The sequence below is a fragment of the Gigantopelta aegis genome, unplaced genomic scaffold (genome assembly GCF_016097555.1).
Source record: "Gigantopelta aegis isolate Gae_Host unplaced genomic scaffold, Gae_host_genome ctg4605_pilon_pilon, whole genome shotgun sequence".
Classification (NCBI taxonomy): domain Eukaryota; kingdom Metazoa; phylum Mollusca; class Gastropoda; order Neomphalida; family Peltospiridae; genus Gigantopelta; species Gigantopelta aegis.
Window position 1 is genome coordinate 1 of NW_024533948.1, and position 71,207 is coordinate 71,207.

At 32.5% G+C, this 71,207-nt stretch overlaps 1 protein-coding gene across 1 annotated transcript; it reads right to left on the reverse strand.

Annotated features, from left to right (window-relative positions):
- Positions 1 to 35,134: 35,134 nt before the first annotated feature.
- LOC121392816 (collagen alpha-1(I) chain-like) lies at positions 35,135 to 51,322 on the reverse strand. Its single transcript, XM_041523889.1, is given in 17 exon segments — positions 35,135 to 35,386; positions 35,851 to 36,017; positions 38,129 to 38,177; positions 38,180 to 38,598; positions 41,232 to 41,607; positions 43,613 to 43,791; positions 46,012 to 46,089; positions 48,302 to 48,620; positions 48,653 to 48,860; positions 48,862 to 49,059; positions 49,061 to 49,253; positions 49,256 to 49,405; positions 50,185 to 50,497; positions 50,499 to 50,879; positions 50,882 to 50,929; positions 50,932 to 51,093; positions 51,095 to 51,322. Coding segments are annotated over 17 exon segments (3,720 nt in total).
- Between the last annotated feature and the right edge of the window lie 19,885 nt (positions 51,323 to 71,207).

Consider the following 71,207-nt stretch of genomic DNA (forward strand, 5'->3'; position numbering starts at 1 on the left):
TAGGAAGCAGTTCAAATTGTAATGGACAGTTTGAACATTGTGGTGAGTAAGTTTTATACTAACCTCACACACACAAACACACATGTTAAATATCCATGATATCTAAGATATATTTTCTCTTCTAGTATTGTACATGTATTAACTGTACACATATACAATGTTGGAGAGTACAGTCAACATTAGAACAAGATCAGGTATATAATATAATGTTATATCATATTTATTTCTTATCATTTTGAGATCATTTGTGTAATCCCTATAGTTTAGTTTACTTATTCTCTGAACTCATCAACATAGCTTGTACATGTTCTACATTGTTTATTATTATACACAATAGTAATAATATACTAATGGTATTGACTTTACTATATATATTTCTTTCTAGTTATATTCCATTCACAACATTATGTGTACGATTTAGTTCTGTGTCTATTACCTTGTAAAGAGACTGAATGAGAGTGAATCTTATTCTGATTGGCCTTGATAAAGTAGATATCCATAAACCTAATGCTATGAGTCAGGTTATCTAATACAATATTGTATATAAGACTCGATGATTGTGAACTTGTAGCCTATTTTAAAAATAGGTTGAAAGTGAGAATACACTAGTGATTTTAAAATTAGTTCTTAACAAATGTATATATATATATATTATATATATATATATATATATACATTTCTAATGTTTTTATTCAATTAATATGATTACTTTATCTCTTTCATTACAGGAGTATATTGAATTACTATGTGTTTACTTTACAACTTGCATCATATCTTTCAATACTTCTCACCATCTGAGACAACGTTTCTCCTCCTAAAAGAGCTAGGTAGCAACACTAATATACTTCTCATCTATAAAGTAATTGAATGCATGTTGAATTTTGTACTCTCAAATGATGTCTGGATTTAACGCAGAAGTATTATCAGGTCTTATTATGTTTGGTATTTTCTTTATGGCTAGGAAATGACACTCAGACTGACCATCTCAGTAGTATTTTGCCACAAATGTAAGCCACACAAACATTAAGTTATTATATATATATATATATATATATATAATATATATCAGTGTAGATCTACCTGTGTTAAATGATATGAAGTGTACATTATGGATGCCCTGATACTTACTAATAACTTTGATATTACATTATATATATATTAGATATTTGGCTCTCCTCTATAATTACTCATCAATGTGGATATTATCTCATTATATACTATATTATGACATAGTTCATCACATGATGAAACACAACCACTCCCTTCCTCACAGGTGTGATTACACATTTTCATTGTATGTCAGATAAGTAATGGCTTTCCAACTCAGCCTCAAGGTTTAGTGGTAAAATGGACTACTGAATGATGGTAAGGCATTTACATGATAATGGACTGGACAATGACATTGCTATGGCTTTTCAAGGTAAGTAATTATTTGTGTTAGCTTCCTTATCAATTATATTATAGATAATAAAATTAATGGCAAACATATTGTTCATGGGTATGATTGGAGCCATGACAAACTCCAAAGAATGGGAATAAAGTAAGAACATTGTTATAATTTACTCAATTCATATTTATCAGCGCGAAGGTTACAGAGATGAGTATACGACAAATTATTGAAGAAACTGAAAAAAAGAATGATGTGCCACAAAGGGTCTAAAGTAAACAGATGACAATAACTTGGGAGACATAATATCATCATATTTTCAATGATGTAGGTTTTTCAAGATCCTTTATATGGTCCTATTGAACTTCATCCTTTACTTGTTAAAAATTATTGATACTCCTCAGTTCCAGCGTTTACGGGACATCAAACAAACTGGTAAGTACTAAATAGGGATATAGTAACATTGTTATGACTTTAATGTTTTTTATTAATATATGTCCTGTAATAACCTTTAAATAACTAACCATAAAACTATTGTAATAATTATATATTGAGAGTGCAAAACTTACTGTAAATTACTGTAATTAAATGTAGCTAATCCTAAAATTCTGCTAACTAAATAATGCATACATATAATATAATTAATGATAGAAAGGAACAATTATAATCTTTCAATAATAATCAACAGAACCTAATGACACATACATGAACTATATATACATTCACTTTTCGGGGCCACAAGATCTGTCAACTAATACCATAATTATGTATAACATATGTCACTGTGTAGCCAACTGTGGATGGTTTGGATTTTAATCTATAATCATATTTATTCCTTTGTATGTGAAACAAATTAGATTGTTGATCTGCTATAAAAACTGAAAAGTAACACTACTAACCATTTCCTTCATTCTTAATTATTGTTTATTATTACTAAAATAAATAATAGACCAACCAATTCACTGTAAAACTGATTGGTTGATTTAACCAATCTATGGTTGTACAGGTGCATATAGTAAGTTAGTAGATGCAAACTGAAAGTAGATATATCAAATGTTGTGCTATGGTTTGAATATTTATCAATTGTTTGAATTTATTTACGTCCTTAGAGACAACAAGATGCTATAAAAACCAGTCATTCCATAGTATGTTAATAATCAAAACAGGATCAACTAATTTGTTACTTACAACTAACTAACAATAACTAATAATATAAACAATTAATATATAGTTATAAATATATAGCCTATATTTGTTAAATCAACAATTAATTTTTATAGTGAGTTAAATAACTAAAATAAAATGAAAAAACTTAATAACTCTAGATTGTATGTATCCACAAAAATTTTAAAGTTTTAACTACATATATTGTTTTGATTAATAGAACATTTTGTGTGCTTAAATTAATTTTAAAATGGAAGTGTAATAAGTGTGGGGTTTGTACATAGTAACAACTCTCATATATACACAATGACACAGCAAAGTTACTACATATATAAATTTCATAGCAACAGCCCTCGTGCACAGGACTATATTAGTAATGTCAACATGTGATGTTTACTCATGTCATCCTTTATTTTTTGTAATGTAAATGATCAGTCATTAATTTTGACAATGATATGTGTATGTTTTTTCCCATTCAAATTTTGTTAGTAGTAACGAAAGTGATATAACTTTCAATATCCTATATTTAAATACATTGTAGGTGGTGTGTACTATGTTTATCCAGGTGCATCACACAATCGTTTTGAACACAGTATTGGGTAATATTAAAACACCTTAATATATGTATAATACATTGTTCCTTTTAGTGTTATGTCTTTTGGCTGGTATTTGTAGAAAGTCTTCAATCTAGACAACCTGAGCTCTGTATCAATGAAGTGATATACTTGTGTTAAAATTGCTGGTCTTTGTCATGACATAGGACATGGTACTCTCTCCTCATTTCTTTCAAGATCATTTCTTACCTAAAGTACTTCCCAAATGAAACATGTTGGAAGGTAAAATGATTTTGGTTTGAATGAAAAGCTGCTGTTTTATTTAGCATGAAAAAGCTTCAATTAAGCTTTTGATCATCTTGTGAAGATCAAAATTTTTCATCTCAGTTTCAAGAGTATGGATTAGACTGGGAGAAAGATAAAGTGTTTATTGGAGAAACTTATAACTGGAAAACATGATCAAGTATAATATAAATAAGTAATGATTATTAATATCAATGTAATTTTAACCATTAAGGATGGACCAGCAGAAAAGTCATTTTTATATGAGGTTTGTACAAAATTGATTTCCAATATGCTATAATATTTATTTTACAATTAGATTGTTGCAATGACCTTAATAGTATTGATGTTGACAAAATGGTTACATTGCACGAGATTGTATTGGCTTGGGAATTAAGATTGCCTTTGATTGGAGGTTTGTCTACACCTCTATAATGAAGATGTGTGTTTTAAATATTCTATATATATATCTACTTCGGACGTTACATTCAGTTCTCAAGGGTTATTAAGTGTGATGAATGATAAATATCTCATATTTGTCCTAGAGAGAAGGTACTACTATGTCAAATTAGCTACTATTGACCAGTATAATGCTAAAATCTTAGGAAATCAGAAACTATATATCAGTTGTTTGCGGAACGTAATTATTTGTTCAGACAAGCTTATCAGCACAAGACAAAAAATGCAGTGGAATTCATGTATGTCACAGTACAGTGTGTATTAATTATTAAATTTTCTTATATTAAGGATTAGAGATGCCTTGATAAAAGCTAATGAGTTCATTAATTTTCCAGGAGATAACAAGTTGGTAATAATGGCTGTACTAAGTATTTGTAACTTGTTTCTATAGTACTCTTAAGATTCAGAGATATTAATGATATGACTGCTTTTACATTATTGACAGACAGTGTGCTACAGTTAATAAAAGTGGATCCTAGTCATAAACTTAAGGAAGTAAGTGCTGCACTACAAGTATGATTGACTAGCCTGTCAATAATAGTCAAGAGATTTACTTGAACGAGTTGAAAAGGGGAATTGTATAGATTTATTAATTATGTCTTGTGGAAAGAGTGCCCCACAGCTGATTTAGTAAGTGTTATAGTCAGGAATTTTTATCTAAAATTGTATTTAGACTGATACTGAAAAGTTAATTGCTCATAAGCATGTAATGAAGGTAGTGATCTAAATCCAGATGATGTGGAAAAAGAAATATATGTGGATGTAAGTAATGTCATTACTGATATATGGTATATTTATTTTAATGATAGCTTGTTGAATTTAACTATGGAAAGTAAAGCAAAAAATCCATTGGATGAATCTCTGGTTTTACAAAAATTGTCTCCCCTAAAGCTACTAAAGCTACCCAAAGAAACAGTTCTTTCTGATTATCATAATGTATTGTGGTATTCAATGTATCTGTACTTTTTCAGAGATCTCATATGTTTCCTAAAGTTTTTCAAGAATTTTGAATACAGAGTATATTGTAACGTCTAAAGATGAAACCATTATTCAAGCTATTGAGAAGGTATATATATAATTAAGTTAATCTATTTGACATCTTTTTTGGTTTAGAGTTTTATTAAACTTTGTAAAGAAAAGCCACAGATTTATGGCAATCCATTGGTTAGTTAATAAATGAATAGTTATTAGTCTCTTGTTTTTTTATATTACCATGTTAATTGTAATAAGTTTTTTGTCGCACTCAACTCTGTCTCTAGCTATATATTTAGCATTTAAGTAGTCCCTTCAAATTTTGTAGAACAATCTTTTAAGTGTGAACAGGAAGTTAATCTATGGATAACTCAGCTGTACTTTAAAATAATATTATTAGTCAGTATGATAGAATGTGTTAATTCATTGAGATGTTGATTTAGAGGCTTATTAATTTTGTAAGGGAGAATTATAATTTTTGGGGAGTTCCACTGGTTAGTTACATATAATATTTTAAATAAACTATTTTACCAATACTTGATATAAAAAACCAGACACTATCTTACTTATATCACTATCTATATCTTCTATCTTACATATTAATTGTCCATGGAACATGTTTGGCCTAATGAGCACTGTCCCTGATCATGATTTTCAAAAATTAACTATATTTTATCAAACAAGCCTTGTAGCATTAATGACAGTATTAGTAATTAGTGCATTTGTTGTTTTGTTAAAGTTGGTATCATTTGGTACATAACCTGTTAGCATGATTTTCTAGAATGAACAGGAAACCATTATATGAATAGTACTACGCTAACTGTGTTTGATAACTAGTACATTTGGTTGTTTTGTTTAAGTTTAGTATCATTTGGTATTGTATAGGGAGAAGGTACTGAAGAAGTAAATGATGATGAGTTACCAGCAACATTGTCCCCACCTGGTTTGTCTGATACTGATAATAATGGACATCATCATATTGGTGATGACAATTAAGAACATTTTTAATGAACTGCAATGTAGAGTAGTATAATATACATAAGTCTAGACTGCTATTTAGTATGTCGCTATTTGCCGCTAATTAACCAGTTATTTTTAATTGTTATTAATAATTAAAATTATATAATTATTCAAAATTGGCGGTCTGGTCTGGGAACGAGGTCCAAACAAGACGTGTGTTTGAATGAAAGTATAGTAATGTTTCAAAAAACGCGGGCATTTCTCTGGTTTGTCGAGACCTCGAGTGAAGGAAGACTCAGTCTCCTCGGTATTCTTGAGGAAGAATTATAATTATAATAATTAATTGATACACATATAATGTTGTTAAAATATTCTTTCATGAAATAAGAGCTTAACTTAATTTGCTAATGAGTTATATTAACTAATTGAGTATGGAATTTAAATTATAATTATAAAGTTATTTATTTTCGTAGTAAGATAGCTGCTATATGATTGTGAGCGAGTAATTGTTTGTGCTCAGGAATGTTGTTAAAGGTTGAAATGTCTTTGGAAGTTACTAAATTAAGTTACTGAAGCCTAGTTGCAAGCACGTTTAAATCTCTGAAGCTGGTCCACATATAATCATTATCATAGTTTTTACTGTGGTTTATCTATATGACCCATTTAATTTGTTTAGATAAAACCCGCATACTTAATACAAAATACGGCTTTCAGTATAGATCGTTGCCACATCCGAGTGTAGGGAAGTGGCAATAATATACTACCATAATAAAATATCAATGGATTTTCTTTATGATTTATATTTGAGAACACATCTCTAACACCAGAGCTCATGATAACCTAATAACATAATTAATGAGAGACACATAATGAACCAATCAAATAGCAGCATTCCTTCAATAATATTTTACTAATTCCTATCTTATATAGAAACTCGTCATGTTGTTGTAGACTGGTACTATGCTGGGTTTTGTATGATTGGGGAGGGGGGGGGGAAGTTTCCCCCCAAACTTGGGGGGGGGGTACTTCCCCAAAAAAAACTTTACAGTGATTAGTAGCATAAAATTATGAAAACAAGACGCGAGCAGGATGGGAGAAGAAAACATTAGAGCATGCAATGAGATATGTATTGAAGGACCTGAATGTTTAAACAATGAAACATTGGGAAGAAAGTATCCAAAATTACAAAAAAGGTCAAAAAGAAAAAATAGCAAACTGTAATTAATAATTATTATTTTATTCTCTTTAGTTATTCCCAACATGTTATTCAATAAAGCTAAAAGTGCATTGCAAGTGTCAACTTCTCCTCCAAAAATAAATGTCTAGATAGGACACGGCTATGACTCCCTTCCAAAGAATTCTATCTAGTATCATTAGACCATGGTCCGCTCTCTCTTATTTAGAGGACAAACTGCTACGAAAAATGGTTATATTTACTTTGTGAACCTATAATTACTGGAGTACACATAAGTTTTTTATTGGAACTAACACATACACACATTAATTGATATAGACATAATGTTTGGATAATTTAGGAATTGGGGACAACACGATTTTAAAGATTTTAATAATCCACTCAATGTAAGCTACATAATAGTTGTAAAATAAGAATGATTTAGTTTTTAATTTTAATGTAATTTCACATTTCAAAAATTGTTTTAGTTGCAGTTAGGTCAAAATTATTTGAAACAATACTACAGGAAACAAAAATAATTATAGTATCAGTGAAATAAACAATATAATAGGGATCAAAATCATTAACATACTGATCAGTTTTAAAACTGTCTTGCTATTCGCGGACAGACTTCTGTTTTACATGGCATTCGTATAGAAGGGTTCTTCCTCTCGTCCTCTAGGTACATGACAGGCTAGAGCAAGTAATTTCCTTTTGCAAATCTCATAACAATCTAATAAAGAAATGAACAATCCAGTACTTTAATTTATTATAAACATGACCTATGTGCTCATGTACAGACCCTCCCATCAAAAGGTGCTGATAAATCCCAGTTGACATAAAAGCATCGAGGGAGCACAAGCCTTATATGCTGTATTATTGTACAATGACTACATTTTTATTATTTATTAAAGGATATAGAAAAACCACCCAATTCTATATTACAATGCTGAGGTGACATTGGTCTTATACGATATCTAAAAATTAGTATTTCCTTTATAGTTTTAGCTACATGTCAATTACACTTGTTTAGTATAAGTGTGGAAAGTGAATAGCAAGTGAAATAAGACCAGAAACAAATTATGAGAGCGAAGGCTTTTGAGTAAAAATAGTCGTTAAGCATGATTAATTTTACTTCATATACGCAAGGTTCAGCCTCCTGTCTGTGCACTCTTTAATGTCTAACACTGACACACATGTGGGCCGAGTTTGTAATCTTAATTATAAAAAAATCACAAACTTAACAAACTAGTTATTGTAGTATGTACCTTTTTGTTAGGTCTATATATATAGGTAATATGTACACAATGAAGTATGGACTTACTGCCAGATAAACAATACCTTACCTTTTTACATTGATTAAACCTTTAATATCTATGCTCATTAGAACAATAGTCTTACAATGGCTTGCAACCTTTAAATTACTTTTAATAAAAATGTCCTGAGTCGTGTTCGTGTTAACATTTCATTGCTGGGGTAGTGTGTACTCAATAAAAGAATTAAAGTATACTTTTTTCTTATCACTTATCCTCTAAAAAAAAAAAAAAATAACATCGGGGTCATTGGGGTCAATAAGTAACCCCTCTTGGAGGGACCCTATCCCATAATATTGGTCCCCCCTACTGCGAGGAATAATGTGGCCAAGATGCATGGTCAGGTGCTTCAAGGACAAATAAGTCTCTGTAGAGTGCAACAATGCTTTAGCATATAAAATTTTTGAGCTAATTTGTTAAAACAAAGTGCCTTAAAATTTTAATATTAAAAGACTAATAGAGGTATAAAATTTATAATCATACAAATGTTACTCCGAAATTACGGAATTATTCCTCTGCAGCGGACAAACTACCACATCTGGCAATATATGCATTACATACCCACTACTGGTATCTTCGCGGATTTTGATAACAACCACAAATGTATTCCGGACAAGAATTGACTTTAATTGTAGAAAGACAAACCACAAACAATACAGGATTGTCCATTTCCTTTTATATACAGTTTTACATGTACAAGTAAAAACGGCAAGGAGTATTGGTACAGACAGCATTAGTATCACCAGTTTATTAGTACAGTACGCATAGAAAACCATTCATCAATGTTTAAAGAATTATTATATTCACGTAATGTAAAGGTATAATTTTATTATTTTACCTTCTGTACAGTTCACTCCTTGATATCCCGTACTGTACAATTACATGTGTATTGATCAGAGAAGATCTATATATACAGACTCCTCCATTTTGGCCAAGGTTGATCTTGTAAACAAGTAGCGCTTTGACAACTATTATTATGAATAATCTCATAGGACCACATCCTTTAATATTAAAAATACCGGAGTGCAAGTATGTTACCTTCTATATATATATCTTATATATATATATATAATATATATATTATACATATATACCTGTTTATATACACATTGCTATAATTTATGTAGGTAGAGTTCAGGCAAGCAATTATCAAGCACTTGATTGTTGCTGATAATGCATGATTTTGTTTAAAAAAGAATTGCTTGCACTGAGATCCAATCACAGAATCTCTCTTCATCCAATCTAAGTTTCACCACATTGTATTGAATATTGCAAATGAGTTCATTATTTTGTCTAGCCTGAAAAACCACTTGAAAGGTATTGGGCTAAAAATTCATATATTTTTGACAGCAATAATTAAGGGAAAGTTAACTTACATTATGATCAAGTACACTCATCATCTTCAAAACTAATTGGCAAAACATTCATAAACATTCTCAGTACCATTGAGCTGCTTTATTCCAGTCAGCATTAAGATCATGCCAAGGTGTGTAGATAAAAAGTCGTTTACTTGTGTTCAGAACATTTTGCTGCGTTTCCACATTGCTCCACTGCTAATATAAAGGTAATTAACCTGACCAGTTTTATAAGTAAGTAAACATCATCCCAGAAAGGTGCGACAATTGGTAGTGTTTGTCGGAAATGGGGCTGTGAAGCAAATTATTAGAGCCTGGTCAGTTAATACAATAATCCCCATTACTTTGTACCTGAAAGTAGTGATAGCTTCAAAATTACATAGTATTATATTCTTGTAGTTCTTACATAAGTGTAGAAATATGTTTTTTCTCCAAATTTTATAGATGAAGGAAGTGTAACTGAAACTACCCCAACATCAATTCCAGTTACTCAATTAGTAGTACAAAAAACTGGAATATTAAAAAATGGGTAAAGTATTATTAACAATAGCTCCGTTAAATGAAAAATTTGGAAATTAAACATAACTTTGATAATAATATATTTTTAGCAAACCTGTTAATGGAAAGAGGACAATATAAGAAATAGAAGCAGTGTTTAAGATTAGTTTCATTTTGTAAAGGACTGTTTTCAACTAGCTACTTTAATTGATGAATATGTATGTGAGTGTCACGTTAAGTTTATGTTAAGGGGGGAATCTTGCCCTATCAGTTTTTGGTTGCCTAACAAGTCATAGCAAAGTATATAAGTTACATGATGCATGCCATTACTACAAGAGAAATATAAACAGTTATGTCAGTACTTAACGATTGACGTTTACTTCTTATAATAGTAATTTTATTCTAACACAAGAATGCATATAATTATTTGGGAATGTATTATATAACTCAACTAAGAACACTGTATTTGAGACTGTACATTGTAGTATGGAATTAGTTGCTGTATTGTTTTTTCTGAAAAAAGTACTTTACGTTATTTATCATGATCCCTCATTTAGTACTAGATTTGAGCAACAATAATTATAATTGAAACAAATATTATCAACCGAAGTGATCTTCTGTTTATAATTAACATTGTCCATAACTCAAATTTCTAATAATTGAGTTGGTATATGCACTACAGTTTAAAATAATCTCATACACTTCTAGAGCATTCTATAGTGTGTCCATATTGAATATGCTTTTCCAGTAAGCCAGGCTATAAAATACAGTACATTTGCAAATCAGCTTTTCTCTAATTTATATATATATATAAGTGATAGTCTTATGAAGCCATCCTTTATATACACACGCATGGTTTCAGATTACCCAATGTTGTTAAACAGCTATATGGAACAAATGGACCTATCACTTATACTACATATTTGAATGATATTACCTCTTTTTTCAAATTAGAGAACCACAGTAAGAAGACTAGGGGTGTGGTTTGTTTAGACCCTACAAAGATTATAATGTGATATAATATAATTATACTGATACAAAATGCATATTAAGAGCTACAGGTTATTATAGGTAACAACCTTTCAGTCGTTAAACTGCAGCACCTATTAATTTACTATTTTTGTTACGCCCCATATCTTACTAATACAAATTACGGCTTTCCGTATAGACCGTATATACGGTATCCGATTTCCTGCTAAATTGTCAGAGAGGAAATACTACTTGAAGGCAAAGAATCAATACTTCCATTTAAGATCAAGGAATATGCCAACTGTTATACTGTGAGTATTATCTATAGTTTGATACTTGTCTCTAATACATACTATAATTATAATTTATGCTGTAATTTAGTGGGTCTGGAGTTCCACCCCTTCTTGATGCCAGGATTGAAATTAGATTTAAGTTGGATGGTTTAAAGCTGTTTGTTAACATTTAATTTCATTGAAAACTGTATTGGTAAAGTTTTATTGGTGGTGTGTGAGTTATATGAGAACATATTGCTGTTTTAAGGATTGTTTATGAAACAAAACCGTTATCTGGAGGTAAAGTCTTTATCTACCTCAGAAAGACTAGGGTTAGAATTCATATTCAACACTCCTGGTTCACTTGATAGAGTTGAAAAGAGCAATTTCATAAGCTATTTGAAACAGCACTAAGTGTGACTGTGCCAATGTACTTTTTTATTGTGAGAGTAATTAATCTATACAATACTTCTCGTATAGAAAAACAATAACATACTATCATAGTAAAATATCCCTGGATTTTTCATTAGGATTTATATTGAGAACAAATCTCCAACACCAGGAGCTCAAATGATTGCCTAATAGCTATTAATAAGAGACATATATAACCAATCAAAATAGCCGCATTTTCTTTCAATATAAATTTACTAATCCTCTATTTATATAGAAACTCATCTTTTCCCCATTAGACTGGTCCCCTGTGGACTCCCATTAGCCCCAAAGAAGTTCTATCTGGTATCAGTAGACATGTCTGCTCTCTCTTATTTAGAGGACAAACTGCTAGAAAAAGTTATATTTACTTTGAAACTATAATTACTGGACTAATGCCTAACTTCATTGGATGTTATAATTGACTTCGAGTAACTAGGGACATCATACGCACATAATTGATACAGACGCTATACTTTTGGATAATTTAGTGAATTGGAGAACAACATGACTTTTAAAGATTCGTGTCTATTATTTTTTAACCCCATCCCAAATTGTTACATATCTCATACCTAATAACTAAATTGCATAATCAATTAAAAACTCTCTTATCCAATGTAGAAGAAATACATTAGAAGTCATTGAAGCTTGGTTACAAAATTATTAATTATACGTGGCTTTTCTTCGTGTTGACTCCACTTAACTTATATGGATACTTAGTTAATATAGGAATTTTACTTTAAAAATTACTAATGTCGGATGTTGTACGACCCTGTTATATGTCAATACTAACAATTTCGAAATTATTTACGACTGTGGCTATGTTAATGACACTCTTCAGTTAATATGTCATTTACACTAATCTAATAAATTTAACTTGCCGTGGTATATATATACACAATTGTTTGGATGGACTTTCCTAGAACCATATTGAGAGAGGTTTATATAAAAAAGAACTATTTGTGCGGGTTACAATGTAATGAGCTATGCATGTTAACAAAATTCTAACATTCCTACATTTCATTTTAAATGCGAAATTATATAATACCATATATAATATATCTAATCATCTATGAACTATTCTGGTATTATATTATGTCTGATTGTCATAACTATTTTTAAATTGGATTCATAACACTTTTTCCAGTGTACATCATTCTTCTGATTGGCATGCTTTTTGTGGCTGTTGCTCAATGGTCCAATATTCATACCAATAGTCAATATTCACTATTGTTATTAAATCAAAATCCACTTAATCGTATTTATATCACATGTTTTTCAAATAGCATTGTGTTTGACCATGTACATTTAATTAGAGGAGATAACTAAGGGGTTTTGGAGCCTTTCTCGTATGCCTATAGATGGAGGAAATTATTTTGTGAATTGTATGGTTCTATAGTAGGAGGGTGTGATATCCAATACACGGAGAAGGAGTTTATTAATGTAATATGCTTATCCTTACGTGAAAAAATGGGGACTATTTATATTCTTTTATCTAGATACACTTGTATATCATATACAAACAATAGTGATTATTGATTGTCTGCAATACAAAAGGGAGAGCCCTCAGTCACCTGTATAAATAGAGTACTAAAAATATTGTGTTCAATAAAAATTTTAATTAAAATCCTCTATTATCTATCACATTTATGTTTTTTCTTTAGTGTTAAAATGGCTAGGAATGGCAACACAATGGAACCATCTTACTAGTGTGTAATCTCTACAATGTAAGCTATAATTATTTACCATAACAATGAGTTTCCTCTATAAACACTTCTATACTTCTATACTCATCAGTACAAAATAGTATACTCATATGTAGTATACTTTATGAACTTAAAAAATTGAGTTACTAACCACATGGGATACCACAAGTTTTATACATGCTGTAATGTAAAATATAGTGCTACAGTTTGAAATCACTCCACTTCTGGAATCTCTATGGAAATATATGGCATTCTAATACACACAATATCTTTTATCAAGTTAAATCCTCTACTACTATCATAGTGTTATAGTTTCATGAAGTCTCCCTTAATTGAAGTTGAGTAATTGGTAAATGGATATACATATTTACTTAAGTGACATATAGTTCATGATCAGTAAATAGTCACAATGTTATAAATGATCCATGGAACCTATTTTTTCATTGGCTTCAGTAAGTGGTGCTTGGTCTTTTCAATACTCAAGATTGTACTGCATAATTATATAATTATATATATATATATATATAATTATTATATATAATTATTATACTTATTATATTATAGTGTTTTCAATTAATATTAGTTAACAATGAATGGTTTTATACACTATAGACTGGCCATTTATATCAGAATAAAGATATTTCTACTAATTGTAATAGTCCTTGTATTATTGGGCAAAGATTTTGGTAGTTCTCATTTTAATACAAGAACAGTACAAAGTTATATATCCATGAATATTATCATGATTTAATACTAATGGCCTCTGCATTGTATCTAACTGCTGTCATTTTAATGGGTTCTGTAGCTAACCACTCCTTTCTTTGAGGCAACGAATGGATTAAGGTTTCTGTTATATGTTTTAGTTGTTGTGATATTTCTATAATTCCTGAAGAACTATAGTGGCACACCACCCACACATTACTGATACACATATAATGTTGGAAATATATTCTTTTTATGGAATAAAAAATTATTAATGAGTTATATTAACTAATTGAGTATGGAATTTAAATTATAATTATAAAGTTATTAATTTTTCATAGTAAGATAGCAGTTTTATGAGTTGTTATTGAGTGAGTAATTGTTTGTGCTCAGGAATGTTGTTAAAATTTGAAATGTTTCTTTGGAACGTTACTAGATTAAGTTATCTCTGAAGCCTAGTTGCAAACACATTTAAATCTCTGAAGATTGGTGATATATTAATATGATGATATGATAATTGTAATCCTATGATATATGAGATATATTAAAATAAGTCATTGTTTATTTAATAACTCTTGATTTATTTCTTATTTATTTACTAAATCATACATTATTTAGTAAATCACAAGTTTTTAAACAAATAATGAGCATTTAAAAGTAAATCATAACTGGTTAACTGTTGCATTGAATGTATACAATTTTGACACAAACAGTACCCATATTAATTTACCATGCTATACAATTGTCTATTATTGTCTTAAATGTTACTTGTATTTATATTGGTTGTATTCAATGATTTGTAGAGTTTTAGTACTAATATGACTTGTTAGTTATTGTCTGTTGTACAAAGACTGGACATTAGTGACCTAATTAATACAGTATTAAAAATGCACTATATTCTATATAATAGAAATTTAATTGAAATCATGTCTGCATTTAACACAGAGTGATTATCAGCTCTTATTATGTTTGTGTTTCTTTATTTTCAAATGGCTAGGAAATGACATCAGACTGGACCATCTCAGTAGTATTTGCCATAACTGTAAGCCATACAAACATAAGTTGTCATTTTAAATCTAGCTAGCTACCTGTAGTGACTGATATGAAATGTAGACTACTGATACCTGTTACTTACTTATAACTGATAATGCTGTCATAAACAATGGTCTTCCTCTCTAATTACTCATCTGTATAGTGATTATACATTATACTACTATATAATGAATGTTTGTTCATTACGTGATGGGTAATATCATAAAATAACCACTGTCCACAAGTGTGCTTACAACCATTTTCATTGTATGTCAGATAAGTAATGGCTTCTCCAACTCAGCCTCAAGCTTAGTGGTAAAATGGACTACTGAAGATGTGTTAAGAGGCATTTACAAGATATCAGACTGGACAATGACATTGCTAGGGCTTTTCGTGGTAAGCAACTACTAGTATTAACTTCCTTGTCAATTATATTATAGATAATAAAATTAATGGCAAACATATAGTTCGTGGGTATGATTGGAGCCATGACAAACTTGAAAGAATGGAATAAAGTAAGAACATTGTTATAATTTACTCAATTCATAAATTTTATTAGTGCTGAAGGTGACAGAGATGATGTATTTACAAATTATTGAAGAACTCAAAAGAATGATGTGGCCACAAAGTCTAAAGTAAACAGATTGACAATAACTTAGACACATAATATGATCATATTTCAATGATGCAGGTTTTTCAAGATCCTTTATATGGTCCTATTAAACTTCATCCCTTTACTTGTCAAAATTATTGAATACTCCTCAGTTTCAGCGCTTACGGGACATCAAAACAGCTTGGTAAAGTAGTGATATAGTAACATTATTATGACTTATTGTCTTATTTCTATGTGTACGTTTCTTAATGAAGTTATGTTATATAGTAATGATATAACTTTCATATCCTATATTTAAATACATTGTAGTGGTGTGTACTATGTTTATCCAGGTGCATCACACAATCGTTTTGAACACAGTATTGGGTAATATTAAAAACATTTGATATTATGTATAATACATTGTTCCTTTTAGTGTATGTCATTTGGCTGGTATATTTGTAGAAAGTCTTCAATCTAGACAACCTGAACTCTGTATTAATGAATGCGATATACTTTATGTTAAAATTGCTGGTCTTTGTCATGACATAGGACATGGTCCTCTCTCTCATTTTGTTTCAGGATCTCTTCATTCCAGAGGTACTTTAAAAGACAAACGCTACCAGACCAAGTCCCAGATCAACTTCCAACTAAAACTTGGAGGGTAAAAATATTCTTTTACTGAAATAAAATTTATTGTTTTTATTTAGCATGAAGAAGCTTCAATTAAGCTATAAGATCATCTTGTGAAGGTCCAATAAACTCTCGTCTCGGTTTCAAAAGTATGGATTAGACTGGGAGAATGAGAAAGTGTTTATTGAAGAACTGATGACTGGAATACATTATCAAGTATGATAATATAAGTAATAATTATTAATTATCAATGTAATTTTATCCATTAAGGGTAGACCAGCAGAAAAGTCATTTTTATATGAGGTTTGTACAATCAAACATCAACCTTTATACAATGATTTTGTTGAATTGTTTCTATAACCAGATTGTTGCCAATGACCTTAATGGTATTGATGTTGACAAAATGGATTACATTGCACGAAATTGTGTTGGCTTGGGGGATTGAAATGGCTTTTGATTGGAGGTTTGTCAAGCCTATATAATGAAGATTTGTGTTTTAAATATTCTACATATATACTATTACAGACGTTACATTCAGTTCTCAAGGGTTATTAAGTGTGATGATGGTAAATATCATATTTGTCCTAGAGAGAAGGTACTATGTTATAAGAGTTTACAGATGACTATCTAGAATGCTAATTCTTTTTTTATAAATTTAGGAAATGGATAGTTTATATCAGTTGTTTGAGACACGTAATTATTTGTTCAGACATGCTTATAAGCATAAGACAAAACATGCTGTGGAAATCTTGTATGTAATACAATATATATCACGGCTGACTTGATTATATACTTATTTTTCTTATATTATAGGATTTTTAGAGATGCTTGATAAAAGCTGATGAGTTCATTAAATTACCAGGAGATAACAAGTTGGTAATAATGGCTGTACTAAGTATTTGTAACTTTGTTCTATAGTATTCTTAAGAAGATGTCAGAGACTATTAGTCTTGTGATATGACTGCTTTCACATTATTGACAAATAGTGTGCTACAGTTAATAAAGTGGATCCACGACCTGAACTTAAGGAAGTAAGTGTGCTGCACTACAAGTATGATTGATTAGCTTGTTCAATAATAGTCAAGAGATTTACTTCAACGAGTTGAAAAAAGAGATCTGTATAGATTTATTAATTCTGTTTTTATGGAAAGAGCTTCCAAAAGAAAAGAGTCATTTTTAATTTAGTAAGTGTTATAATCAGATATTTTGTATCTAAAGTTTTGTATTTAGTGTGGTACTAAAAAGTTAATGCCTCAGAAAGCATGTAATGGAGGTAGTGCTTCTAAATCGAGATGATGTGGAAGAAGAAATATATGTGGATGTAAGTAATATCATTACTGATATTTATATATTTATTTTAATGATAGCTTGTTGAATTTAACTATGGAAAGAATGGTGATAATCCATTAGATAATGTGTGGTTTTTACAGAAAATGTCTCCCAACAGAGCCACTAAAACTACTCTAGAACAGGTTTGCAATATTTGTGTGGTATTCTATTATATGTCTACCTTTTCAGAGATCCCACATGCTTCCTGGAGTCTTTCAAGAGTATGAATACAGAGTGTATTGTAAATCTAATAAAGATGAAACAATGATTAAAGCTATTAGAAGGTACATATTATAAAATGTTGTGTTAATTCATTGATATGTTGGTTTAGAGGTTTTGTTAAGTTTTGTAAGGAAGAGCCACAGTTTTTTGGAGTTCCTCTGGTTAGTTGCCATATACTGTAGTTGGTTTTAAAATATATTTTAATAATTGTCTTACCAGTACTTGATAGAACGAACCAGACACATACAGTAGTACTCTATCTTAATATTAATCGTCCCTGGTACATGTTTTGGCCCTAATGTCCCTGATCATGATTTTCAAAAATTGAATATTTTATCAAACATAGCCTAATTTTCTAGAGTGAACAGGAAGTCATTATATGAATAGTACTACGCTAACTGTGTTTGATAGTTTTATTAATTAGTCCATTTGGTTGTGTTGTTAAAGTTGGGTATCACTTGGTATTGTATAGGGAGAAGATACTGAAGTAATGATGATGAGTTACCAGCAACATTGTCTCTGTCTCCATCTATTTTGTCTGACATTGATAATAATGGGCATCTTCATAATGGTGATGACAATTAAGAACATTTATAATGAACTGTAATGTAGAGTAGTATAATATACATATGTCTAGACTGCTATATATTATTGTATGTCGCTATTTGCTACTATTAACCAGTTTATTTTAATTGTTATTAATTAATTATAATTATAGTATTATTCAAAATTGGCGGTCTGGTCTGGGAACGAGTCCAAACAAGACACGTGTGTTTGAATGAAGTATAGTAATGTTTCAAAACGCGGGCATTCTCTTGGTTTTGTCGAGTCCTCAAGTGACAGGAAGACTCAGTCTCCTCAGTTCTCCTCGAGGAAGGACTCCCTCTAACCTCAGACAGTAAATAATATATCAGTATACCAAAAGAGTGAGGATGTTCCTGTTAATTATTGTCTGAATGATTTTTAGGTCACTGGTGGCTGAAGATGTATTAGAAGAAACTGATGCTCATATAATAAAGGCCAAAAACTCACCTGTTCCAGTTTCAAGTACAAGAAGTTCTACGACATGACAGTTTTGGTATTTATAGAGTAGCCATATTAAATTGTAGCTCCACCCCTTACCTGTAATATTTATTTGATAACGTGTGTATAAATTGTTTAGTGTTAACAGTTGTTTTAACATTTTAAAAGCTATCTACAAAGGGTTAATATTAGATTTGACTTTAAGACAGTAGGTTTGTATAAACCTGTTTATTACATGTGTATAATATTGTAGGAACATCATTGAAAATTCATCAATCTGGATGGGCGTGGCTTGTCAGTGGCCAGCGAGTTTATTTTTGGAGGCATTCCTTGAAACAACATTCAGTATGTTAATTTTTAGTTATATTAGTTACAATTTGATACTAAGTACTTTTTTAATGTAGACTTTATGTTATCGTTTGACACTACCTACTAATAATTCTGTAGCCAGCTGGAATGCTATGTTAATTGATGTTCATATTACACATGGTACTCACTCCAATATGTGAGTTTGTCTGTTTAGGTTTAAATGTATTTACCTCTTCTCTCTCTCTCTCTCTCTCTCTCTCTCTCTCTCTCTCTCTTCTCTCTCTCTCTCTCTCTCTCACCTCTCTCTCTCTCTCTCTCTCCTCTCTCTCTCCTCTAGTGATGGGGTTTTTGCAATATCTCCTGAAGGTTCCCTGCGTTATTGGAGAGGTGTGTCTGAAGATATTCCATATAGAGAGCTTAGACTAGAACTTGGTGGTGTGAACGAGCACATTCTCTTACAAAACTAGAAGTCAGTGACTAAGAATATCAAATTATCTTTATATCTTTATCTGTCTAGAGAGCTGGTGGATATATAGTATTAAGTACTTCTGGAAATATGTTCTTGTTGAGGTTACCTTCATTACAGGTATATAAATCATTCTTTATAAATGTACATGTGTATATTTTAATAGTTATATGTGATATTCACAATTATTTGTATAACTACATTCAAAATTTGTTTCTTATTTTAGGATCCTCTTGTTGTTGTACCAATGGTCCCAAATCAAGGAGTACTCTCTGGTATTAGTAAGCGTGTCTCCTCTCTCTTTTTTGGAGGGCAAACTATTGCAAAAAAGGTTAAAAGTACTTGAATTATCTCAACAATATTAATAGTGTTAAAGTGACATTGACTTTATGAGGCAAGCTTGTACAGATCATACACTTGTCTATTATCTTTTTATTGAACTAGGAGTATATAGATATGTAAGGTTTACCTCACTAAGTAAAATGCTAGATTTAATGATAATTATGGCTTTGATCTGGCTAGAGTAATAGTAAATATTAGTATAATTTCTGTACACCTAATTCCTAACTTAATCTTGATGTTATTTACATTTTCATTGCTCTAGAGACCTTGTATACTTTCTTCTTTCTGCTCTTTTTATTATTTTAAATTTGTCTCTTCTGCTTTCTTCAAGTTTCTTACATAGCTAAACACTGAGTGATATATTTTCTGTAGACATAACATAAAACAAGTGCTCTTCCATACCTTTTGATTCCATTACCTGACTTACTAAAAAAACTACACTTTCCTAATTGTCATTCTTGTTGGTTTAATTAACTTAACATCTTGTCTCTTTTTTACTTAATGGCTTATCTCTTAATAGTTATTTTTGTTTCAACCTATATTGATTTAATTGTGGAAGTGTACTGGAACATGCTAAGGCTTGCCCTTGTCATCTCATTTAGTTAGTTAGCTGTTTTTTATTGCTATATTTAATAGGAAAGCAGTTCAACTTGTTACCTGGTACAGTATTGAACATTGTTGTGAGTAGTTTTATACTAACCTCACACACACAAACACACATGGTTAATATCCATTATATCTAATGATATATTTTCTCTTCTAGTATTGTACATGTATTAACTGATACACATATACAATGTTGGAGAGTACAGTCAACATTAGAACAAGATCAGGTATATAATATAATTTGTTATTATTCATATATTGTATTATTATCATTTTGAGATCATTTGTGTTAATTATTTAGTTTACTAGTTCTTCTGAACTCATCAACATAGCTTTATAAGTGTTCTTACATTGTTTATTATTATACACAATAGTAATAATATATTAATGGTATTGACTTTACTATATATATCAATATTTCCTTGAAACAGCTAGTCTTGGAATAATCCTGGAATGTTATTTGTGTATTACACAGTCAACAACATGGGGCAGCTTTAGATTATAATAGATTTCACAAAGTGTAGTCATGTTATGTTATTGAGTGGTATATGTTTATTATGGAATATTATAAAAAAGTTCATTTTATAGGAAATGTTTATTAGAATTTGATGTCCATACTTGATCAGAGATGGTGTACTGAAGAACAGTGGGTTAGCTATATTTAATACTGATATTAAAAAATCATCTTGTTATTACATTAATATACTAATGTTTAAGTGTTTGAAACTGGCAACTAGTAGAAAGAATACAAATGCTAGAAGGCAGAAAAGCAAGCTAGCTATTAAGTTTGATCAGCTATACCCATCATTATAGCACTAGTGCTAAAGTCTAATGTAATACATTGATGGACTATCTATATCTATCTATATATATATGTGAGTATATTTATCTCATCATTTTATTGTATTGTTGTGTTGAGACTTTCAAGAGTAATGAATAAAACTGACCCTATTCAAGAACCACTGACACACACATAGCAAACAATGAATATATTATTTTTACCTTGATGACTGATTGAAGCTTTTGAGTTCTTTAACTTGAGAAAACATCTTTGAGCAGTTTCCATAGCTTTTTTTCCAACTTACTCTACTAAGCTAGCACACAATCCAGTCTCAGTTGACAGGAGCAATAGTAACATTGAAATAATCTTAGAATGATTTTTTACAATTATATTCTTGTTTATAAATTTTATTCAACATGTTTTGGCTGACCAAATATCTGCTTTGTTCATAGATTATATAACAACTTTAAGATACACAGTTAGTGATAGTAGAATTTGGGGCATGTAAATTATAACAAATCTTATTGTCCTTAATAATAGGTTTAAGATAATTAATATATTTACTATCCTTTAATTTTTATTTTTTATATAATCCTTACAGTTTGCTGATGCAGCATTACATAAACTGTGGCTACTTGATATGGAAGCTACAAAGTAAGTTAACATCCACTGACTTAGTAAGTTGGGTGGGCTGATTTGTATTCATTGAGAATAGAACACTCAAATTTGAGTGATTTGCAATGTAAAAACATAATAAATTAGATAGAAACAGAATTAAAAGACAAAAGAACAAAGCTCTCACTTTGTAAAGCGAGAGCTCTGTTCTTTTGTCCTTTAATCTGTTCTAAACCCGCTCTGTCTAAACGATATCGAGCACTTTTCAACAGACTTAGACACTTCAGTATAATATCTTAGATATATACAATATAACCCACCAATTTTTTTATGATATGCCATGTAAAATATAATAAATTACATATATACAATATCGCTCACAATAAAAGGAAGCTTACAACTTTTGAATTTATTAAGTTATAGAGGTGTGGTTTGGGTCCAATAGGTCACGTAACACATTACATTTAAAATAAATGTATTTAAAAATTTGGTTTTTGATAAACTATTATTCTCTTATCTCATTTTCAGTGAGGGTGTGGTTATATTATTTGCAGTAGCTAATTCAACTGTTATAAAGTATGGTCTTATTACACTGCCTTATTTACTGAACACTATACCACTCTCTTTACTGGATAAATTGACCGAGCTCCCAATATCAACAACCCTATCAGGTCATATGTTGCTATATTATATTCTTTGGTATTAGTCTGTTAAATTGAAGGACCAGCAATTTACAGAGCCAATATCACATGATATTGGTTCCTAATTATTATGTTAGATGTGTAAATTTAATGCATTAATGTTTTGTTTGAATATTTTCACTCTAGCATGAATCTGAAGCTCAAATGTTAAGCTTTCTATTACAAGGTTGTGTCACTTCATCTCAACTAGCTGTCTACAATAGAAAACACACTATTACCAGTTTTTTGTAAGTGCTAGTATATTCCATTCACTACATTATTGTTATGATTTATTTCTGTGTCTATTATCTAGTAACGAGACTTAATGAGGAGAACCTTGTTCTGAACTGCCACCTGATAAAGTAGATATCCATAAACCTAATGCTATCATTGGATCAGGTCACCTAATACAATATTGTATATATATAACTTGATGATTACAAACCTTTATCTCTTTCATTACAGGAGTATATGAAGGAGAATTACTATTCTTACTTTACAACATGGCATCATATCTCTCAATGTCTATTCACCATCTGAGAACACTTCTCCTCCTAAAAGAGCTAGGTAGGGACACTAATATACTCCCAGGGGTCATACAGGATTTTATCTTGGGGGGGGGATTCAGTCAATGCCACAACAGTATTGTACTGCATGGTGTATTTCATTGTTCTTTCTTAGAAAATTATCACTTATTGTATTACACAATGTAACATGTAACAGTTTGCATATTAGCATTTTCCATATATACTATGTCCTTTGTACTACTAACAATATAAATTCCTTGGGGGGGGGGGATATCCAGGTTCCCCCCCTGTAAATGAATCCTGACTCCTCATATGAAAAGTCATGCTCTCAAATGATAATAACATATAATAATATGATTACTAATTGTTATGAATATTAATTTTCTTTGACATTTAATTTTAGATTCTAATTTTCTAATTTATTATTTTATAATGATACTTAGTATTTCCAGTGTAATACTCCAGAGTTTACACTTTAATGTAATAGTGTCTCTCTCGCTTCTCTATGCAGGCCTTCTTTATCTCAGTGGTCCAAGTCGTTCTCTTCCTCACACTTCCTCAGCTCCACCTCCTGAGAGTATGCGAGAAGAGACAGAACAACTTCAAAATGCCTTCATGTTATATCTTAACAATCAAACCTGGTAAGATATGTTGTAACAAAAAATATGTTTTGATTTCACTGATAATCAAGTTTCCAGTAATATACTTACTTTATTATAAATTACATTCTCTTTAACTTGTGTCTATATTATATCCTTATAATTTATTATTATTATTATTATTATTATTATTATTATTATTATTATTATTATATTATGTACCATTTTTTAGACGAGGCCACATCTTGTGTTCTAGAATATTTTCTCCTGCATCTTTTTTGCATGGACTTGATACTCCTGGAGATATAGCTACTAAGAGACTCAGTGAAAAACATCCTCAATGATCCACCATCAGCTGATCCTCGATGGAGTGATACCAGTGCCACAGTACTATAGTTTGTATTAGTTACTCTGTCATGTTGAACTTGACAAGTGGTTTGTGGAATATAGAATATACATGATGAAAAAGATGCATTGTTAATATAATATGGTTGTGGTCTAAAGTTTTTGACAAATCTCATTGAAGCTTTCTGGTGGCTTTGTTCCTATTTGTTATTATTTATAAAATGAATTTTTAAACAATCCTGTTTCTGTTGTGGATGCATATATGAGCTCTTGTTAGTATTTACAAGCTATTTGTGACATCACATAACTTTAGAAAGAGAAGAATGTGTATTCACTTTTATATAAGATTTCTAGTTTACTACTTTCCAGAATAGCTTGCTCTCTAATTTTTATATAATATTGCCGAGCTGTGAGTCCTATTAATGGTGCAAACCTTTTCTCCCTAGCTCTTCCTATCCTGAGTGTTAACATTGAGATAAGTGTCAAAACTCACCTTGAACAGAGTATAGATACATATGTACATGACTGATATGATTGTCAATGTTATATGATAATGATATTTGATGTACTGATATGATCATTAATGTTATATGGTTGATTGTGTCATATAATATTGAGGTACTGATTGATCAATTAATGTTATACTGATTGTGGGTCATGTAATATTGATGTACTGATTTGATCATTACTTTTATACTGAATGTGGGTGTCAGTGATATTGATTATTATATTACATGTACGTGCTTTGATCATTATGTTATCTGATTGTGTGTCATTAATATTGATTAAAGTTGATATCTTCATGTTACGCTATAAACTATTTTATTATCAGAAAGATTATATCATTGTTATTGGGAGTGCAACCTTTATTCTGGACATCAGTAATTTTGAAATCATTGGGCCATTCTGTTAATTTGTTATCTTTGATATGCCAATTATTGTGGTTATTCTTATTGGAAAACAATTAAGATCTTCTGTCAATATTCCAAGCATGTTCAAACCATTCACAAAAAATCTCCTACATATATTATCATAGAAAGAAATATTGCTTTGCAATGCTTATCAATTATACAATAATGCTTCTGGAGTTTTTATTTAAAAATGAACATCAAAAGAAGGAATATAAGCTAACTTACTGCTGAAAGACTCTGCTTTAGCGTGCAGTTCAAATATTATTTTCCAGTCGCCTCTTTTCTTTTTTCCGGTAATATTAGTTATTTATAAGGAAAAATGGCTACCAGTAAGAGTAGCTCTTGATAGTATAAACTGCAAATCACTATTTTTGTTTCTGATGCATTCAAAATAACCTACACAATACCAGACGTTTATAGTAATATGTTTATCTCCTGTAAATTTATGTCCAAACTGTATAAAGATTACTACTAATTTAGGCATGATCAAAAACGGTGTGTGCAGCAGGGGGGAAGGTTTTTTAAAAGATAAACAAATCCGCAACTCAGACCACTTTGTCTGTGATACTTAGTAACATTGCTGGAACCTATTACGGAGTCTTGAAAGATTATTATTGAAAAAAAAAAACAAAGATTTGATCATTTTACGTAGATATCCAATGTTTTCAGTCCATACATTTCTATGACACATCCTGGACCCATCCCTAATATGCACTCTATACCAAGTGCCTAATTATGTACCTGTAAGTACCAAAAGAGTTAATGAATTATATACTATATATGGTTGTTTGATTCAAAACTTTAAAACTTACTTCGATCATGAACCTTATATGAAATATACGAACCACAAATAAACAAATTAAAAAAAGTTTAATAGGTTCATTCTGTGTTAATGCGCCTAATTTTAATTAAACTCATCTAATTAATAAAGTTGTTGACAAATGTCCCCCATCCATATGTTTGTTATAGTGGAGCCAGTTAAATTTGAAAAATCACATCTGTTATACCACACACACCAATCTGATAAATGGCACAATTTCCAGGAAATATCTATCGATTGTCTTTAGTACTGGATTTCATGAGGTTATGATATACACGAGAGTCTCCAGCAGTACCATTATATCCCAATATAGGGACTATATTAGTGGTAGAACCACCTATGGAACATGTAGATACTGGCATATACACTATAAACCCTTTTTAAATCTCTCAAGATGATCTCTTTAATTTTTTCAAAGAACATTAAACTCGAATATATGCCAGCTACAACTAGAGTAGTACGTAAAGTCGATTAGATAGGTCAGCACCATATGTACTATCACTGATGTTTATTCAACTGTTCCATATAGAATATATTAGACAAGCGGTCATAAATAATTTTGATAGCTTCAAATGATCTGTTACCGTTCTCTGTGCATAACAGCCATATCTTGAATCGATTGCATCTTGTGTCCTCTTCAACTATTTAATTGTGTTTCCATTCTTTGTTTTCTTATAACAATAATTTTAATACATAGGAACTATTTGTCTCAAAATTTTGCTGACAACTATTACACAACAAATAACATTATAATCCTTGAGATTGTGGTTAAAGTGTTTAATTCTTTTACCTTAAATTACAAAAAGTATATACCTTGAAATAATAATTATATTACTAAACAAATCGAACAGTGAATTAACTATCATTTCCTCATAATAGTTTTGTCTTTGGGAGGATTTGTATTAATTGAACATGACAGGACTTTAAATTCTGTAAATGGAAGATAATAGTAAAAAACCTTTCCATGATTACCAGTTTATCTTCCCTTCCCATAATCATCATCAACCATATTTTACCTTTCAGTTGACCCAGTGAAGGCCTTAGACCACCATGCACCTGTAATATGCAATGGCACAGCCACTATTCCATTGTCTTTAGTAGAATATTTCATGAGATTATGGATAGCCAGTGAGTCTCCAGCAGTACCACTATATCCAGATACATGGAGAGTAATCAATGGTAGGAACCACCTATGTAAAATGTAGAGTAACTGGCATATGCACTGTTACCATCTTTTATCTCTCATATCAACTCGTAATTGTGAGATAGATACACCTCCATTATCTAAACATGAAGTTTACTTAGTCCTAGCAATACTCTCCTGAGATATTTCCAAAACCATGAACATAATCAGCTCCAGTTGAGGATAGAAGTCAACAGAGCCTCCATTCTTCTTTTGAAAGGACAGTCCATCCACCACCATCAGTCTCCATGTCACAATAGGCCTATACCATATAGAGAGAGGACGCATCATGTTTGTTAAAGACAATGTTGTACCTAAAGGTGACATGTTGTCAGGTTTGAGTGAGAATAGTCACCACTCTTATTCTGTCCCTTATTGAAGCATCAAGACAGTCCAGATATTCTCCATCAGGAGTATAATCAGCAAAACAAGTACAGTTTGTATTTTTCCTTTCTCCTTCAGTTCTATAAAGTACAAGAGAGATCTTGTCCTTCCTCATCATTAGCTCTTTACAACTGTACAGATATTCTGTAAGAAATTAGAAGTAAGAAATTAAGATTCATTTAATCAAGTATAATAGCCAAAAATCTAAGCATTTTGATTTTAAACCTTTTTGGTTCTGGTGGACCAATTTGCTACTCACACTGCAGACAAACATAGCTAGAAAGAGAACATACGAACTTCATTTCTGTTTTAGAATTGACACCTTCACCTGTCTTTGTGGTACTCAATCATCCCCTTTATATAACAAAAGATGGGGACTGCTCCCAATGTTTGTTATAACTGCTTAGTCATGATGTCATCATTATCATACAGACATGATGGCAGACAAACTGTATCCTTTATATGTAATAACATGATTTAAGATTAATGTAAGAGCTTTTATTCAGATTAGCATCATCAGCATATATTGTGGGTTTCATTTACACTACATAAGTAATTAGTGGGTGACTCGTTAATGAGAATAATGATTATAAACACCTTTCTTAGACTGTAGCGTCATAACCGTCATGCCTTTTGTATATTACAAACTTGAAACTGCTAAGTTTAAACTTCAGACAAAACTGGACTTAGAAGTCAAACTTTAGACAAACAGAACTAGAACCAAATGAGATTAGCCAACTGTGTTATCGATGATATGTTCGCTTTTGTATTTTATTTTTTACGGAACTTTCAAAAATAACTGAATGTAAGTAAAACCACAGCCTTTAACCACCTACACATATAGCAACCAATTAATTTATTAGTCCTAACTGTAATGTCTTATGACCCAATGCGATGTGAACTGATAATGCTCAAAGATTTTTGCTAAACTTGATTCTGCCTAGATTTCTAACATTCTATAGTTTATAGTCCCTTCTGCTGGCACTACTCCTTAATTTTACAATCTTTGTAGCTCTAGTCAGTTTTATGTGAAGTCACTATCTTTTCAAGTCAGAGATGATTTTTTTGACTATAATTTTATTTATTATTATCTTATTTTTAACGACATAACAGTCATGCCTTTTGTATCACCAACCACACGGTGAACAATAAAATTTTTTATAAAATTACACAAAAAACATCATTTTAGCAAATAAAAATTATCATTCTAAAATTTTTAGATCAACATATGTAATTCAAATCGTTGTTTTAGAGTCATTGAACACGGCCATAATTTCATCTCAACAAATGATAGAGATATGACTTGCTGTTCAGATTGTTCAAATAATAACTTGATAATTGTCAATTTAGTGTTGCCATTCAATTGGGTTTATGGGCATATATAATAACACCATCCATCTTTATGCCTTAACGGTACTATTAAGATACCCAGGATTGATCATTATCATGTTGTCATTAGTAGAAAAGGTTCTAAGATTGTGGGATTACATAGAGTCCTCTTAGCAGTACCATTATATCCAGATGCATGGAGAATATACTCTGTTACAGAGCATCCCTTCTTCTTTGAAAGACAGTCCAATCACCATCATCAGTCTCCATGTCACAATAGGCCTATACATATATAGAGAGATAAGCATTATTTTTATTACAGACAATGTTTTTACTTGGAATAGTGGCACATTTTTTAAATTGAATTCAGAAGATACTTGCCTAGCTTTTGTCCCTTATCAACGCTTTAAGCATACTTAAAGCAAGTATTGTTCTTCATAACTGTTGTGATGCAAAACAAATTAGTCAGTTAATTTCCTTTTCTCTTTTAATTCTATACAATTTAACATTGTGTGTTTTGTCCTTTTTTATCATCAGCTTTACAGTTGTCCACCTTTTTACTGTAGACAAACAAAGGCAATCATTCTATGTATTAATTCTTACACCTTGAGTGCCTCATTGGACAATTTCCTTTTACAACTGGAGTAGCTATAATTATAGCTTGTGAAGAGAATGATTTAAGCTTGAAATGAATGTAGAGCTAAGGTTTTTTATTTCTTGAAAAAGTTTGCGATCGGCCATTTGTTCTTTTCTTGGCTCTTTATATAGAGTCATTTATTTAAAATGTAATTAGCTCCACCTCCATGTGACTGGTAATACTCCCAGCAGCTTTCCCTTATCGAGCAGTTGTGTTCCTGTTGTATTGACAAGCAAATCTTCCCCATCTTGTAAAGACACACCCCCTTTTTCTTACCCTGGAAGTCCTTGTATTCCTTTTTTTTCCTTTTACTCCATCTTTGCCATTGATACTGTCTTACCATGTGGATCAGCTGTCCAAAGCGACCAGGTATTCCATCACATCCCTATACTATTTGAATATAAGGTGTATGTTTCACGGCATCTATAGAAGATAACACATCTCTTATATCACTATTGTCACCTGTAGTAAAAAGGTTTAAGATATCTAGGTATATATTGAGTAGTTTACCTTGTATACGCTGTAAGTACACTCCTTGCAATTCCACAGTCAGTAAGAGTCTTATCAGAGTGATAGGGTCTGGTCCTTATATTGAATTAATAATACATAACTGTCAGTTCTTTATATAATGATGAGTTGTTGACAAGTTAAAGGAAGGTGTATAGTGAAAGGTGTTCGTATGTGGACTAGAGATTCCCTAACCGATTATGTTTTTTGACCAAAAGGGACAGGAACAGGACAGATACATTTTAATGGTAGAGGACAGTGAAAACCATCCTCTTTATATTGAAAGAGGAAGATAAGACCTTCCTTTGTCTTTTTAACCAGTTAGCTATCACTACAGTGGTTTTTGCTTCACAGAGCAAGGTCTGGGATAGTCTTTAACCAAGAGGGCCATGTTTCTTTAGATTGTTTATTAGATTAGTACAGTGGTTATTGCTTCAAAGAGCAATGTCTGGGAAGATCTCAAGCAAGAGGCCATATTTTTATAGAATACTTATTAGATTTAGTACAATTATAAGTCCAATTTAACCTTGTGTAGTTGTGGTAATAATTAATGTCTCTGTTATTTTATTGTGTACTCATATCTGGACCATTGTCAAGTCCTAACATGTCATAGAAGACTTGTAACAGCTGAATGACTTCTTTATAGTATTTGTTTGTGTAATATGTCACATGATATATAAGTTATTAATCTGTATGAAAATACCTATTACAACCAATGGATTTAATTGCTACTACCACAAGTATTTTGAATTGACATTGTAATAGATCAATTTTTAAAATTCCTCTGTAACCAATCAAACGTCTTTGAGCATTCCCATACTTCTATCAACTCTCTGGTCTTAAAACTTAGCTCTCTTACAACACCACAATGCCAATAAAATAATCTTAGGATGATTTTTTACAATTATATTCTTTTAGATTTATAATCTGTTTTCACAAAATACCAAGAACCTTATAATTTGGCCTATATCACCTTGTATCAAAATTTTGAGCATTTCAAGGTGTGAATTGTATGTATGTGACAATTAGAGTACTTCTAAAAAATTTAAAAAGAAATTAAAGGACCACAAAGTGGTTATTAGCATGCCATGCAGTCACTGAACTTTCATTTGATCAATTACAAATGCTATTTCAGTTGAATTAACTAATCTTAATACTAAATTACTTATATAAAAGTAATACACTATTATAATAAATAATATGAAATTTGTTAGTAAAGAATATTCAAATAATGTTGTTGTGATCTATATCAATGAAGAAACTGTGGCATTAGGTATAGTGCACTTGTCTTAGAAAACTATTGTTAAGACTATTGGATACTTTAAAACCTTTGAGGTAATCATTATGGCAATTGAAATTTGAGCACAAGTAACCACTAACATTAGAGAGCAGCAGAAAAACTGACAAACTATATTGATTATAATCAAATTACCACACTATGCTGCAATATATATCATCACTTTGATGTTTTATAGTTCTTTATCTTTCATCCAGGATTTGTGGTTTATATTAATTTATAACATCTGCCTAGTATGGCAGCAATTTCTATTCTATCCGAATAAGATTTTAAAAAGCACAAGTCTTTCATTTTTTAAGTTAGCATGAGATAATATCACAGTTTGTAATGCAAAATATATTTTGTTATGAAGGAAAGATTTTGGAAAATGATTGAATAATTACAATTGATTAATAATAATTATAAGGAAAATCATTATCAAATTTTTGTCAATTATTATTTAATTGTTAGTTCATTGTATAGAGATTACAAAAATTCTTTACTTGGTACACACCACACAGGCGCGAGTCCTTGGATTCATCATAGGGAGGACAGAGGCCGCTATTACATTTAGCTTGTACCAATGAAACACAAGCACCATCATTGTTTCCTTTACTTCCTGGAATACCTTCAGCATTTTTATCAACACACTCATAGACAATTTCGTTTGTGATTATATACGTTCTGTCATAAGGTAGCCCTGATATTCTGTAGTCCATGTTGTAGGAACAGGTGATTTTTTGCTGGTATCATAAGATATGATACTCTAGTAGAAGCATAACAGACAACACAAGGAATGTTTTGATCATGTAGGTCAAATTTTAGAGGACCTTGACCATGAATTTGATATTCTGCTCCATAGATAAATGACTGGTAATCAGCCTGCACCACTGGATGTAGGTAAGAAACTCAGGTTCATCTGGTAAACAAATGTAATTAGCTCCACCTCCAGGTGATCATAATGACTCCCAGCAGCTTTTCCTTATAGAGCATTTGTGTTCCTGTTGTATTTGGACAAGCAAATCTTCCCCATCTTGTAAAGACCACACACCCATTTCTTGGTCCAGGAGGTCTTGTTCTCCTTTGTCTCCTTTTCACTCCATCTTGCCATTGATACCATCTTCCCATGTGGACCAGCTGGTCCAAGAGGACCAGGCATTCCATCACGTCCATCACGTCCTTGTAGTATTTGAATATAAGGTGTGTTTGTAGTGACATTTGTAGAAGAGACACATCTCTTATATCGACTAGTGTCACCTGTAGTAAGAAAAGTTTAAAATATTTAGTAATATAGTGAGTAGTTACCTTGTACAGCAGCTGTAGTACCCTCCTTCCATTCCACAGTTAGTAAGAGTATAACCAGAGCAATAGGGTCTGTGTCATCATGTTGAGTTAGGAAGATATCCACTTAAAGTAGTTGTTGAGTTAAAGAGTCTTTTCTTTTGGATAGTTAAATATGTAACTGTCAGTTCTTTTATATAGTGATGAGTTGTTGTCAAGTTATAACAAGGTTTAGAATATAAATGTATGATGGTATGGAGTAGCGGGTTGGACTTCTAGATACATTAATGGAAAGAGGTCAGGAAAAATCATCCTCTTTACATTGAAGGATAAGACAAGTCCTCCTTCGTTTTTTAACCTGTTAATTATCACTACAGTGGTTGTTGTATCTCAGAGCAAGGTCTGAGAAGGTCATATGTTTCTATAGAATATTTATTAGATTAGTAAAGTACAATTAAACCTTGTGTAGTTTGTGTAATAGTTGGTTGTCTCTGTTATTTTAGTGGTGTACTCATATCTGACATTGTCAAGTTCATACATGTCAGAGAAGACTTGTAACAGCTGAATCAGTATGGCCTCTTTATAGTACTTGTTTGTGTAAATATGTGGTTTTTAAGTACTGCTCTCTAAAAATAATGTACAAAACACTATCAAAGTAACAATGACTTTATTATTGAAACAAAAATTGAGATTTTGTTTGATATAATTTTGTATAGGGCAGATTTGACTCTATTGATATACTTGCTTTCATTGCAATGTTTAACAAATGACCAATCCCTTATTTCACCTTTATGCACATACCAGGCATTCCTTGATTTTGGGCCACATGACATATATATATATATATATATATATATATGTATGTATGTATCTATGATGTATGTGTATCTATATTAATCTGCATAAAATAGCCATTGTAACCAATGGATTTAATAACTACTGTCACAAGCACTTTGAATTTGGCTTGATAACTGATCAAGTTTAGAAACCAATAAAGTGTCTTTGAGCAGTTCTATAGCCACTACCAACTCTCTAGTCTTCAAACTTAGTTCCCCTACAACAATAAATAATCTTAAGATGATTTTTACAAATATGGTTCTTAGAATTTATAATCTGTTTCCACAAAATATCAAAAACTATAATAAATTGTACTTATAACAGTATCTACACCATCTATCAGAATATGAACAGTGTCCATTGAATAATTCTAATAAAAAAGTAGATATAGTAATTATTAACATGCATTGCTATAAATGCATTTTATTGGACAATTACAAATGCTTTGTCAGTTGGTTTAACTGATCTTAATAATTAACTTTACTATATGAAAAATAATATACAATTATAACAACTAGTATGATGTTTTGTTAGTAATGAGTATTAATTATATTTCAGCAAATGGTAGAGAATATTTACTAAATGACCCAAATGTTGTGCTTGTTCATAGTGGACCCATTTATGTTGGAACAATGGCAGGCCCTATCGATCCCATATACTGGTATGTTCATTGGAATGATTAACTTTACTGAAGTGATCATTGTCATTACTTTTAGTAGCAAATTTCATGAGGTTATAGTACTAAAGTGAATATCAAACAAAGACAACTATACTACAGGTCTTGAGAATTAATCTGACCTTGTCTTTCACTATATCATAATATAATGAAATACAAGTTAGTTTAATTTTTAAGACCTGTAGTACAGTTGTCTCTGTCATGTCTTATTTTTGCATATATATTTGAAACATCACATACTCTTCAATAGCATTCACATAGACTTATAAAAACTGTTATACACATGGATACTGCTATTGTGGAGTCAGTGATCTTAATTTTGGTCTTCACTTGTTTCGGAATTATGACATGTTTAACACTACATATTATGGATTGGTCTTTTAACACGTAAAGTTTTTTTATAAGATCCCCTATTTTTTCATTACAAATGCCAGACAATCCTAAGATTGTTTTGGACCACATTGCATGTATCTACTTTTATGTATATATACCTGTATGTCCGCTCATATCATTTTAATATGTTATTGTTATATGAAAGCAACTTTGATAAAATAACTACTGTTATACATGGCAACTATGAATATCATTAGTGCTGCTGCTAGCACTTCAAATTACTACTTCCTACCTTATAGTAATATATAGATAAATCATAGCTAGGTTGTAATGTTGGTATCATATTATATAGTCATAGGGAAGAAAAAAGCTGTTTTTTAGTCTACTAAATATACTAGACTAGATCATCAATGTCTGCTCCTATCTTGTTTGTTGCAAGTATATTTTGATGAGATATAGCCCCCATACTTGTGGGAGGAGTTTTATAATAACTAGCAGCAGTTGTGGTGGAGGTATACAAGCTTGCTAATGCAAATTTATTTTACTATGAAGAAAAGATTTTTGTAAGAAAATTTAATGATTAAACAATTACATGTAGGGAAATCAAATCATTGTCAATTACTACTTTAATTATTACTTCATTGTATAGAGATTACAAGTTCTTTACTTGGTACACACCACACAGGCGAGTTCCTTGGATTTATCATAGGGAGGACAGAGGCCATTACTACATTTAGCTTGTACATAATTGAACACAGCTCCATTATTGTCAGCTTCACTCCCAGGAATACCCACAGCATTTTTATCGACACATTCATAGACAGAGAATTTCGTTTGTGAGTGTATCGTTCTGTCATAAGGTAGCCTTGGTATCCTGTAGTCCATGTTGTTGGACAGATGATTTTTTGTATTGTTCTTTTAACTGTTACAAGCAAACAATTAGTACAGTTGAATTTCCCTTTCTCTTTTAATTCTATACAAGTACATTGTAGTTTTGTCCTTCTTTATCATCAGCTTTACAGTTGTTACTGTAAGACAAAACAAAGGCAATCATTACATTGTATTATTCTTACATAACTTGAGGTTCTTCAGTTGGACAATTTCCTTTTTCACTGGAGGTAGCTATAATTATAGCTGTGAAGAGAATGATTTTAAAGCTTGAAATGATGTAGAGCTAGCGTTTTTATTTCTTGAAAAAGTTTGCAATCTGCAATTTTGTTCTTTTCTTGGCTCTTTATATAGTCATTTGATTTAAAAATGTAATTAGCTCCACCTCCAGTGTGACTGTAAGTACTCCCAGCAGCTTCCCCTTATAGAGCAGTTGTGTTCCTGTTGTATTTGGACAAGCAAATCTTCCCCATCTTGTAAAGACCACACACCCCATTTCTTAGTCCAGGATCTCCTTGCAGTCCTTGTTCTCCTTTGTCTCCTTTTATTCCATCTTTACCATTGATACTATCTTTCCCATGTGAACCAGCTGGTCCAGGAGGACCAGGTATTCCATCACATCCTGTACTATTTGAATATGAGTGTGTTTTAGTAATATCTGTAGAAGAAACATATCTTCTTATATCGACTATTTTCACCTGTAGTAAAAATGTTTAAGATATCTAGTGATATATTGAGTAGTTACCTTGTATAGCAGCTGTAGTACACTCCTTGCATTCCACAGTCAGTAAGAGTATAATCAGGAGTGATAGGATCTGTGTCATTATGTTGAATTAATAATACGTAACTGTCAGTTCTTTATATAATGATGAGTTGTTGACAAGTTAAAACAAGTCTATAGTGTAAAGGTGTTTGTATGTGGACTAGAGATTCCCTAATGGATTATGTTGTTTGACCAAAGGAGACAGGAGGACAGATACATTAATAGTAGAGATCAGTGAAAAACATCCTCTTTACATTGAAAGGGGAAGATAAGACCTTCCCTTGTCTTTTTATCCAGTTAACTATCACTACAGTGGTTATTGCTTCACAGAGCAAGGTCTGGGAAAGTCTAACCAGAGGCCATGTTTCTTTAGATTGCTTATTACATTAGTACAGTGGTTTTTGCTTCAAGAGCAAGGTCTGGGAAGATCTCAAGCAAGAGGCCATGTTTTTATAGAATACTTATTAGATTACAAGTCCAATTTAACCTTGTGTAGTTGTGGTAATAATAATTGTCTCTGTTAGTTTGTGGTCTACTCATGTCTGACATTGTCAAGTTCATACATGTCAGAGAAGACTTGTAACAGCTGAATAGTACTTTGTTTGTGTAATATGTCACATGATATATATATATATATTTAAGTTATTAACCTGTATGAAATAACCATTACAAACAATGGATTTAATTACTACTCAAGCATTTTGAATTGAGCACTGTAATAGATCAATTTTTAAAATTCTTTGTAACTCAATAAAACATCTTTTAGCAGTTCCATAACTTCTATCAATTCTCTGGTCTTCAAACTTAGCTCTCTTAAAACACCAACAATGCCAATAAAATAATCTTAGGATGATTTTCACAATCATATTCTTTTAGATTTATAATCTGTTTTCGCAAAATACCAAGAACATTAGAATTTGGCTTATGCAGTAGCTATATCACCTTGTATCAAAATATTGATCAGTTCAAGGTGTGATTTGTATATATGTGACAATTAGAGTACTTATAAAAAAATTTAAAAGAAATTAAAGGACACAAAGTGATTATTAGCATGCCATGCAGTCACTGAATTTCATTTGATCAATTACAAATGCTATTTCAGTTGAATTAACTAATCTTATTACTAAATTACTTTATAAAAAGTAATACACTATTATAATAACTAATGTGATGTTTTGTTAGTAAAGAATATTCAATAATGTTGTTGTGATCTATATCAATGAAGAAATTGTGGCATTAGGTATAGTGCACTTGTATTAGAAAACTGATGTTAATACTATTGGATGCTTTAAAACCTTTGAGGTAATCCTTGTGGTAATTAAAACTTAGAGCACAAGTAACCACTAACATTAGCGACAAACTATACTGATTATAATCAAATTACCACACTATGCTGAATATATAACATCACTTTGATGTTATATAGTTCTTTATCTTTCTTCCATGATTTTGTGGTTTATATTAATTTATAACATCTGCCTAGTATGCAGCAATTTCTATTCTATTTGTAATAAGATTTAAAAAAAGCACAAGTCTTTGTAGCCTGCGTTTTATTTTTTAAAGTTAGCATGAGATAATATCACAGTTTGTAATGTAAAATTATATTTTGTTTTGAAGAAATGTTTTTGGGAATGATTGAAGAACTATATGTATAATAAAATCATTAATCAAATTATTGTCAATTACTACTTTAATTATTAGTTCATTGTATTAAGATTACAACGTCTTTACTTGGTACACACCACACAGGTGAGTTCCTTGGATTCATCATAGGGAGGACAAGGCCATTACTACATTTAGCTTGTACAAAATTAAAACAAGCTCCATCATTGTCACCACTACTTCCAGGAATACCTACAGCATTTTTATCAACACACTCATAAACAGAGTTTCGTTTGTGACTGTATCGTTCTGTCATAAGATAGCCTTGATATCTGTAGTCCATGTTGTAGGACAGGTGATTTTTGCTGGTATCATAAGATATGATACTCTAGTAGAAGCATAACAGACAACACAAGGAACATTATGATCTTGTAGATGGTTAGAAGGACTTGACCATGAATTTGATATTCTGCTCCATAGATAAATGACTGGTGATCAGATGCACCACTGACATATAGAAGAAACTCAGGTTCATCTGGTAAACAAATGTAATTAGCTCCACCTCCAGTGTGACTCCAGTGACTCCAGCAGCTTTCCCTTATAGAGCATTTGTGTTCCTGTTGTATTTGGACAAGCAAATCTTCCCATCTTGTAAAGACCACACCCCCATTTCTTGGTCCAGGAGGTCCTTGTTCTCCTTTGTCTCCTTTCACTCCATCTCTACCGTTGGTGCCATCTTTCCCATGTGGACCAGCTGGTCCAGGAGGACCAGGCATTCCATCACGTCCATCACGTCCTTGTAATATTTGAATATAAGGTGTGTTTGTAGTGACATTTGTAGTAGAGATACATCTCTTATCTCGACTAGTGTCACCTGTAGTAGAAATGTTTAAAATATCCAGTAGCATATTGAGTAATTACCTTGTACAGCTGCTGTAGTACACTCTTTCCATTCCACAGTCAGTAAGAGTATAACCAAGAGTGATAGGGTCTGTGTCATCATGTTGAGTTAGTTGTACAGGAAGATATCCACTTAAAGTAGTTGTTGAGTTAAAGAATCTTTCTCTTTGGATAGTTAAATATGTAACTGTCAGTTCTTTATATAGTGATGAGTTGTTGAAAGTTATAACAAGGTTTAGAATATAAATGTATTAATATGTGGAGTAGTGATTCCATATGGGTTGAACTTCTAGAGACTAGAGATTAGTAAAGTACAATTTAACCTTGTGTAGTTGTGGTAATAGTTGGTTGTCTCTGTTATTTTAGTGGTGTACTCATATCTGACATTGTCAAGTTCATACATGTCAGAGAAGACTTGTAACAGCTGAATGATGTATGACTTCTTTATAGTACTTGTTTGTGTAATATGTGGCTTCTAAGTACTGCTCTCTAAAATTAATATACCAAAGCACTATCAAAGTAACAATGACTTTATTAAATGCAACAAAATTGAGACTTTTGTTTGATATAATTATATATAGAGCACATTTTTGACTTTGTTAATATATTTGCTTTCATTTGCAATGTTAACAAATGACCAATGCCTTATTTCACATTTATGCACATACCAGGCAGTCCTTGATTTTGGGCCACATGACATATATATATATATATATATATATATATATATTATATATATATATACCAGGCAGTCCTTGATTTTGGGCCACATGACATATATATATATATATATAGATATATATATATATATATATATATATATATATATAACAGAATTAAAGGACAAAAGAACAGGGCTCTCACTGTGTTGCTGTTACTTTGAGTTTCACGCGTTATGTGATCATCAGACATCAGACAGCTGTCTGATGATCGCATAACGCGTGAAACTCGGAGTAACAGCAACACAGCGAGAGCCCTGTTCTTTTGTTCTTTAATTCTGTTCTAACCCGCTCTGTCTAAACGACATCGAGCACTCTTCAACAGACTTAGATACTTCAGTATATATATATATATATATATATATATATTAATCTGCATAAAATAGCCATTGCAACCAATGGATTTATTAACTGCTGTCACAAGCACTTTGAATTTAGCTTGATAACTGATCAAGTTTAGAAACCCAATGAAATATCTTTGAGCAGTTGTATAGCTACTACCAACTCTCCAGTCTTCAAACTTATTTCCCTTCCAACAACAACAATGCCAATAAATAGTCTTAAGATGATTTTACAAATATTGTTCTTGTTAGAATATTATCTGTTTCCACAAAATATCAAAGACTATAATAATTTGGACTTATAGCGGTATCTACACGTCTATCAGAATATTGAACAGTGTCCATTTGAATAATTCTAATCAAATAAAGTAGATATAGTAATTATTAACATTCACATAGACTTGTATCAACTGTTATACACATGGATACTGCTATCATGGAGTCAGTGGTATTGGTTTTCACTTGTTTTGGAATTATGACATGTTTAATACTACATACTATAAACTACTATAGATTGCCCTTTTAATACGTAAAGTTTCTACAAGATCCCCTATTTTTTGCCTGGCACATTGCAAATGCCAGACAATCCTAAGATTGTTTTAGGCCACATGGTATGTATTTAAATTTATGTATATATACCTCTGGATGTCCTCTCATATCATTTTAATATGTTATTGTTATATGAAAGCAACTTTGATAAAATAACTACTGTTATACATGGCAACCTATGAATATCATAGTGCTGCTGCTAGCACTTCAAATTACTACTTCCTACCTTACAGTAATATAATAGATAAATCATAGCTAGGTTGTAATGTTGGTTCATATTATATATGTCATATGGAAGAAAAAGCTGGTTTTAGTCTACTAAATATACTAGACAGAGCATCAATGTCTGCTCCTCTCTTGTTTGTCACAATTATATTTTGAATTTGAGATATAGTCCCATACTTGTGGGAGGATTTTTATAATAACTTTAGCAGCAGTTGTGATGTTGTTATACAAGCTCACTCTTATATCAAGTTTATAATATAAAATTTATTTTGCTATGAAGGAATGATTTTTGTAGGAAAATTTAATGATAGAACAACTACATGTATAGGGAAATGAAATCATTGTCATTACTACTTTAATTGTTAGTTCATTGTATAGAGGTTATAATTCTTACTTGGTACACACCACACAGGCGAGTTCCTTGGATTCATCATAAGGAGACAAAGGCCATTACTACATTAGCTTGTACATAATTAAACAAAGCTCCATTATTGTCAGCTTCACTACCAGGAATACCTACAGCATTTTTATCAACACATCTCATAAACAGAGTTTCGTTTGTGACTGTATTGTTCTGTCATAAGATAGCCCTGATATTCTGTAATCCATGTTGTAGGACAGGTGATTTTTGCTGGTATCATAAGATATGATACTCTAGTAGAAGCATAACAGACCACACAAGGTATGTTTTTGATCATGTAGATGGTTAGAAGGACCTTCACCATGAATTTGATATTCTGCTCCATAGATAAATGACTGGTAATCGTTTGTACCACTGACGTAAGAAAGAAACTCAGGTTCATCTGGTAAACAAATGTAATTAGCTCCACCTCCAGTGTGAGTCCAATGACTCCCAGCAGGTTTCCCCTTATAGAGGATTTGTGTTCCTGTTGTATTTGGACAAGCAAAATCTTCCCCCATCTTATAAAGACCAACACCCCCATTTCTTGGTCCAGGAGGTCCCTTTGGTCCTTGTTCTCCTTTGTCTCCTTTCACTCCATCTTTGCCATTGATACCATCTTTCCCAGGTGGACCTGCTATTCCAGGAAGCCCAGGCATTCCATCACATCCTTGTACTATTTGAATGTAAGGTGTGTTTGTAGTGGTATCTGTAGAAGAACGACATCTCTTATATCGACTAGTGGTCACCTGTAGTAAAAATGTTTAAAATATCTAATAACATACCTTGTACAGCATATGTAGTACACTCCTTCCATTCCACAGTCAGTAAGAGTATAATCAAAAGTAATGAGGTCTGTGTCATCATGTTGTACAGGAAAATATTCACTTGAAGTAGTTTTTAAATACTCGTTCTTTTTGGATAGATAATGTGTATCTGTCAGTTCTTTATATAGCGATGAGTTGTTGATACGTTAATGCATAGTTTGAAGTGCAAACATATTTATGTGTAGAATGATGACTCAGCAAAAGATTGGCAAAAGGAGACAGAAAGACAGGTACATCAGTGACAGATGTCAGGAAAACTACTGACAGATCTACACTTATTACTTCACAAATGTAGGTTATCATAATAGTAGTCATTGCATGAGTGGGCATTGTCTGGGAAGATCTCAATATCTAAGATCATATGGACATGTTAATGTAGACAATTGATATATTTTAACTAAGATTCAAAGGAGATGGTAAAAGACTTCAGTTTACCAGTGGATTTGTCAGAATTGTATGTATGACTTATATCACTATGTGATTGGATCTTCCTTATTATATGAGGAGTTTAACACTATACAGTATGGAGGTGAATGAGATAACCATGTTTGTCTTAATGATAATATTGAAACACAAAGGTGGTAATGTCTATCCTTGTATAATTAGTGGTATGATCTGTTCAGCCAAAACTAAAGTGAAGTTTGAAGAGAATAATTTTACCCACATCTTAGTTTTGTCTAGATAATATAATTATCGTTTTAACATTACAAACTGTGATTGTCTGTAATCAAAATAGACTTTAGTTCAAAAGTATTTCAATGGACTTAAAGGTCGTTTTTGTGATTAGATAATAATAGACTTGTTTTAATCACCCATTACATTTGAAATTAGAGTTTTTAAACTTCACAATTTCATGGCAATCTTGGTTGACAATAATGTTGAGTTGATATTGAAAATAATTAAATTTAGTTATAATTTTGACATTGGAATTCAAACGATTTATAATTTGATATGTTTACCAAAAAGGATGTTTTTTTAGTATATAGTTTTGGTTTCTTGTTTTACTTTTAGTAACAGTACTATTATCAACACAATAACACATACAGCTATATTAACACAAGTACATACTGCAGTAAACTTGAAAAAAATGCTTTTTATTTCAAACCACATAGCTAAACATACTATGAATATTAGAAATATCAAGTGAAGTAGAAAGGTTTGTAGATGTTTACAGAATTAATAAATCAGAAAATCAAGACATCTTTCAGGTAAACAGTAGCACTACCAATGTAGGGATGGCACAATGTTCTTTCTGTTTCTCTTTTGTTTTATGTTGTAGTGTTGTTACACAAACTTGCTCTTATATACGTTTTAATACAAAATTTATTTGGCTATGAAGGAAAGATTTTTGTAGGAAATTTAATGATAGAACAACTACATGTATAGGGAAATGAAATAATTGTCAATTACTACTATAATTGTTAGTTCATTGTATAGAGATTACAACTTCTACAACTTCTTTACTTGGTACACACCACACAGGCGAGTTTCCTTGGATTCATCATAAGGAGGACAGAGGCCATTACTACATTTAGCTTGTACATAATTAAACAAAGCTCCATTATTGTCAGCTTCACTCCCGGGAATACCTACACAGCATTTTATCAACACACTCATAAACAGAGTTTCGTTTGTGATTGTATCGTTCTGTCATAAGATAGCCCTGATATTCTGTAGTCCATGTTATAGGACAGGTGATTTTTTTTTGCTGGTATCATAAGATATGATACTCTAGTAGAGCATAACAGACAACACAAGGATGTTTCGATCATGTAGATGGTTAGAAGGACCTTCACCATGTATTTGATACTCTGCTCCATAGATAAATTACTGGAAATCAGATGCACCACTGACATATAGAAGAAACTCAGGTTCATCTGGTAACAAATGTAATTAGCTCCACCTCCTGTGTAAAGGTGATCACTACCAGCAGCTTTCCCCGTATAGAGCAGTTGTGTTCTGTTGTATTTGGACAAGCAAATCTTCCCCATCTTGTAAAGACCACACCCCCATTTCTTGGTCCAGGAGGTCCTTGTAGTCCTTGTTCTCCTTTGTCTCCTTTCACTCCATCTTTACCATTGATACCATCTTTCCCAGGTGGACCTGCTATTCCAGGAACCCAGGCATTCCATCACGTCCATCACGTCCTTGTATTATTTGAATGTAAGTGTGTTTTGTAGTGGCATCTGTAGAAGAAAGACCTCTCTTATATCGACTAGTGTCACCTGTAGTAGAAATGTTTTAAGATATCTAATAGCATACCTTGTACAGCATTTGTAGTACACTCCTCCATTCACAGTCAATAAGTATACCAAGAGTGATAGAGTCTGTATCATCATCTTGGGTTAGTTGTACAGGAAGATATTCACTTGAAGTAGTTGTTGAGTTAAAGATCTTTCTCTTTGATAGTTGAGTAATGTACCTGTCAGTTTCTTTATATGTGATGAGGTGTTAATACATTTAATGCATAGTTTAGAGTGTAAACATATTTATGTTGTAGAATGGTGACTCAGCTAAAGGTTGACAATAGGAGACAGAAAGACAGATACATCAATGACAGAGGTCAGAGAAAATTATCCTGAATTATATTTAATAATGGGAGTTTTTAACTTCATAATTTTCATGGCAATCATGATTGATAATAATGTTTGAGTTGGTATTGAGAATTAAATTAAATTTAGTTATAATTTGCGATTGGCATTCAAACAATTTATTAGTATTGGAATTTTGCCCAAAGGATGTTTTTTTATAGTATATTGTTTTTGGTTCTTGTTACTTTTAGTAACAGTACTAATATTACACAATCACATATACCAACCATATTAATACTGCAATAAACTTGAAAAACATACTTTTCATTTTCAAACACATAACTAAACATACTATGAATGCCATAAATATCTAATGAGTAAAGAGGTTTTTGTATGTTTAAACAGAATTGTAATAAAATCAAGACGTCTTTATTCATGTAGACAGTAGCACTGTGTATGTAGGGATGGAACAATGTTTGCACTACTATAACTACAACAATGAAAGTAGGAGTTTTTTAGGATTAATTTTTACACAGAAAGGTATGTTTTCACATGAGGTATTCACTTATTTTGTATTTTATTTTAAATTGATTCAGTATAAATAAATGGCCAAGGTTTCTTCAAGAGGCTACTTAGAAGCTAAGATGTTAAAATCACTACTTTTTGTTATTAAGTCTCTCATGTAATCATGATAGCCTATACATTTTGGAATTTTTATGAGCTAAACAGAAAAAAGAACTTGCCATCCTTACATATACAGTGTTACTATGGCAACACTACCTACTTGATAATAACATTTGATGAATCATTGTTCATAGCTAGGCTGTAGTTTGGTATCATATTCATAAATGTTGTCTAGTTGAAGAAAAAGCTATTTTGGTCTGTTAAATATAGTGGACCAGATCATCTATGTCTACTTCTATCTTGTTTGTTGCCATTGTATTTTGATGAGTTTCCATACTTATGTGGAGTATTGTAACAACTTTAGCAATAGTTGTGACACAAGTTATGATGTTATTATACACCTCACTCTATATCACAGTTTGTAATGCACATTTTTTGTTATGAAAAAAATTTTACGAAATGATTAAATAATTACATGTATATGGAAATTATTAGTCAAATCATTGTCAATTACTACTTTAATTATTAGTTCATTGTATAGAGATTATAACTACTTTACTTGGTACCACCACACAGGCAAGTTCCTTGGATTCATCATAGGGAGGACAAAGGCCATTACTACATTTAGCTTGTACATAATTGAACAAAGCTCCATCATTGTCACCACTACTTCCAGGAATACCTTCAGCATCTTTATCCACACACTCATAGACAGAATTTCGTTTTGTGATTATATCGTTCTGTCATAAGGTAGCCCTGATATTCTGTGTCCATTGTGTAGGACAGGTGATTTTTTGCTGGTATCATAAGATATGATACTCTAGTAGAAAGCATAACAGACAACACAAGGAATGTTATGATTATGTAGATGGTTAGAAGGACCTTGACCATGAATTTGATATTCTGCTCCATAGACAAATGACTGGAAATCAGATGCACCACTGATGTAGGTAGAAACTCAGGTTCATCTGGTAAACAAATGTAATTAGCTCCACCTCCAGTGTGATCATAATGACTCCCAGCAGCTTTCCCCGTATAGAGCAGTTGTGTTCCTGTTGTATTTGGACAAGCAAATCTTCCCCATCTTGTAAAGACCACACCCCCATTTCTTGGTCCCAGGAGGTCCTTGTAGTCCTTGTTTCTCCATTGTCTCCTTTTCACTCCATCTTACCATTGATACCATCTTTCCAGGTGGACAGCTGGTCCAGGAGGAGACCAGGCATTCCATCACGCCCATCACGTCCTTGTACTATTTGAATATAAGGTGCATTTTTAGTGGTATTTGTAGAAAGACACATCTCTTATCTCGAATAGTATTACCTGTAGTAAAAATATTTAAAATATTAAGTAAAGTAGCGTGTTTTTTACCTGTACAGCAGCAGCTGTAGTACACTCCTTCCATTCCACAGTCAATAAGAGTATAACCAAAAGTGATAGTATCTGTTTTTATCATGTTGAGTTAGTTTGTACAGGAAGATATCCACTTGAAGTAGTTGTTAAATTAAGACTCTCTCTCCTTGGATAGTTAAGTATGTATCTGTCAGTTCTTTATATATGATGAGTTGTGATAAGTTTAGAGTAAGGTTTAGAGTGTATACATGTTAATGTTTGAAGTGGTTGACTCAGCTAAAGGATAACAAGTAATAAAAAATTCATTAATTGTGTAAATATGTTTATGTATAGAGTGATAACTCAGCTAAAGGTTGACAAAAGTAGACAGGAAGACATATATATCAATAACAGAGGTCAGGGAAAACTACTAACAGATCTACTCTTATCACTCATTTCTATGAGTGTAGATTATCATAACAGTAGACATTACATAATGGGCACTGTCTGAGAAGATCTTATGAACGAACATGTTAATGTAGAGACAGTTTGATTTGTTTAACTTAAATATGGAAGAAAATACTAGAGGACATCATTTTATCAGTGGATTTGTCAGAATGTTTGAATCACTTATATCATGGTTGTGATTGGATCTTCCTTATTGATGAGGAGTTAAGCACTTTATATACAGTATGGAGGTGAATACAATATCATCATGTTTGTTATTATAATAATATTGAGACATGAATATGGGAATGTCCTCTTTGTATAATTAGTGGTATGATCTGTTCAGCAAAACTAAACTGAAATTTAAAGAGAATAATTTTTATCCACATCTTAGTTGTGTAGATAATATTATTATTTAACATTACAAAGTGTGATTGTTCATGATCAACATTGACTTTAATAATTCAAAGTATTTCGTTGGACTTATAGGTCATTTTTGTGGGTTTAGATAATTAATAGGTTCATTTAGTCATCCTGGATTATATTTGAGAATGGGATTTTTAACTTTGCAATTTCCATGACAATCTTCATTGATAATGTCAAGTTGGTATTAAAATTTATTTAAATTTTGTTATAATTTCGACATTGGCATTCAAACAATTTATTAGTATTGCTATTTTTACCAAAAGAATGTTATTTTAGTATATTAGTTTTGGTTCTTGTTTACTTTTAATAACAATACTTGTATCAACATGACAACATATACCATATATATATCAACACAAATGGATACTGCAGTAAACTTGAAGAACACATACTTTTCACTTTCAAACACATAACTAAGCATACTATGAATACCATAAATATTAAGTGAAGTAGAGAGGTTTGTAGATATTTTAAACAGAATTATAAAGACGTCATCTTTCAGGGTGACAATAGCACTGTGTATGTAGAGATGACATTATATTCTTTCTTCTTTTGTAGTAAATGGTGAGATGAATAAAAACCTTTTATTGTGGAAAATAGTGTGTTATGTGATATCTATTTAGTATGAGTTATTTATAAAAGTGGTTAGGAAGGAATGTGTTGTTATTAAAACTGATTAACAAATACTTCTGGTGACTATATACAGTTCTAGTTGTTTGAAAACTCTATTATGTTTTTTACTAGTTTATATTAGTTGATATTATTAAAGTTATTAAAGTAATGTTCACTTTGTGTAAATCTGTTTAGAAAATTTTCAAATTAACTATACACAAAATAATTTCATCTTCTACTTTTCTTGTGATAGCATAAATAATTGTTCACTTGGTACATACCACACAAGCGAGTTTCTTTCTCAGTATTGTAAGGAGGACAGAGTTGATTGTTACATTGAGCTTGTACATGGTAGAACAAAGTACCATCTGTCTTAGCACCACTTCCTGAAAATACCTTTAGCATTTTTTATCGACACACTCATAAACTGTATTTTGTGATTGATTGGGATGACTAGTCATAAGGTAGCCCTGGTATTCTGTAGTCCCAGCTTGTCGGACAGGTGATTTTTGCTGGTATCATGAGATATGTTGTTCTGTTAGAGATATAACAGACAACACAGGGAATACTATTATTATTATAACCCATTGTTCCAAATATAATTGTGTGAATTGTTGCTAGATGTAGTTGAGTTATTTAAATAAAACTCAGGCTGATCAGGTAGACAGATGTAGTTAGCTCCACCTCCAGTGTGACTATAATGATTCCCGTAACTTTCCCAGGTATAAAGTTTTTGTGTTCCTGTAGTTTTAGGACAGAATATTCGTCCCCATCTGGTATAGACCACACCCCATTTTTTGGTCCTGGAAAACCAGCAGGTCCAGGTACTCCTTGTTGTCCAGGTAGCCCTAGTCGTCCATGTGGTCCCAGGTAGTCCAGATGCCCTGGTTGTCCAGGTGGCCCAGGATTTCCATCTTCGCCATCCTTTCCAGGAGGTCCAGGTACTCCTTGTTTGTCCAGGTGGCCCTGGTTTTCCAGGTGGTGCAGGTATACAGTACTCCTGGTTGTGGTCCAGGTGGCCCTGGTCGTCCAGTGGGTCCAGGTAGTCCAGATGGCCTGGTTGTCCAGGGTGCTCCAGGTGGCCCAGGATTTCCATCTTTGCCATCCTTTCCAGGAGGTCCAGATACTCCTTGTTGTCCAGGTGGCCCAGGATTTCCATTTTTCCCATCCTTTCCAGGAGGTCCAGGTACTCCTTGTTCTCCAAGAGCCAGGTACTCCATTATTGCCATCTCTACCATTATATCCAGGTGGTCCAGGATCTCCTGGTGGTCCAGGTGCTCCAAGATCTCCTGGTGGTCCAACTGTTCCAGTGGGTCCAGGGTGCTCCAGGATTTCTGGTGGTCCAGGTGCTCCAAGATCTCCTGGTGGTCCATGTTGTCCATGTGTTCCTGGTCGTCACTTGTGGTCCTCGTTGTCCAGGTGTTCCAAGATCTCCTGGTGGTCCAGGTACTCCAGGATTGCCATCTCCACCATCATTTCCAGGAGGTCCAGGATCACCAACACTTCCATGAGGCCCTTTTATTCCAGGAGGTCCCTGTTCACCTTTGGCTCCTTTTTCTCCACCAGCTGGTCCAGGAGGACCAGGTATTCCATCACTTTTACTCCAGGTTGTCCTTGTACTCCACTTTCTCCACGTTGTCCACGTCTGCCTTCTCTACCATTAATTCCAGGAAATCCTTGTTCACCTTTGGCTCCTTTTTTCTCCACCAGCTGGTCCAGGAGGACCAGGTATTCCATCACGTCCATCACGTCTCGTAATATTTCAATATAAGGTTATTATTTAGTTAATGATAACTTACCAGAGAGTTTGTCAAGATAATACTAACACTAGTTTTTTAGTAAATGGTGAGATGAATAAAACTCATTTTTTGTGGACAATAGTGTTATGATTATATCTATTTAGTATGAATTATTTATTAAAGTATTTGAAGGAATGTGTGTGTTATGAAACTGATTAACATTACCTCTTTGTGACTATATGCAGTACTAGTTGTTTGAAAGCTCTATTATATTTTACTAGTTATCTTAGTTGATATTAAAGTTATTAAAGTAATGTTCACTTTGTTATTCTATTTAGGAAATTTTTCAAATTAACTATACACAAAATAATTTCATTTTCTACTTTTCTTGTGATAACACAAGTAATTGTTCATTTGGTGCATACCACACAAGCGAGTTCTTTTTCAGTATTGTAAGGAGGACAGAATTGATTGTTACCTGAGCTTGTACATGGTAGAACAAAGTACCAGCTGTATTTTAACACCACTTCCTAAATGCCTCTCAGTAATCTTTATCAACACACTCATAAATTGTGTTTCGTGGTTGAGTGTGATGACTAGTCATAAGGTAGCCCTGGTATTCTATAGTCCATGTTTTAGGACAAGTGATTTTTGCTGGTATCATGAGATATGTTGTTCTGTTAGAGGACATAACAGACAACACAAGGAATACTATTATTATTATCACCCAAATGCTCTAAATATGTGTGAATTGTTGTTGTTAGATGTAGTTGAGGTATTTCGAATAAAACTCAGGTTGATCAGGTAGACATATGTAGTTAGCTCCACCTCCAGTATGGCTATAATGATTTCCAGCAACTTTCCAGTATAAAGTTTTTTGTGTTCCTGTAGTTTTAGGACAGGATATTCTTCCCCACCTGGTATAGACAACACACCCATTTTTTGTCCTGGAGTACCTGGAATTCCTGGTTTTCCTATTTTCCCTCTTGATCCCTGAGGACCATGTAATCCTGGTGGTCCAGGTGCTCCTTGAGACCCTTTTACTCCAGGGTATCCGGGCATTCCAGCATATCCTCTTGGTCCTTGTGGGCCAGGAGGCCCTTTTGTGTCCTTCAGGGCCAGGAATACCATTTCTACCAGGAGATCCAACTGTTCCAGGTAGTCCTGTTGGTCCAGGTGCTCCTTGAGATCCTTTACTCCAGGTTGTCCGTGCATTCCAACATCTCCTGTGGCCAGGAATACCATCTTTTCCAGGAGGTCCAGGTGTTCCAGGTAGCCCTGATGGTCCTTGAAGACCTGTATTACCAGGGTTTCCTGTTGCCCCTTTTGATCCCTGAGGGCCATGTGATCCTTGTGGTCCAGGTGCTCCTTGAGGGCCATGTGATCCTTGTGGTCCAGGTGCTCCTTGAGATCCTTTTACTCCGGGTTGTCCAGGTATTCCATCATTGCCAGGATATCCTGGTAATCCTCTTTCTCCTCGTTGTCCATGTGTTTCCATTGAGTCCCAGGTTCTCCTGGGAGTCCAGGGACTCCATAAGTCCAGTTTTTCCACGTTTTCCTGGTAATCCAGGTGATCCGGGATTTCCTGGTAGTCCTCTTTCTCCTCGTTGTCCAGGTGGTCCAGGATTTCCTGGTAGTCCTTTTTCTCCTTGTTCTCCAGGAGAGCCAGGTATTCCCTAATTGCCATTTCTACCAGGAACATCCTGGTAATCCTCTTTCTCCTCGTTGTCCAGGTGGTCCAGGATTTCCTGGTAGTCCTTTTTTCTCCTTGTTCTCCAGGTGTTCCAGAAAATCCAGAGGTCCTTGTACTCCACTTTCTCCACGTGTCCACGTCGTGCCTTTCTCTACCATTAATTCAGGAAATCCTTGTTCACCTTTGGCTCCGACTTTTTCTCCACCAGCTGGTCCAGGAGGACCCAGGTATTCCATCACGTCCACACGTCCTCGTAATATTTCAATATAAGGTGTGTTTGTAGTGACATTTGTAGAAGAGGCACATTTTTCAACATGTCCTATAAATAAAATTACAAATACTTATGAACAATTCATTTATTTGTACCTTGTACAGTAGCTGTAGTACATTCCTTCCATCCATAGTCAGTAAGAGTATAACAAAGAGTGATAGGGTCTGTCTCATCATGTTGAGTACATAAGATATCTGTCTTAAAAATAAAATTTGCTCATTTCCTTCAATCCTTATAAAGTCACTGGGCATTACAATGTAATTTACCATCTTACTCTAGTCCATCCCATTTTGTTAGTAGTGTTATGATATGAAGAGCTCTGTGTCAACAAGAAAGGGTTAGATGTTTGTGTTATTAATGAATGATGTAGACATTGTTTGGTGTTAACGTCTTTAGATGGGCATCACTGAGACCTTTGTCCTTATTGTCTAATGATTGAGTCTTCTATGAACAGTGTCTGATTGGGTAAAAGAATCATTCTTGTGGTAAATCATAGTGTGGATGATATCTAACCAAAAGGATTGGTTAGGATCTTATAAGCTATCTTAATTGTTACATACATGATTATATAATAACTCTAATATGTGGTACATATCAGCATATTATTAATTTATGATTATATATATATTATATATATATATACATATACACACTATAAATTTAATCAGGTAGTTTAAGAATAATTAATAATAAAATAATAATATAATAATAATAATAGTAATAATATATAATAGTAATAGGTAATAGTAATATGTAATAATGATAGTAATAGAAACGATAACATTTTTTTCATGTAATAGTAATAGTAATAGTAATATATGTTTGACAATAGTGGTGTAATAGTAATAGTAATAATAATAGAATGGAAAGTAATATGTAATTTCATATGACATCTCCATTGCATTACTGTTTAGTTTAGTATGGGTGTATTGTGTTAGTTAGCAATTTAGCATGTGTCTCTGTCACTCTCTGATCAGTTAGCAATATATAGCAAGGTATTTTCCGACCTGACAGGTGCTCCCCTGAGTGACTCTGTATTTCAAAAACTAATCACCATAAAATCAATGGACATGTTAGTGATGTTACAACTGCTAGATTTAATTTCTTAAATACAAAATACAAAATCTTAACCCTGTCATTAAGTAATAGTAATAGTAAATATTACTCTTGCAATGTAATGTGACCCCAGGCCTGGTACATATGTACAGGCAAAAGCACTTTATAAAAAGGCTTAAGTGCAAGTGCAAGCACTATGTGTGAAGTGCTATGCTTAAGCCAAACACTTACAATAACAAATACATATGTAATGTTTACACTTAATCTTATGTCTGACAATTTATAAGTCATTACATTGGAAAAACATGATTTGTTCAAAATGTTGGTTATGAGATTGCATTCAAAATTATGGGGCTATGAATCTCATTATAACATGTGTGTGTTGTAATGTTTATCGCTTACTTTAAAAGTTGCCCAGCCCATTCTAAAGCCAGATGGCCTGATTTTAACTACCCAGGCCCACTTTGCAACTAACTCCATGCAAGTGAAAAAGTTAATTATTATTTTGGTTTACTCAATCTCCAAGGACAAATTTTGTTTTATGATTAAGAAATCATAAGAAAAACTACATATAATTCAATTTTAGTTCTGGCCTTGACATGACAATAGAATGGCATGTTATAAGCAATTCTAGTATTCTACTTTGCTACTTAAATTTTTTTAAAGCTTATAACAGTAATCTTTACTTTTGAGCTAGAGTACTAACCGACTGTTTTTTAAGATGTCAACTGCTTACAGCTTCAATTCATGATTAAACAAGTGCATGTATTTTACGTTGAATATAACTTTTAATTGATCTGGTTAGTCTGTTTGAAGCTGTCAGCCCAGTTTAAAAATGTAGCAAAATTTGCAATTGGATCTTTATACATAAATATATATATATAGACACTACACTGGCAACAAGGCACCATCAAAGTTATCTTTATCACCATACTCATAGACTGTGTTTATATTTTAGGACTTGATGTTGGGATTTTGCTGGTATCATAAATATGATACTCTAGTAGAAGAATAACGAACAGCACAAGGCACATTTTGATCTTGTAATGATGCCATTGGATCTATGGAGTAAGGTTTGTATTCTGACTTGCAGATCAGATACTTAAAGAAAGATAGTCGTGCTATTCATGTAGACAAGTTTGTTGGTCACCTCTTTAATTTATAATGTGAACTTTTGGTAGCTCTTGACAGATTGATATTGACATACATAATGTATGTATTACATACACACATGGTCAAAACTAATTGAGTACTCCTGACACACTGTGAAGACCAGCAGAAGTAATGGATATCATTAAAGGCATCTAACATGCCATTAAGGCCACTAAATAGTTTCTATGAGATTTCATACCTTTCTTTAGCAGTTCTTACCTCATAATAGCAGTAAAATAAGACCAAGCTCTGTAACAATATTGTCCCAAAACATTACATTTTCTGAAACCACATTCACTTCCTACATTCTATCATGCTATTTGTTGAAAGAAGACTGTCTGTTCATTCAATAAATATTACACGATGAGTGGAGTTATATCAATTCAAAACAACATAGTATAAAAGCTTAAACCTCAATCATCAATCATATTTATAAACCAGTTCACTTTATAAACAATAGTTACATATCCTACCAATATAACAGTTTGTTTCACTTACAGATTTTGTTTGAAAAATGATTTTGTTGACATTTCCTTGAAACACAAGTTCTTGTATATTAACATGAGCAGAGAGACCTAGTACAGATGTTATTACATATTTCCAATCTTTCCCTACATGTAATTGACACTCTACTATTATGGTTTGATAATGTAGTAATATAGGATGATACAGTGTGTGATGTGGTAAGAGGAACCATTCGCTGTGGTGATGATATCGGCTGAAGGGATTGGTATAGACATGGTCTGTTCCCTTGCTATTGATAATGGGATGTTTATTCAGATATTCTTTTGTTCTGTAGGAGTTTCTTTGGTTAATCTATTGTCTGTTATGTATATATATATACTGCTGCATAAATATGGCATTACTATATGAAAGGCTTGTATAAATCTTTTTAGATCAGATTAAGTAATGACCACCACTACCAAGCTAAGTCAGAATTCGTAGCTAAACAATACAAGTTCTGGTTGAACATCAAAGCAAGGGGTGGTGCTATCAAAGGGTTGTTCCAATCCAATGTATAAGAAAACTATTTCTTCTACTCCAACGAAATAGTGAATCATTCCTTTGTTGGCTAAAGCTAATGAACAATCTTAACACACACATGTATTCAAAGCAAAAGACACAACACATCTCAATGCAGCAATTGAATCAAGCAATTAGTTGGTAAACATGGTACAAGTCAGCTATACACTTCATCTCATTGTAAATCTAGACATATATAGGAATTGTAAATTCATCAACATGATTTATATTCTATGTTCATCCAAAACTTGGTTATGGATGTTGTCATATGTTTTGGACCAAGTATTAACTATGTAACTATATGAGTTGACCCCTATTGATCTTTGTTCTCCTGTTTCCTCAGAAGGGCTAGGTTGATGTATCTTACCATCCCTGTCATAATCTCCAGGTTCTCAGTACTCCAGGAAAAACCCGTATTGGTCCTTGTTCAGCTTTTTACTAAAAATTTAAAGTAATATCATTCTTTAAATAATAGGGCAAACATAAGTAATAACAATACATCTATTATTTTGAAATGGCAGGTAAAACCAAAACAATTATAGTTTAAATCAGAATATAAACATTATTTAATATTAGCATTAATTCACTTGGTACACACTACACAAGCTAGCTCTTTCACTTTAATCATAAGGAGGACAGAGGAGCCATTGCACTGAGCTTGTACATGATAGAACAAAGCTCCATCATGTTAGCAATACTACCTGGAATACTTCAGCATCTTTATCAACACATTCATAGACTGCATTTCGTTTGATGATTGAACTTCTCAGCATAAGGTAGCCCTGGTATTCTGTAGTCCATGTTTTAGGACAGGTAATTTTTGCTGTATCATGAGATATGTTGTTCTATTAGAGACATAACAGACAACGCAAGGAACATTTGATCATGGAGTGGTGCCAATGGACCTACAGTGTAGGGTTGGTATTCTGTTTCCATAGATATATGACTGTTCATCAGATAATCCAGATGTATAGGAAAGATATCAGGCTGGTCAGGTAACAAATGTAGTTAGCTCCACCTCCATATTCGCCCTGTCCACTTCCAGCAGCCTTTCCCCTTATAGAGTAATGAAGTTTCCTTCAGTGGTTGGACAAGAGGTTCGTCCCCATCTTGTAAGACCACACCCCCATTTTTTGGTTCCTGGCAGGTCCGTGTGATCCTTGTCCCCTTTATCACCTTTTACTCCCATCTTTACCATTAGTACCATCTTTCCAGGTTACCAGCTGGTCCAGGAGGACCAGGCATTCCATCACGTCCATCACGTCCTGTCGTATTTGAATATAAGGTGTATCTTGTAGTGAAATTTGTAGAAGATGGCACATCTCTTATCTCGACTAGTGTCACCGGTAGTAAGGATGTTTTAATATATCAAGTAAAATATCTAATAGCATACTTGTACAGCAGCTGTAGTACACCTCCTTCCATTCCACAGTCAGTAAGAGTACTAACGTAAGAGTGATAGGGTCTGTGGCATCATATGGAGTTTAGTTGTACAAGAAGATATTCACTTGAAGTAGTTGTTGAGTTAGGGACTATTTCTCTTTGGATAGTTGAGTGTGTATCTGTCAGTTTTCTTTATATAGTGATGAGTTGTTGATAAGTTAAAGCAAAGGTTATAGTAGAGACATATTTATGGTGATGAAAGGAGACAGGAAGACAGATACATCAATGGCAGAGGTCAGGGAAAAATCTACTTATATATCTGTCCTTATTATACTATGAATGTAAATTATTATAATAATAGCCCATTACATGATTGAGAAGATCTCACGGACATGTTATTGTAGAGACAGTTAGTTTTTGTTGTAACTATAATATAAAAGTTCATTATAAAGAATGTCATTAGTTAGGGATCACTTTCATTGAACGGTAAAGTTGAGGTTATTTTTATATTGTTATATAAGTACTACATATATCATTAAACTATAAACCTGATAATTTATTTAGGTACATATAACTCAGTAATTTTTATTACATTTGGTACTCACAAAATATATACACAAACTACTAACCAGTAAACATCATAGATTATTAAAGTAGTAGCTCTAATATCAATGACAACATGATATATTTGATTACCATGTATATTCTTTAATTTGATTTTTGGTGATTAGTTTCTATTATTGGGAACATTATGTGTTTTGTAAAAGAGATGATATACCTATAACCACTCTACGTCGTATGATATAACTTTCTATTGTCCAATCAAAAGTTTCTTGTTTCATAAATGAGGGTGTGGCTCAAATCTCCCATGCAACTTTTTTATTAAAGATAAATGTTTTAATCAGCTTCATGTTTTTCTTTTTTATACTTTTGCTTTTTAATTTTGTTTTGGGTGATTATGACATGTACATATACTGTGTCATAAATATGGCATTACTATAGGGAAAGGCTTGTATAATCTTTTTAGGTCAGATTAAGTAATGACCATTACTACCAAGCTAAGTTGGAATTCGTAGCTAAACAATACAGTGTTCTGTTGAACATCAAAGCAAGGGGTGGGGCTATTCAAAGGTTGTTCCAGCCCCAATGGAATAAGAAAGCTATTTCTTCTACTCCAACTAAATAGTAAATATCATCCTTTGTTAGTTAAAGCTAATGATCAATTTTAACACACATTTCATTCAAAGCAAAAGCCACCAGATATCTAATGGGGAATTGAATCAAGCAATCTAGTTGGTAAACATGGTTACAAGTCATTTATACACTGTCATCTCAATGTATAATTCTATACATATATAGCTAATTGTAACTTCATCAAAATGATTTTATTTTCGATGTTTTTTGTTTCATCAAGCGTGGTTATGGATGGTTGTCATTGTTTTGGACCAAGTGTTTGCTATGTAACTATATGGGAAGTTTGCACACCCAATTTATGGTTGTTGCAATGTTGGTGTGGAACTTTTGAGAGTGAACAAATGAAAATGAGAACACATAAAGTAAACGCCTATGGCACATAGCAATCAATGAATTATTATTACAATTGCTGCAAATGTTTAGTTGGGTGTGACTGATCATGCTTCCCAGGTCTGTAAATCAAGAAAACACCATTGGAACATTCTTTCCATATCTTCTACCAACTCTTTAGTCCCTTCAAATTTACAATAATACCAGTCCCCTCCTGACAGCAGTACCATCAAAATAATCTTCAGATAGTTTTTTGTTCCCAGTATATCTATCTTCACACGATCTTACCAACCTTCCACAACATCCAGGTAATCTTTGAACTGGTCAAAGACCAAGTAACAACCCTATTGATCCTTTGTTACCCTTTTCCTGCAGGAGGCCAGGCTTTGACCATATTTTTTCCATCCTCCTCCATATTCTCCAGGTTGTCAGTACTCCAGGAAACCCCAATTGGTCCTTGTTCACCTTTTTCTAGAAGGGGCTAGAATTTCAACGTCTCCTTTTATCTAATGTGCCTCTTGATACCTTCTTTCTCCAGGTTGCCCATGCACTTCAAATCCCCAACATTTCCTTTACGACCAAATTTATCCCTGTTTGTCCTTGGTTCACCTTTGACCCCTTTTGGGTCCCCAGGTGGATGGTCAAGGAGGACTTGTAAGTCATGTCATTACACCCATTCATGACCTTGTATATATCAGATTTAATTTAAGTACTATTTTGACATTTGTGATAGGGTCCCCTATGTCGAAATCTCAAATTAGTTTGTACAAACAAATGATATCTGCTTGTTTTTCTTTAATTTATCTTTATAAAGCACTGGAACTTGACACCCATTCATTAATTCACAATTTATAAAAGTCCACTTTAGTCCATTCCTTTGTTAGTAGTGTTTTGATGTGAAGAAGATCCTATGTCAACAGAAAGGTTTTTCTCAGTTGGTATTATCAACTGACTGATGTAGATATAGGTTTTAGTGATAACTCATTAAGAGGAACAGTCAATGAACAACCTTTGTGTCCATTGTCTAGTTCATGCAGGCTCTATACACAGGGTGTGCATGTTTTCATAGTGAATCATATCGGGAATGATATCTGTTCAAGAGGTGAGTTGGTTAAGGCATAGAAAGCGATCTTTTTGTCTCCTTGTTTTAAACTGTTACGAGAACATGTAGTGTGACATTGGTTTATATGATAACAACTAGCAATATGAAAGAGGCCTCACAATAAATATGGTCCTCCTTTCACTCCATCTTTTCCCCGGTGGACCAGACTGGTCCAGGGCAGACCAGGTACTCCATCACGTCCATCAACGTCCCTTTGTAACAGTATTTGGAATATAAAGGTGTGTTTGTTAGTACATTGACGAAAGACCACTCCTTTATCTCAACTAGTGTCAACGGTGAGTAGAAGTGTTTAAATATTAAGTGAGATTAGTGAGTAGTTTTACCCTTGTACAGCAGCTGTAGTACCACTCCTTCCTTCTACAGTCCAGTAAAAAGTCTCACTAAGAGTGATAGAGTCCTTTGTCATGTTTCGTTGTTTGTTAGTTGTAGAGACTCCTCTGTCCTTTGGAATTGAGTATATATGTACACGTGTATCTGTCCAGTTTCTGATATAGGTGATGATTTTGTTGACAAGTTATGAGCAAAGTTTATGATGCAGAGATATTATATGTTGTAAAAGGATGAAATGAAATAGACAGGAAGACCAATACATCAATGGCAGAGGTCAAGGAAAACTACTTACATAAGTGTCCTTAATTACACCTATGAATGTAGCTGTTAATAGTACTCATTTTACAATGAACGAGGGGAGATTCTCACAGACATGTGAGTGTAGGCAATTAGTTTGTTGTACACTACAATTAATAAAGTTTATAGTAACGACTGTCCATTTCGTCCCCCTCTACAGTTAGGGATTGGTTTCATTGAACAGTAACCCATTGAAGGGTTATTTTTAATAATTGTTATATATGTCCTACATTATTTGGCGATCAACCCCTGAATTTATTTAGGTATATATACCTCATAATTTATACTACATTTGGTACTTTTACCAAATATAAACCAAACTACCAACCAATAACAGTATAGATATTAAATTAACAGACTGGTACAACAAAACCTTTTTCCATGTGAACCCATATAATGCCCCATCCTAATTCTTAACCCATGGCAACCATTTTAAATTTGAGCGCTGACATCCGTTATGGCACACATGCACCGTTATGGTAAGCATAACGTACATGGTCAGTTTATTGAAGCTTAAACCTGTTTTTCTTCCTAAGTATTAGCGAAAACCTGTTGGACTGGTTTGGTTTTTGGTGTGATATTGTCACTTTAAATGGAGACACATAGTCAAAATAGAAGGTGACTTTGTAGTTAACCAATTGGGCCTATCAATAATGAAATGAGAGGATACAACTATCTTGTGGCTAAAAAAACAACAAAAAAATCATAGTGTATTATGATATCTGACTGGAGTACTGTGTCCTAAATGGTTACTGAAAACATCCTTTAATTGCCTATTGTGGTTGGTACGTGTATACTGTGAAATACTTTTCCCAAGTATATATCAATTGTAAACTTCACTTTAATTTGACAGAACATAAACACCAATGTGTTACTCGACTTTTGCCCCAGGAAGTGGCCACACTGGCTACCACCAGGGCAAACGTCTTACAGGCTAGACGTTTATAGACTGTCGCTGTTGCCATTATTTGAAACCACTTAAAACTACAACCGTCAACTCAACTCAACCCCAACACCCCTGAGGCATCTGATATCACTGTTTCACCAACCATGGAACCAGGTAGCGAAGAGATCCCCCATTCCTCCCATGACAAACAGTGCCTACCAGGCAACGTCGCTGATTGCGCTCAACTTTTAGACATATGCCACTGATGAGGCTTTTGGGGATACTTGGAGGACACTTTGAGATGGGTGAGTGGCCTGTCAAACCAAATGAATGGCACGAGCCTGATTAGTAGTCCAATAGAATAATCTGTTAGTCAATATTATTTATTAATTTAAGGTGACTTTCACTTTATTTGTTTTTAGTTTAGACCATACAGATTTGTGCTACTGTGAAATCTATTAAGAAATTATCAAACATTACATATATCTCTAGTTTCTTTGTAATGAAATAAAAACTGTGTTCATTTTGGTACACACCACACAGCAATCGTTCTTCTCGTATCATAAGGAGGACAGAGGAGGCCATTGCACTGCAGCTTTGTACATGAATAAAAAAAGCAACCATCAGTTTAGCACAATACAAACCTGGCATATACCTGCCAGCATCTTTATCAACACACTCATAGACTGTATTTTGTTGATGATTGAATCGTTCATCCATAAGGTAGCCTTGGTATTCTGTTGTCCGACTTTTGGGACGGGTATTTTTGCTGGTATCATGAGATATTATACTCTAGTGTGAGCATAACAGAACAACACAAGGTCACAGTTTTTGATTTCATGGAGTGGTGCCAAGGACCTACAGTGGTAGGGTTGTATTCTGCTCCTAAATAGAAAGATTGTTCATCAGCTACTCCCCATGTGTAAGAGAGAAACTCAGGCTATCAGGTGGCAAGATGAAGTTTAGCTCCACCTCCATGTTGGTTATGTCCACCTCCAGCAGCTTTCCTTCATAGAGTAATTGCCATTCCCTCAGTTTTTAGGACAAGAGGTTCTGGCCCCATCTGGTAAGACCAACACCCCCATTTTCTTGGCCCAGGGGGTCCTTGTGGACCATGTGGTCCTGATTCTCCTTTGTCTCCTTTCACAGCACCCATCAATGCCCGTTTGTACCATCATCTTCCAGGTGAACCAGCTGAAATCCAGGAGGACCTGGTATTCCATTATAAGCCACAGACAGCAAAAGGTATTACAATTATATAGGCATGTATTGTGACAAGGGAGGTTATCACTAACCTCAAACCATCAAGTTTTACAACCTTTTGCTTTGACATCTCTCCACCTCTTTTAATCAAGATTGTTGACAAATGTATGTTACAATGCAAAAAGTAGAATAACTGGCAAGTTTTTTTGGATGATGTGGTGGTATTTTTATGTCTTGGTAATGATTAATTGAAATATAATGTAACAAATTTGAGGCTATTCCATAATTTTGTTTTGTGTAGTTAGTCTTTCAGCAAAAACATTACATGTAATACTGGTGTGTGTTGATATATCAACATTATGATAAGAGTACTTTTTGATTAACTCATCAGCAATCAAACTCCACATTTCATGTTTTACTACAAATTCTATAAATATTGTTATTGTTCAGATAATTTTTTTCATACTATCAGAGCCACAATGAACTTTCTTTTCAACATATGACAGTTTTAATACCAACCTTGACATTGGTACCCTACATTGCCATAATGACACTTTATTTAAAATGTATGGCTATGAATATTATTAAAAGATGTGTGGTGTGTGTGTGTGTGTGTGTGTGTGGTGTATATATATATATATATATATGTGTATGCATGCATATATAAAGACTTATAGTAACCCCTATCTGTTCTTCCCATAGAGTCTGTAGGCAGTGGCAGTTCATCGATAATCATTCTTTAACCACTTGAAGATAAACTAGAAGCTCACCGACGTCTTACACAATTCCTACTGATGTGGGATTATTAGATATGGTACACACACTACTACTATCATTAGTGTATTATTGATTGTCTATACTTATTAGTTACTTGTGTTTACAGTACTGGAGGGACCAATGCTGACTCGTCACTTGTTATGTGAGCATGCTGAGAAAAATCATGGCTGCTATAGTACTAAAAAATGCACAACCAGTGAGGCTGTAATTATAGTGTTAATACATCTCTCTCTCTCCTCTCTCTCTCTCTCTCTCTCTCTCTCTCTCTCTCCTCTCTCTCTCTCTCTCTCTCTCTCTCAGGCATGTAGAAAAGCAATTAAGCTGTCCTTCAAGAGCGTCCACCATTGCCTCACCTCAGAGCTGGATTAACATCTCAAGACATATTTTATAGTCAGGTAAGAAATGGCATAAAAGAATTAGTGAATAGACATACAGACAGATTTTATATTATATGATTATATAAAAACCTTGTCCATTTATACTTCTAAATAAACCACATCATCAGTATGCTCCATATATTTTATTTACTCAATCTTAATATTTTTTACTATTATATATATTCTCAGGTTGTCAATATTGATGAAGTAGTGAAGGCATTAGTTGATTATATGATACTGCTATTTATTTATTGGATTCCTCAGTACAACAATTACTAGTAACAGTGAATTTAGCTTCTATTATTAAGTTAGTGATGACATTGATGTTGCCATCTTCGCATAATAATAAAAATTTAAAGAGTTACATTAATAAATAAATATCTCTATATAAACATGTGATATCAGTGCATACATCACGTATAACAGCTGAATTAAACTGGAGATATAGCTAGTTTTTATATATTTGTGGTTTTATTCTATGTTTTATAATAAACTTCAATTATGATACTTAATTCAGACTCATTACTATATATATATACTACTATACTTTTATCGTATACAGGCTATGTTTTATGAGGGATTACAGTATCGTAGTACACATGCTAATTATATCAAAGTTGTAATCCAACTGTTAGATTAGAACCAGAGTTTATACCTTGGACAGGTAAGGTACTACATTTAAACATCATAGCTCATTATTGATTTTATTTACTAATTATTACTAGCTGTGAAGGCAATCATGGAAGTCGAGAAACATTGCGTAGGATTGTAAGTATCAATTACCTTTGCTGTAATTTTAGCCTGTAGATAATGATACTTAAAACTACACCCTATCATGTAACAACTGATATATATATATATATTTATTATTTTATATATGTAGCTGTTTGGACTTCTTGATCATTGGATGACTGTCGTGGTGAGCCTCTCAGTGACTCTGATCAACAGACGTTTGGAATATCTACACTGAGATGGCTGTTATAGTCTACTCTGGACTAACTGACCATTTAAAGTCTATTAAGTAAGTCTTAGTACTAACTAACTAAACTATACATGCCCAGTCCCATCTAGTACCCACTTCCTAGACTGTGTTTTGGTGCTATATATATAGAACGATGAGTATTAAAGATTAAGGGCGTGGCTTTGTATCTGATGATACTTTATCTATTATTTCAAGAACAATGACATCATAATAGTCATATCCTATGCTTCATATTTTATATATGTGGTCATTGGTATTATTGTAATGCAAGACAGATTAGATGGACCTGGTGTCTTTAATCATTATGTGGAGTTTTATGTGTAACTTCTTAAATCTCTACAGAAAACTTGAAGACCATCACAGACAATTTGAAATTCAAAATATAGTTTGATAACGACAAGAAACACATTTATTACAGCTGCTTGTAAGTCATTACTAGTAGAAATAATTATGCACAGAAAGTTATACCTTCTTTGCTTTTATTGACTTAGTGAAAAACAATCAAGTCAGCGTTGCTCTACAACTTGCAGAACAATACTGTCACTTTCCCACACTGATACAAGTTTGTGAAGACCAAGATAATCGAGACATGTTGAAAGGATATTTTGATAAATTCAATGCTCAAGGCTTTGAGATTTCCTTTTTAAACACTATCTAGATAATGGTTAGTTTTGTTATCTTCGTCATTAGTATTATGACTCCTATAGTTACAGTGATATTGATTGATTATAGGGACCAACCACAGTTGATAATTCAATTATATTCATAATCATTAAAAAATAAATAATGAAGCCTCCTTTCTAAGTAGATGACTTACACAGTTGGTTAGCATATCTTGAGGGAAATCATTTGAATAAAATATTAAACTTTATATTGGCCAATTGTTTTATTATTTTTTTAGGAGATATGAAGAGACTTCTCTCTTTCTCCATCCTCTTCCCAAATGAACTGGGTGAATTTCTCTCTTCTCATCCTCACCTGTCCTTGGCTTCATGACTTTGCCATTGAAGACTATAGCAAAGTATGTAAATCACAACCTTATTAGAACAGACAAGCCATTAAAACAAAAATAACATTAATGTTTGAAATAAGGACTCTCGTTTCTTAGTTACATGTATCAAAGCACCTTGGAGACATTTATTTTATTACTTCAAATTAATAGGACATGTTTCTGAAGATATGATTTTAATTTATGTTGTAGGCATCAAGACTTTACTGGAAACTAGCAGAAGTTGAAGACAAGTTTGTTGCTCGAAAAAAGGTAGAAGATTGTTTTTGTTAATTGTAATATTTGACATTTAATGCAGACGATGCTTAGTTTTGAGCAAACTCTCTTTACTGGCATCATCGTCATCAAGTAGTGAAACTGAAAATGAACTAGAACAAATAAACTCTGAACTCAAGAAAATAGAATTCCAAGAGGCTATATCTCATATACATTAGAAGTAGGAATGTTTCTTAGTTGTTTGGCTTCATTTTATTTATAGAATGCTGACATTGATCCTAATAATATGCCACCATTGCCTGCTGATAAAATTATTGAAGTAAGTCAGTGTAAACAACTGTTTTATTTATAGCTGTTTCATATTGTTCTTGCTAGTTAGTAATTAGGATAACTGTGACTATATAAGAATTTGTCAGATATGCTAATCAAAAATTGAATGCATAAATCATAAATTTTAAATGTTTTCATGAAGTTTACCTATGACTTTGACAAATGTCAATTATATATATTAACCTTATCATTTTATCATTCTTCATTTAGTTTACATTTAGAAGATGATAATCCAGGAACTCTGTTGCTAGATACCATTTTGCTTTAGATATCTCAACCTAACATTTCCAGTCAGTACTACAATTTTAATTGGTACATGTACCTTATAATATCTTAATTGTTGCTAGGATACAAATGACCCTGAGTATAAAGAACTTCAAGTATACATTTGGAGTCAAGCTGCTTTAAAGACTGAGTAAGTTACATTGTAAAACTGTGACTAAGTTATGTTCTATATATTTACTATATATGTGCTCCTTAGTATAAATATAATACTCAAATAAATATCCATTACACTAAGAGGAACACTATCACTACCAAATTTACTGCACGATAGTGACATACAATAAACCTATACATACTCCTGCAATATTTAAATATCATATATCATCATATGTGTCTTTAAAACAACTGATTGAACTGTAGAGTTACTGTTGATAATTGCAAGGTTTTACTTATTATGCTAATGTTTTCTTTCCTCTGTTTTGCTTCTAGTTGGACAAAACTTGGTACTGATGACCCATTGAAACAACTACAACAAACGTTTTCTTTAAAGTTTTAGAAGAATTTAATATGAAATATGGTACATTTATTTTTATTGAGAGAATCAACATACAATGTCACATTATATTTTAGCTATATTTAATGAATATATTGAGTTGATAATGGTGCTTACCTTGTATGCTAATCATACATGGGGCAAGTATTTAGTGAATTTTTGAAAAACACTTCAAGCACTGCAAAATGATCTTGTGTTTAGCTTGTATTTTAATTCTCACTTTTTTTCATTTAGCAGGTTATGATGTAATGGAACTTCTTCCAAGTATAGATGATCTTGTCTCCTCTCACTACCTAGTACAAGAAGGACTATCTGAAAACTCCACATTTTTTGTTTCTGATGAAAGCTGGTTATGAACATCTCGAACGTATTGCTGATATGAGTTTGACGATACCAGCCTTACCCATTAATTAACTGATAAACTCAAGTACATTTTGTGATTATATATACAAGTATAATATGTTATTTTAAAAATTGAATAGTTTAATCTCTTCACATTTTGCTATAAGATTCAGATCATTTAGATGAAATGGTACCAATTACAAATCTATTGAAAAATGCTATATAGTAAGAGCAGCCATTTTATGGATTATTTTTGTGTATGCTTTGCAATTTTTTATAGCAAATCTAGAGCTATATGTGATGGACTTTGCATTTCTTGCATCCTAATTAACTAATACCTACTTTTTGTAACACTTCATTTTTCTAAAATTATATCTTTTTGAATTATTGAAACTTTTCAAGACAATCTTATTAATCAAACAGTGGTATTAATTATACAACATTTCAAACTAAAAACATTTTGGTTTCAAACTATATTTGTTCACTATGCTGACGTACTTTCATCTCAGAAAATGGTATAGCGTATGAATTGAAATGTTCACCTCACTTGGCTAAATAACGACCATTTAAGTGGGCATGATAACAGCTCTTATACCACCAAGCCTGTAAAATAAGAGGCACAATTACTACTGTGTTGATCATTGTCATTGTATCTATAGTATTAAATTTCATGAGGTTATGATATGTAAGTGAGTAGCTCCAGCAGTACCATTATATCCAGATACATGGAGAGTATAATCAGTTGTAGAACCACCTATGTAAAAAGTAGAGTATCTGGCATATGCATTGTTACCATTTTTATCTCTCATATCAACTCGTAGTTGTTGTAGATCCACTTCCATTAGCTAACGATGAAGTTTACTAAGTCCTAGCCAATACTCTCCTGAGGTGTTTCCAAACCATGAACATAATCATTCCAGTTGGATAGAAGTTCAACAGAGCAACTGAGCAAGCAGTTAACACAAATGCTCACTAGTATAATTTCTTAAGTCTTATTTTTCGGTGAAGCCTTCTTCACTTTTTTATGGCATTGTTATCAATGTTTTATATATGCAAAAATTAATGTATATAATATAAAATTATAGCATTAAATTTTTTTGATGGATAATTCTAAGACACAGACATTGTGTATACTAATTCAAAATACATTATTTTCAGCTGATATTTTATAAAATAGTTATCAAGAGCTATGGTTTTGTACATTTGTTCCATCTTGAACTTTTTTTCGACAGATCAACTGAGGAGGTCTGTCCTTTGTCACCACTTTGCGTATCTACAGAGGAAACAGAGCCAGACTTTATCTCTAAATCAACTGAAGGGTCTTCCGTGTATTATCTGTCAGTTGTCAGTAGGAGGAGCTGTAGGAGTGGCAACCGAATCTGACATCATCTTAGATCAAGACGAGCATGCTCGTTAGCAAAAAGTTTTCATCAACTCATCCTAAGAATTAAAATATATAATACTTTTGACATTATTATAGAGTTTAAATTAATATCATTTGTATAACTATTAACTATACTAACTACTTAAAAAAAACGTTTACCTCCCAACTAGTTGTGTGCTAGTTCCCTAACTCCCATCATCACAAGAACCTTGTAAGAAAACATCTCTAAAATGAAAAAGATAACAGGACTATAAACTACAAAACTTAATTGTTTATAAGAAGCTTATGTCGACTTATAAAATTACCATTAAAAATATAAATATACCTGTAAGAATCTTCGCTAAAGTTGAGTCCTGTGCCCATTCCTAATAAAGCCATAATAGGATTGGTCTGTAAGAAAAGTTATAGAACAATTAGTGATAGGGTCTCACATAAAACTAGAATTTTTTATTTCTATATACAATGTATTCTCTTGCATGTACCACAATATAGGAAATGACATTTGAGTTGTGTTTAAGTACTTACTTCTCCAACTTTTTCAAGTTTAATAATATTCTGCACAGTCATCACGAACCCTACATAATTAAAAAGTAATTACATCTCATGATAGATTAACAAAATTCTTTTTTAGCTTACTTACCGACTAGCAAGTGAAGCAAATGGGTGAACAGTCAATGAAGTTCCCATGATAATTAGAAGGTCACATTCCTTTGTATCCTGTGTATAATGTAATACTATAGACAACCTAGAACATTTAATATTAGAAATCACCTTCCCTGCAAGCGTGCAAATCGTTCTGGTAGAGCTTCCCAAAAGAAACAATATCTGAGTAAGTAAAAGATTCAATACGTCTTTAATTGTTAGTCAAATAACAAAATAGCTTAGTCCATAAAAGACATAGATGTCCAAGTTCTTTACCTTAGCTCTTTTCTCACCTGGTTTAACTAGTCCTTATAATGTTCCCCTTCCTCTTTGTGGTTTTTTTTAGCACAGTCAGGTACTGTACACATAGGAAGTCTATCGGCAATACTTCACCGGTGTATGTATTAAAGACAACATGTAAAATTCCGATACTGACAGTTGTCAATAGTAACTATAGGTTAATACGGTCTTATTGGCCTCAAACTATATGGCTATATATACAATGTAATGCTAAACATATATACCTTTAACAAACTCAAGTGAATATTCCTTGTGACATGTAATACAGTGAGCTGTATGAAAAAAGAGCCATGAGCTTCAACTAAAAGATCCTCATATATATTTGCTCGACGCGCTCTAAAGTATCAACATTCTGTGGTACAAAGAAAGAGGTACTGTTAATAAAAGGACAGTGATCCAACCTGAGTAAAGTTTACGAAGGAGAAGACCTTTTTGCTCCAATAGACGAATAAAAAATAGTGAGATAAAGGTGGTAGAAGAAATTGAAAACAATGAAACATGATCAAACAGATGGCATTATTACAGTAATAAGTTTCCCCAATCTAATATTAATATTGAATTATAAAGAAAACTTAAAAAACAAACAATTCAAGATACATTACACATTATCATTAGAGCTTGATCTAATACCTTAAACTTTCCTGGATACATTTCTTTAGCAAGATCATAAAACGGTTGAGGTTTTGTCTATAAGATGGATATACATACTACATACATACCTACATACATACATACATACATACTATATATAATGTACATGTACGTACATACTAGGAAAAACACTATAAGAAGTACTCACGACAAAATAGCGGAAAGAGATGTCAAAGACAGCAGTTGGTTCAGGTAAAATTATATTTCTGAAGATTATCATAAAGACCAGTACCAGGAGTACGAAAATCAGGAATTCCAGCAGCTATATAGCAGACAAAGTTAACTCTACATTAGTTTGAATATACCATGTACTAAAATCAATAGCAATATATATATTCTGAAGTTAAATCATTATACTGCTGTATTACAACATGGGAATTACTAATTCACCATATCGCTACATACTAAGCATGAAACCAAGCACTAAAGCACATTCCAAGTATCAAAAATAACTACTTACTGCTTTGCTTAATTAATTAACCCTTACATCCCATGTTGGGTCATTGACTAGAAATAGTAGGATTACCTGTTTGATATGCCCCGCTCCTGTCATGACTAGAATCTTCTTAAGCTGGAGAACAATGATTATCATAATAAAAAAGAAAAAAATTATAATGTACCTATTATAAAACAGAAATGATATATATAAAGAAGTGTCTAAAGTACTAGTAATGGTGCCATACTTTAATGTGCAAAAAATTAATACATTTAGGTTCCAATGTTTATTGTTAGGGTCTAGGGTATAGTATAAATTCATATAAAGAATAGCAATATTTTACATGTACAGTACCACATTATAATATGCCACAGATGTGCCTTGTTATGGTATACAGAAGTAGGCAATAGAAAGCTTATCATATATTAACCTACTAATCTAAAAACATAACATAATAGATAGACATTATAGACATAGTATAACATAATAATAGACATATATTTTATATAGCAAGTCTCATTGATACCCACCTTAGTCCCACAACTACATTAACTAAAACCTAACAAATTAATCTTACTAACACAAAATATAATATATTATTAAGTCTTAACACTTAATATTAGATTTTATATCATACGATTGTCATGATGAAGCAATCTTCTGAATAAGGTGACGATACCACCAACAGGACATTCCTCCAACACAGTCGGTTTTTCGACGTTTTCATCTAACCTAGATGCCCCCATCTGGGCACGTAATTGTTGCCAAAAGAAACTCCTCCATTATCTACTATGATACATTGATAACAGAATGTAACAGCGATTATAGTCGAGCTAAAGGCTGTGGTAGTATTTTATTTGCTAGTCATTGCACACCCATATTATAATGATATTCATAATCAATCTTTGAAACTGAATGTAAGGAGGTAATATATAAAGGCTGACACTAGCAAGTATATCCACAGGACGAAAAAATTATGAATTCGCTCTTATTTTGCTGTCTTTTGTTCTCCTTCGTTTTAGGGTAGTCTCAATACAGATCCACGATATATACACTATTGATGTTAAGGATGGAGAAAACAAAAATCTGACTACTACTTGTGTGGGATGGAAGAAAAAAATCTTACACAGAAGTAAAAATAAAGATAAACAATAATACTAACTTGAAGCCCTGTGTGGTAAGAGACATTGAAGAACTTTATATTGACGTTTCAAACATAGTGTTTCCCATAGCTTTGTTCTTGTCTGATCAATTAGAGGAGATTCATTCTCATTTGTTAACATATCCACCTTTACTATTTGTAACATCTACCTTCTTAGGTTGTGTCTAAAGATTTTCCTAAAGATATACAATTATGAATGATACTGGTCGTTTTCCACACCAGACTGCATATTTAATTGTGAATGAATGTCCCTAGTTTACTACTAACATTTGTTCTAAAATGATGGCTTTGCATTAGTACTTGGTAATACCATACTTACTTGGTTCTAGCCATATTTTGACTTGCTTCTTCTTCATCAAATCATTAAACATCGCAACAGGTGCTTTGTTAATCATTATGATTCCTTCCAATAATATTCACCCTTGTAAGATTACAGATTCTTCTTTAAATACATTTTTGATGAATTTTTGGGGCAGATGTTATTTCA